This window comes from Rhipicephalus sanguineus, chromosome 1, assembly GCF_013339695.2.
Source record: "Rhipicephalus sanguineus isolate Rsan-2018 chromosome 1, BIME_Rsan_1.4, whole genome shotgun sequence".
Lineage (NCBI taxonomy): Eukaryota > Metazoa > Arthropoda > Arachnida > Ixodida > Ixodidae > Rhipicephalus > Rhipicephalus sanguineus.
In genome coordinates, this window is record NC_051176.1 from 222180887 (window position 1) to 222252975 (window position 72089).

The 72089-nt window shown below is 44.3% G+C and overlaps 2 protein-coding genes and 1 pseudogene across 3 annotated transcripts; 1 reads left to right on the forward strand and 2 right to left on the reverse strand.

Moving 5' to 3' along the window:
• Window positions 1-13931: 13931 nt before the first annotated feature.
• Window positions 13932-60574, reverse strand: LOC119372780 (tigger transposable element-derived protein 3). Of its 2 annotated transcripts, XM_037643156.2 has the most exons (8): window positions 60370-60574; window positions 59630-59665; window positions 58979-59050; window positions 42020-42103; window positions 41868-41936; window positions 39403-39471; window positions 26790-27166; window positions 13932-15265 (listed from the first exon to the last, which is right to left on the reverse strand). In XM_037643156.2, exons 2-8 carry the CDS (start codon window positions 59661-59663, stop codon window positions 13955-13957), a joined length of 2016 nt encoding a protein of 671 aa, XP_037499084.2. In that variant the 5' UTR covers window positions 59664-59665; window positions 60370-60574; the 3' UTR covers window positions 13932-13954. The 2 variants fall into 2 exon arrangements, with proteins under 2 accessions (XP_037499084.2, XP_049275673.1); XM_049419716.1 differs by lacking the exons at window positions 58979-59050; window positions 59630-59665; window positions 60370-60574 and adding an exon at window positions 42613-42859.
• Window positions 30941-32629, forward strand: LOC119372827 (tigger transposable element-derived protein 6-like; annotated as a pseudogene).
• Window positions 60575-68959: 8385 nt separating the features above from the next.
• Window positions 68960-71129, reverse strand: LOC119372843 (DNA replication factor Cdt1). The gene has a single exon (XM_037643161.2). The coding sequence runs from the start codon at window positions 70998-71000 to the stop codon at window positions 69369-69371; it is 1632 nt and encodes a 543-aa protein (XP_037499089.1). The 5' UTR covers window positions 71001-71129; the 3' UTR covers window positions 68960-69368.
• Window positions 71130-72089: the final 960 nt, after the last annotated feature.

The window sequence follows — 72089 nt, forward strand, 5'->3', positions numbered from 1 at the left end:
CTCCAATATAAAGCCTTTCTTAAGAAGAAGACCAAGTTCAGTCCATTATTACTTAAACAAACCACATTGAGCTGGTTGTGTATACTTATAAGATTATAAATGACTATGAATTTATTTACTAGGTGTCGTTCCTTGCCCTCCTACTTTTCCCAGCTTGCGTGGAGGCAAGCCCGTAGCCAGGGGAGGGGCCCTGCATCCTCCCTGCAGATTCCAGCATCCTTTTCGCGTTGTGACTAGGACTATATCTTTAAATCGTGCTTAAAAGTAACAAAAACCGGTATGTCGCGCAGCCTAGCGGAAGAGTCTTGAAGCTGGATTATGAAGTTGGTCACCTTTCTGGACGTAGTCGCGTTGTCTGATGCTGTCATGCGCGCCATAATTGGTCCTCAAATTTGTAGTATGTATATTATTATCTATCCCCACTCTGACGCGTAAGTGATCCACCGCGTAATTACCACGTACGCATGACTGCTTAAAAATAATAATAATAATGAACTATTTTCAATACGCCATATGTTTGTCGTTGGTTCTTCGCTATTCGTCAAAAATTTTCAATGTGCCATAAAATTGCCTTCTTGTTACGCGACATCACAAGTTTGCGAAAACTCGCGGCATTAAAATGAAGTGTGCACAATAAGAAGCACATTACTCTGCTGAATAATAACTTTTTTTTTCGCAATAGCCAGACAGTGTCTCTTTCTGAATGTAATTTAAGAAGGCTGCCCGCCAATCCCATTTGCAGCGGCTGTGTATAGCAGCGGGCGAGATGAATTCATATGTGTATATAATAGATACTTTCAGTTGTAGTATAACGATGTTGAGCTGTTTTTGCGTGTTTACAACTCTCTGTGAACTCATCGTTGCTGACAAAGAGGTTGAGAGAGAAATAAACATTATTAGGAACAGACACAATCCTTTGTAGGTGGCTAGCCTTCTTAGTCCAGAAAACCGTGGACGCTGATCATCTCCCTGGTGAGATAGATCAAGTAACGGGGCAAACTTGAAAGCTGGGCTTCTTGGTGTACTCGAGTCCACTGCCTTGTTACAAGCCGCCACGATCGCTGCAGGCTACCATATGATAAGCCAAGTGAAGCAGGCTAATCGGAGACTAAAGTGGGAATCTGTTTTAGCTTTCCTGGCTAGGGACAACTAAAATACTGGACACTTCTGCGTACTCATCAACTCACTGCAGCTTGAATATGAAGCAGTGGCGATGCTATTTGTTTTCAAGGAAAGAAACTGAATTTCCTGAAAAAGGAGAGCGTTTGATCGGGCTATAAAACATTTACTGGTTCCTGCCCATATTTACTTCGCGGATTACTTAAATTTCATGCCAGGCAGAACAAAATAAAATCATGGCAGATTGCTGTAATGTCATAGAGCCCCTGCTGAGCGCTGGCCTCCTCTGCAATGCTCGAGCGCAAGGCGCGCATGCGTGAAATAGGCAGCCCGCACCGAAGGTAGCCTAAGGTTCGTGGTCATGACACACGGAGGACAGTCGTCACAGCAGAATCGTAGGACAAATTTTATTACATAATTAGCTTATTGCTGTGTTTAAGTAAAACTTTGCCTGACTTGTTAGTTTCCCAGTCTGCAGCCGACAATAACCACTGTCGAAAGAGGGGGGGCTCCGCCCCCCTTGGCCCCTTGGTAGGTACGCCTATGACCTTGCGCACTACAGACAATTTTTTGTTTTGTAATTAATTAATTTGTCCGCGACTCGCCGGCTCTGTTGCAGTGGTAGGCCAATAAGTTAATGGTGGTTTCTCGGCCCGCGCTCGCTACAACTTGCACAGTCACGTGCCATAACTGGCCGACGTGGGCCAAGAAACCACCACCAACTTATCGACCTACCGCTGCTACGGAGCCGGCGAGTAGCGGCCGCAGCTGACTTCGTTCGCTCAAACAACGGCCGAGAGCAGCACGTTCACTGCGCGTGGATGCGCTAGTCACGTGGTTCTTTTTGTATTTCGCAGGCTTTCTATGCAGCTTGGAAAAAATGGTATACGTAAGACTTTCTTTATCGCAAATAATGCAATGGGGGTTTCTGAAGACACTCTCGAACTTTGCAAGACGCATTTCTTGCCTAAAGTCAATATTTAGCAATTTAGTTAAATCCTAATTAAAAAGTTAATTAATTACAAAACAAAAAAGTGTCTGTAGAGCGCAAGGTGGCTGTCAGCAATTTGCAAGTGATTTCACTCACCTGCCTCTAATATTGTATTTTTTAACCCTTGGCTAAAGATAGCTGGGACACCCGGTATAAGAAAACAGACTTAAAAAACGAATTATTAACTCATAAGTCAACTCTTAGTATAGAACAAAATATTTACGAAGGTAATTTTGAATAGGATAAGAGAAATAGGATAAGAGATTTTAATCCACCTAGAGAACAAGCCGGCTTCACGATGGCATACTCTACAAAGATCATAGCCATGCTGTCAATGGGCTAACTGAGAAGTCTACTGAGTAGAACAAACACCTTTATATCGATTTCATAGACTACGAAAAGGCATTCGACTCAGCGAAAATACCAGCTGTTCTGGAGGCATTACATCACCAAGGAGTACTTGAAACATAAGTGAATACCATAGCCAACATTTACAAAGATGCCACGGCTACCCTGCTTCTCCACAAGGAAAGCGAAAAAATTGCGATTAAGAAAAGGGTTAGGCAAGGAGGTCCAGTCTCTCTCATATTGTTCACTGCATGCTTAGAAACATTGAAATGACTTGATTGGAAAGAAATAGGAATAAAGATTAAAGGAGAATATTTCAACAACTCTTGGTTTGCAGATGACACCGTGCTCTTCAGCAACGATGGCAATGAATTGTGAAAAATAATTGAAGACCTAAATGAAGAAAGTATTAAAGAAAGGCTGAAAATGAATGTGCAGAGAACAAAGGTAATTCTCAATAGCCTGGCAAAAGTTGACATGGGTGGGTCACGTAATGTGTATGGTAGACAACCATTGGTCAGTGAGAATGCCAGAATGAATATTGAGGGATGGGGAGATGCAACTGAGGCTGGCAGAAAGTTAGGTGGGCCGATAAAATGAAGACGTTCGCAGGAATAAAATGGAATCAGCTTGTGCAAGACAAGGTAAATGACATCACTGAGGGAGGCCTTCATCCTGCAGTGGACATAGAGCCGGCTGATGATGATGATAATAATTTAGTTTTCCGAACAAGTACAACAAAATTCATTACTAGTGGTGCAGTACCTCATTTAGCACAGCACTGGAAGTACAGTGGCTACTTTTTTATTCGAAAACACATGCAGCATAGGATGTTGGCACTGTGCTTCCAACGCACACGTATTACAAGCACAAAGAGAAGCCCATGCACATATAACATGAATGCTTTGGCAATGATTAATGAACTGGCACTAGCCAATAAATGAAATCTTTGGTAAGCGAAGTCAAACAGTGTAAAATACAAAGCTAAGGAATAACAAAAAATGCCCCCGTGAAAAAGTGGCTGTAGCTAACAAAAAGGACGCAGAGAACTTTGTAAGCAACATTTCAGTGTCGGCAATTCTTCAGATCACTCACCAATTCCCATCCCATAATTGTCATCTTTCATATAATACAAGATGGTTAAAGCCCGTCTAGTTAACTAAAGCTCTGCAAACATTTCTCAAATACAAAAGTGGATGCAATGTACCTGTTTTACTTTACAGAGCTTACAAAAGGTACAAAAAGGTGCACACAAAAGTAATACTATGTGGAAGATACAAATTTGCCAAATAAGTTAACTAGCAACAATTAGACTTGTGTACTCAATATTTCATTATTTGAAAATGTTGCTCGGCCTGATACATTACCAATAAACAGTGAAGCAGCTTAATCCAAACAATGCTTGCAGTAAACAAGGCTCACTACCTTTATTGCTTCCCCGAAAAAGCTGTGACAGAAAGGAACTACAAAGAAGCTCAAGCGGAAGCAAAGAAACCACTGCAGTGTTGCGTCATTGGAAGGTCTATTTCCCTTACAGCAGCTAATCACAGCCTAAAGGGCTCCAGGAAAGAACGAAAATAATGCTTCTGTGAAGAATTGTCACAATATAATGTTCTCTGGATAATTGCTCCAATGCTCAAGGCACCGATTTTAGAACCTTGTATATTGTGTCAGAGAGTGCTGTTAAATTTTATAACAATGCACCTCACTTTACCAACAATAACATGTGCATGAACCTTTCTATATAACTGTGTGAACCCTTCAATCAATCAAGCTGAAAAAAAAGTTGATAAATATAACAAAGTTCTTCCAAATTTACAATACATTTGCGACCTGCCGGTGTTTTTTGTCCGACTTTGTAATTACAAAACGGACATGGAGGTGATGTATGCAACACTATTCCTGGTATCAAGAAGCTGAAACTGAGACTGTCCAGAATGGGAGGAAAATTATGGAGCGTGCATTTCTTTTGCTAGTTTACATGGCTGTAGCAGCTGTACATAAACACTCGCATGCCCTATCTTGCATGGAATCAGTGGTGGTTAGAAGGGTGAATGAGTGGAGATCGCACATGGCTGGTGGATTAGAGCTTTTAGAAAGGTGGCTGCTGTCACTTGTTGCATTTGGATGGAAAGCAGAGGTTTCCGATATAGTCTATGTATGTAGCAGGGAAAGCGGCACATCCGTGGTACAGCAAGGGCCACTTATCAAGTAAACTAGGCAACGCAACTTGCAGCTGGAAGGAGTATAGGGAAGGAAAACTAAACAGTTCTGCTCTCCTGCCCCCACCCCCACCCCTTACATACTTCTATTTTTATTACTTTTCGTGTGAGCTGCAACAACTATCAGTTATAACAATGAAATTTTTGAAGCTCTTGAATGCTACTCTTACAAGTGAGTTTGTATTTCAACGCAGATCTTATGCCACTGCCTACATTCTGCACCATTTTGCAGTACTACAGCTGCAAAACTTTCGTGCTAAGTGGAACCGAGATGCAACTGCAGCTTGGAACCAATGGACAGCAGAGAGCTGTCAAAAAAAAAAACAGCACCAATGGGCCAGCAGGGCCATGCTTGTAAAGCAGTGCCTAGATTGAGAAGTCTGGTCGCTTCAAGTATACATGGTGTCATGCTACTTCAAGAATTTTTAAATTCAGATTTGCATGCGATTTGAAACTGTCATCATTCACACAGGCAATAAAGCTAACCTGTCCAAGCATCATACATCCTCAAAGCAAAGCAAAAACTTAAAATTTTTGAAGTTGTATTTGTGCAAGCCTCCATGATTCCTTCATTAGAAACTATTCCAATTCGATTCAATTTATTCCTCATTTTTACACCGTGGTATATGGTTGATGTTTTAGAATCAACAGTGCATCAGAAAACAAACATTCCTAGAATCCTAAGATTCCAGCCACTTGAAAAGCAGCAGTTAGAACACACATTTTTTCGTCGACAAGGTGTGCCAAGGCACAGCAGCTGCCGTTAAAAAAAAGAGAGAGAGAGAAGGTTATTGCTGTTTAACTACAAGTTTCATTAAAACGCAGCCCTCTTGCTATGCTTCTCAGAAGAATGAAAATTCTACAGAAGCAAGACTGGAGAATGTGCAAAGCATGTCACTGACACAGAAAAATAAGTTCAGTGCATTCCATTCATGATATCGCATAAAAATATAACTACATGTACTTTGTGATCATCACACACTCTTTAAAAATACATAAATTTACTCCCTCTATGTAAAAAAAAAAAGAAAGTGTGGGCTCACCCAAAATATGAAGCATTGAAAGCAAGAGCCAAAACAGTATTATAAGGCTTGCAGAGTTCCACATAGTAGCAGCTGCAGTAAACATCCATAACCATGAAGCAAGAATTATTCAGAAGACTAAACAGCACTTGCTCGGTGTCCTAATAAAGTCATGGCACCTATGCGCCCTCTGTCGTGCAAGATGGCTTATGGCCATGGCAGAGGCATGCTCACCACTTCAAGGCTGTTCGGTGGCAAAAACATCTATCTCTTGTTTATTGACATAAAATACTTCTATTATATGAGATGATATCGCATTTTTGAGCATCACGTCCATAGAAGAGCATTTCAAAGATGGGAACACACAGGACATGTCATCTGTCATGCTGAGACTAAACCTGCATTTCCTCCTTTCCCGGCCGCGACTTTATCACGTTGCCCGCGTGTGCTGTTGCAACCTAACAGATTCCTCCACCCAAATACTTCTCTCTTTGTGTCTACAGCACTGTGCAAATTATTAGTACCCCAATGTCTGTTTCAAGTCTTACTTCGCAGTAGGAACCGTCTGGCCAGCCAACTGTACCCTAGGCATCCAGTTGCTACTTCTTTCAAATCCAATGTTTTATTAGTTTCCATCCTTGCTAAACTTAATTCATTGAATTACTTGACCAAGACAGTATCACACAATGTAGCAAGCACCAGAAAAGCTGCCTCACAAGCTGCTGCTCCAATTAGCAAATGTACTTTTGTCAGTGTCCTAATGGTACACTCCTTTAAGACATCACTTTAAAAAATGAAAGATGATCCTTTCAATAATGACTAATATGTCTGCTATACTGTAATCATCATACTATAATGTTGGATCAACGGCATAAAGATGATCATTACTGAAGAATGACTAAGACAACGGCCTACGGCAAAAACAGCTGATAGCAACACTGAATGCAAGTGCAATGTTCCTACTACAGTTGGATGTTTCCAGATATAACCTGTGTCTCAGGTCATCATCTCCAATTTTGACAATATATACGTATGTGGCATATTTTGAGCCTAGGAAACAGAATATTGAACATCGTTTTGGGATAGTAACTTCTCCTTATATAAAAAAATTTAAAAAAAAAAGTCCTTGTGCTTCCAAACATAAAGTGCTTCTTTTTAAAATAAAATTTTGTGATTGTTCACATACACGCATGTATAGTAAAGAGCTATATATTCCCCGAATGCAACACTTTTTCTGACTTTTAAAAATGTAAAGTGGAATATGCAAAGAATTTTATTGCACTATTGGATGTAATTTTCAAGAAATAAAATGCCAAGTCAGAAATTTATTTGTTGAAAGATTCTAAAATGAGAATAATGAAATGTCTATATATTATTTCTCTGCAAAATTTCATTGTTTGGCAAATGACTTTCTATTTTAAAACCTTGTTCAAACATAAGGGTATGGTGAAAATGTTTAATATTAAAAATCCTTTTCTAAAGAAAAAAAAAAGGCCACTTATACCTTGGGTTCTTGTATTTCCATATCCCGTTCTGGCACATTGTAGTGGAGGTCTGCAGATTAGCTTTTATCATTTTGAGTTCTTTGAAGTGCCAGTCCTAAAGGGAGCATACACAAGTGTGCCATTGCAGCTGTGTCACTCTTCCTTCACCATTACCACGTACTTATAGTCCTGCCACCTGACCTATACAATAAATGGCTGTTATAGCGCGTGTGTGCACTGTCCTGTCAGTTTCTTTTCCTTGCAGGTTAGCACACGATAAAAGAATGTCCCTGTCTGGGAAAACTTATAGAATATTTTGTTTTCCTGCATCATGTGTTCTTTCTCTGTGGTCCCGTAAGAAACGTAACTAAGGAATTCTACTGTACCAAGCATTTTTGCATTTAACGCAGCCACTACAATAATTAGATGTGAGTATTTGTAGAAATAGGTATATACAGTAGAGTTCTATTAACTTGCCTGGGGTTCATTAGATGTCAAGATAAGGTCCTGGCTAGTGCCCGTGGGACCAAAGTTTCATGATTTAGATTCTGAAATGAACCTTCACCGGATAATTTAACTTGTCTGGTCATCTTAAATGCACCTTACTATAATTGTGACCACAGTGGCGACTCCAAGAGCAGCAGCGTCAGTCTTAGCAGCATTTATGGTGCACTGACTGTGTTTAAAATAAGTAGTCTCCTATTGTGAACGCCTATCTTCAACCTGCCCCTAGAACACAATAATGCCAAAGCAGCAGCTCACAAAAGGTTATTACAGTTTTGAACAGATTAATATGACCACCCCTCCCCCCAACCCTTTTTTTTGTTCAGAGTCATCTAAAACCTGCTTGGATAGAAAATCGCATACAAAACCAAAACCATGTTCACCACCATCTGTCAGAGCCAGCTTGACCAGCACCACTGCTACTGCCATCACAAGATGGCAAACATGGTTGACAATAGAATGAGTTTTCACATAGCATGACAACGGCAGCACACCCACTTTTAGTCTGATTACAAATGCATATTCAAACAATCAGTCATTTTCTATGTTAAGCTAGAGGCACCAAGTTAAGCACGTGTAACTGGCACTCTGGAGAATTGAATGCATTGCAGGACGGACTATAGTGAAGAGATTATTCTATGCGTCCGCCATCCCACTTGTGATTGCTGAGGAGTTGTTTGTTATATGCAGAACATCAGATGTGCCATCATGGCCGCTCGATAAAACAAAAGTGTGGCCTGTTGAGTGCCCTGAAAGTGGCAGGAGCCACCTAGTTGAGGCTGTTGCCGCTGTGGCGCCACAAGGCGGGTCGCACCCAAGGGTGTTTAATGAAAACACTAAGTGTCCTTGTGTTACGGGTTTTGTTGAAGAGCGTCAAACTCTCTGAAAATATTATTGGTGATCAGGTCATCAACGCTCCTCTGTATGCATTATTTTCTTTGGAAACACACATCTCTTAGTTTATCATCTGGACATTTAACACCATTCAGTGCCATACTAAAATTCATGGTCACCGACGTTGACATCCCATCTTGCCGTTCAAAGACACCATGGAATGCAGTGACTCCTCAGCGTGCTCATATATGGTAGGATATAGCATCTCGCGCAAGCCACAACTGTCGTTCTTTGTCTCTTGTTTGTTCTAAAGGTGCGTGGCTGAATGTCTACTAGCGCCAATATGATTGAAACTGTCCAATACAGTGTTCCCACTTGTGCCCATGTGTTTCGATACAACAGGCCACACTTTTTTTTTTATATCGAGTGGTCGTGGTGTATTACCCTTTGGAGGATGACAGATGTGCTGCTTAAAGGTGATGATGGTAAACATTAAGTGATGAATTCTCATTTTTTGAAGACAAAGTTCGCTGGTTTTGTCTTTTCCTTCATTGCCACAATCAAAGATATGCTGTTTTTCCAGCTAAAAAATGTGGTGTATCTTCAATTCTTACATAGTTAAGGTGTGCAAATGTCATTTTTTGTTACAGTACCGCTTTTACGTTCCTGGGTGCTGTGTTTTCCTAGCTGTTACATAATTCTTGGCCAGTCCCACTGTTATGTCGCAAGGGTGCAATCATTCTTATATGAAATGGCACTCCAAGGTGGCCCAGCAGCCATGTTGACTATTCACACAGCCTGGCTTGGTTTCACTAAGGGATAAGCCACATGAAGAGGAGGGGATGACACCATGATGTGTTTCCTGTTACCATCAGCATAACTGTGGCTTTCAAGATCTCTATTTTATAAGATGTCTTTTGGTCCTAAAATTGGTTTTTTCACGTACACAGTTAGCAAAAGCAAGGCCTTCGAATTCCATTTCTGTAGCCCTGAAAGCTGTCGCTTTGATGCAGACTCATCATCATTGTTATTGTCAGTTCTCGCGCTGCCTTTGTTTCTTGCGAGTTGTCGCACTGGTCATGCAAGCGTGCTCCATGTGCACATCTTTCGTACCTCCAAATGCTTGGTGCCGCCAGTATTAAATACAGTGTTTATGTTTCTGTGGATAACACCGGTCTCACATCTCTGATTTTATATGTCGAGTGCCAATAAGGTTCAGGAGGAGGTAGAGCATGCACGGTTTGTTTTCTCAGACAGGCAGCATTCACACCAGCTACTGACAGAAGTCTGCAACTGGCAAATGAGGAGTTACTAATGGTGACCGCGATGTGCCTTTCCTCAAACCTAGGATTACTTGTTTACGTCTGTTTCTCGCATTTGTCACTGCTAGCACAACCATGGCAATGCAAAATAACCTTCAGCATATTGCCATGGGTATTTTGACGTCACGTTCCTGTGCCAATGGATTGGTTCAACAGCTTTATGACTCCACCAAAGCAGTCACATTTTTGACTAAAGCGACCATTTGTGACCGGCACTTTGTGACCGTCGCTTTTTGACCAACTTGCTCGCATGACACTTGTCGGTCACCAGCGTGGATGCGCCTTCAGAGATACTTTCACTTTAGGAAGATGTTCAGACATCTATGACGGGCAACAGTCTGGGACTGTGCCAAACATACTAAGATGGCGGGTCAGGAATGTTACAGCTCAGAGACACCAATGCTTGTGGCAATAATCTTGCTAAAGTGAAAGTATCGCCGAAAATGCTCACTTGAGCTTGAGTTGGCTCTGCGCCAGGTGTCGGATCCAACATCTTCACGGGCAGTAGTGGTACTAGATTTATTAAGATATGTGTGATCAAGAGGTGGTGGCAAGAGCCACAAGGGCACTATAGGTGCTAGCAAAAAGCCTTGTGGCGATCGGGTGTGACAAAATTCGCTAGGCAATGCTCTACAGTTTTTCAATGCGTAAACTTAAAGAAGATTGTGGGCAGTTAACTCCTGTCATTTTTCAACTTTTTATGTTTCTTGGCTCTTGCATTTGCTGGCTCTTACATATATATTTTTTTACAGTCCTGTGAAAAACGTATCAGCAGGGTTCTGCTGTAATTTTTTACTCTGAGCACAAAAAATCTTTGGTTCAGAGATATGTTGTCATTTGCCACAAACGTTGCCAAACAAGTCAGCAGTGTGTTTTGTTTTTTTCTGCCACTTGTTTATTTCAACCCTCGGGGTCAAATATTGAAAGTCAACTGTATTTCAAATACACTAGATTGCTTAACGCCTGGCTTATTACGTAGTTATTTACTCACTCAAAGTCCTTTTGCACAGCTTCAATTGCTTGTATGCCACTGGAACCAATAAACCTAAATAGTTAGCTGTAGTGCTTGGTCATCATAAAACCATTTAAGGGCAGAACTTTTCAACAATGGGCTCTATCAAAAGTTCAATAGTGTCACCTTTTCATAAATCAGTGATGCTACCGAGGACTTCTGATTTGGAGCAATTTTTGGAGCAGCAAAATTTCCGTTTTGGAGCACTTTGGAGCAGCAAAATTTTCATCTTGGAGCACTTTGGAGCAGATAATTTTGCATCTGGGAGCACTTTGGAGCAGCGAATTTTACATCCTGGAGTGCAATACAGAAGCATATTGCATTAACATTCAAGCACCTGAGTATTATTATGGGGCTCTTATGAAGGCTAGAAATATTTCGATTAATTGCAAATCTCATGGAAAAAATCATCTCAGGAGAATAGACGTGCGCACAGGGGGGGCAGGGGGGGGGGGGGCGCAAAATCTGCCCCGTACATTGACCCTTGCGATAGCAATTATATGGACACTCTTGGCGGATTTTTGCCATCGCCGTTGCCATAATTTTCCGTATAAAGTCCAAATTTAATAACATCACCACGGTTATTCTAGCCGCGGGTAAAAGCTCGCGAGCGCTGGCGACGAACGCGGCTGAAGCGGAGATTAAACTTGCCGGCCGTCTGTCTCCGCCGCACGGACAGCGCATGAGATAACATCTTCCCGCGCGCGGGCCTGCCGTCGATTGCTCATCAAACAGAGAGGAAACGCCCCGCCCGTCTTTCGTAAGGAGCATGAAGGGACGCCAGGGGAGCGGAAGGGGGGGAGGGGCATCTTTCGAAGGGCGCAGTCACTTGCGCGCGCGCTATCTCGAGGCATCAGGAGACGGCTCGAAACTTGCTGTGCTCTCAACGCTTACTTCGCGTTTAGAGAACTCGGAGCAAGAAAACGCTTCAATTCCTGGAGGGGCCATATGCCCTTAAACCAGCGTTTTGTTAAGTTACGCGAGATCGGATCCAAAAGAGTTAGCTGCTAGTCTTACTTCGTTTCACAATACAATTTTTTGGTATCGCATTCATTGCTTCGCTCTTAAGCGAAACTGAGTTTTTTTAACCGTTAGCTATTTACCCCCGAAAGCGAGGGGCGGACGTGTAACATGGCGTAGCCGCTTCACTGTGGGCCGTCAGCGACGGTCCCGCTACTGACAGCTGCGCATTTGCAGCTGCTCCGACCAGGAGATATGATTTTACTAATGAGATGACATTTTTAAATAAGCAAGCGAAAAATTCGAATTGGAACCCTAGCACGTGAGCTCGAAAGGGCAGGGCCTTTTAGGGGGTATTCACCGCAGTGATTACAAATTTGGACGTGCTGGCGGAAGGAATTACGAAAAAGCTGTTCTGGATGAAGATCCATGGATAAATTATATCTGAGGAAAAGTGTCAACGCGTTTCCACCGTTCACGTGCTCTTCCATAAACGCGAAGCAAGGAAAATTCGATATTGTCCCATATATCTACTGCGAGCGATCACAGATTTCATTCCGCGATGTCCGGAAACAGAAGTGACAGACATTTTAGCGGCACTCATGTAGTTATTACTGAACATTGCTTTCCTTACGTGCCGTGCGACGCTTGAAACGAGCTATCAGCAGCGTTTCTGGAACAGACGACGTCCGCCGATGAATCGCCGTCGCACTTTCTCGCTACCGATAGGCCTAGACGTCACGAGCCTCTGCGGAGAGCGCGTTTTGCTGTCGAGCAGACTTGCAGAACAGAAGCTGCGTCGGCACAGTGCATGGCATCGTGGCTTACTCGGAACGCACGCGCTAGCGCTATTTATTCAGCGGAATAATTCTTGGTCCATGATTGCGACTTTATTGGCAGCCCCAAGATCGAGCTGCACATGTTCTGACGCGCCGGCGGTGCGATTGCCGGTGATAGACGCCCCCAAACCCGAGACTTTGGCGCAGTTTGGCGCAAATTTCGTCGATATTATCAGGATGGCGCAGTAAATACAATTTGGCGCACTTTGGCGCAGTTGGCGCAGGAGTGGAATCACTGATAAATGTAGATTGTTCTTCAGGGGGCATTGTTGAGGTCACTTCAGATATTAACATAACCAGTTATAATGATCGCATTTTAGTTTAGTGATTATCTTTGTGTGTGCTAAACACCACGGAACATTAACAAACATACAGACTTGTCCTTTGACGATGTAGTTTTGAGCCTTAAAATTGGGCTTAGGCCAGTATTAGGACACAAGCAGTGCTTACTTCTGTTCTGAGGTACTATGAAAAGAGAAGTAAAATCAGATATTCATGATTGCAATAAAGTAACACTTTTGAAATGCAGCACACTCATGAGCTGTTCCCATGGTACTTAATGGCAGCACTACTAACAAGAACGTTTAGAATAAGGACACAAAAGTTTAGGGCCCAAATAGGCTTTGTGCGTGGCACAATTGAGGTACGAGGGGTGGTAAGCTTAGTGGTTATACTTTGCATTTTGCTCATGTAGTAGCCACTGCCGTTAAACAGCAAACATGTGACAAAACAGGAATAAAAATCAATAAACTAAATGCTGCGCATATATACAATGCAATGTTAACATCAATTTTAAGTAATAATAATGCAAATAAATTAAACCACCAGCGAGCTTGCAATCACTGACTCTGAATATGGATTCACTTTTGTCCACTTGACTAAGTATAGCAAAGCCTTCCTGTTTTTGGTTCTGTAAGCTTCCAGAAACGACAACCGATCTAAGAAATAGCACCTATTTCTCATTAAATGTTTGCAATTTACATGAAATGAGAGAAAGTAATAGGCATATGAATGTTGCAGGTTGCTTAAAAAACTAGTCTGACTTACTGTGAGAGCTGCTGCTTCAATGGGTGCCACCACAATAGCATACAGGATTTTTGTGGCAAGTTTAGGGTGGCCTACAACACCTTAAATATATAGTATGCTCTACAAAAACCGAAAATGCCGTTTCCAAGTTGCACATGCACAAATGACACAATGAAATTATCTTTGGAGCTCCTACTTTAGATCTGCATAAAAAATTATGCCATCACACCGGCTTTACATGGCTCATATAATACAAAACTAAATGTTGCTGCTACTGCTGTTGCTGCTGTTGCTGCTTTTTCTTGTTGGCCATCCTTTGTAACCAGAAGTCTTCCATTTCCCGGCTCGATCGGTACCACTCATCCCGCCCTTCCCGCATAGCCATTGTACGTAGGAAGTCGATTGCCTTCAGTGCTTCCTCATCTGTTACCTCATACTCATCCTCTTGTGTCTCTGTTACTCGATCAACTACACCTTCTAAAAAGTCATCCAGGTTGACAAAACGGCAAAACTCATCATATGTTAGCCCCGGTGGCACTGAGACATCCTGCATGCCGGTTACACCAGCCCCCCCTCGTGGCAGAGGTGTTCCACACAATGGAAGCCCCACCTGAGCAAACACTCCAGAGACAGTGTCTCCTTTGACTGAATCCCATGACTCTCGCACCAAGTACAGTGCATCAAGTACTGTTGTCTTTCTAATCAAGTCAGCAGCACGGGTATTTCGCTGAACCGTCAAAGATGCTGAGACCCGGCCATACAACCGGGAACGATAGTGGGCTTTAAGATTGCGTGCAACCCCCTTGAGTATTGGCTGTGGATGGAAATAGAGTCGAACATTTTCCAGATGTGCACTTGATGTGTGAGCTGGGGTGTTTTCAACAAGTAGGAGCACACTGCGCTGGTGGAGACCTAACTGCCAATCCCAGAATGACAACCACTCTGTGAAAATGGCAGCATTCATCCGTGCCTTTTGTGCAAACTTGCAAATGAGTGGCAGCCGTGAAGGGTCGTCTGGAAAGGACCGAGATGCTCCACTGTCTCCAACAAGTAGCAGTGGCCTCTTCTCTGTGCCAGTCAAATTAGCACAAATCAGAAGTGTGATGCGCTCAGTCGCCTTCTTGTCTTTAACCAACTCCTGCTGGCAGCGATCAGCTGGGTACGCTGAGTAATAGAGTGCAGCTTCAGCAGCCGCAAAGACATTGTCGGCTGAGTACTGCTTTAAAAGCGCCACAAGTTCTGCACTGGAAACCCAATGAGGAGGGGTGGAAGCACTTACTCCACTCAACTGAGACGAGTGGTGCTGGGAGCCGGAGGATTCCTTTCGCGGTGTTGACAATCCATGGCGCTGTTTCCAGCGACTGAGCCACCCATCAGACGGCTCAAAATGATGGCCTTTCTGGGCAGCCAGTAGGCGTGCTTTTTCCTTGATGTCATTGCCCGACAGGCGAGACCCTTGTGCAACCTGGTTCTGGAACCACGTGTATAGTTCTTCTCCTACCTGGCGTTCCTTGCCTTCACGTCGCCGTTTGCGATCATGATTGCTGTCCGTTTCAAACTGGAGTAGGATTTCTTCAGACTTCTGTCTCGGAGTGCAATGAAAAAAAAGAAAAGCAGAGATTACATACAAGGTTCAGTACAAAGGTACAAAGTATACAAAAAGCTTGGATTATGAAAGTAAAGGTTTACCATCCTCTGTTCTAGCCAAGCTTCCAAGCCCCTCCTCAATTTTCAAAAGCTTAGGGCTCTTAGTTTCAACGTCCAACTTTTGAGATCACGATTTTGTATGACTCGTACCCTTTTATAGCTCCCAAAATGTACTGTGTCCAAAGCAGTATGTGCCACAGTTAGCAGAAAGATGAAATTCATACACACTACCTAATAAATATAGGTCAAAATTATACATTTATTTCTTCCAAACAGCATCATTTGCACTGACCGATTGCTGCTAAAGAAATGTGGGTGTTTATAGAGGTATACGAATGGACTGAGCGTAAAAAAGTGAAGGGGCTCTGGTTCCAAGAAAAAATGTTGTTTCGTGTGACGCCTGTGATCAGTCAACAAAATTGTTCTTATCTCAAATGGTCACTTCAAAGGGTCCCTGCAACATTTTTTTTAACATATACAACAAAATTCGTATTTATCTCAAATGGTCACTTCAAAGGGGTTCTGCAATACTTTTTGAACATACTCAAGAGTTCACTGCAGATCAGTAGTCGAGGCTCTTGTGAACATGTGAGACAAATATAGCACTACACGGCGCATTGAATTTGCATTTTCCTTTTATGGACAGCCGAAAATGGCTCGCTCTCCTCGCAGCAAACTGAAATGGACAAGGCCAATGGCTGATTTCATGATCACGAACACGTTTGGTAAATTTTATATTGGTAGTTTCGAGTGCAATAAACAACAGATATAAATTTATGAATTAAACCCTCTTAGTACTTCCAGTCCCGATCAATGGTTGTCTGCTTATTTTGTTTCTTCCCATGTTCATATGAGGTGGCACGTGGCTTAGTAAAGCCCACGCTATTTCGAACTCTACGGACCTGAGTGGGTCACTTGCCTCGCACTGAACACACTACCACAGTACTTATCGATTCATATCGTCACTTCCAAATCCACCGGCACGTGGCCAGTGTGCGCTCTCTCTTTTACGTGCCTCGCAAGCTAGACTCCTTGGCAGACATCACTTGGTGCTTAGCTACTAATTGAAACTGCTTCAAAATGCGCTATCTGGGTTTCGCTACTACCTGTCAGTAAACCTGACACAGTACAACACCGGTGAGCACCAGGTACTCGCAGAGCTTGGCGAACATTAGAACAACTGTAGCACGCGGGTAGCGCCAGAAGTGCTTGTGTGCTGTAGTTACCGCAGGCACGACAGGGTGCCCCGGTGGTGGTCTTATGATTACTCGCCATCATACTGGTACTGTAGTTTTTCTTTTGAAATTGGGTTGAGGCAGTTTATCGGGAGATTTATGGCCACGATCGTACAATCAGGAAGACAGGTCAGAAATGAGGGGTCTCACGGGCAAATCGGGAAAGTTGGCAGGTATGCGCATTGTGGGCAGGCAATTCGCTTTATTTGCGAATGTTAACGACGTAAGAATGCCATTATGTCCAGCTAGAAGCATCAAAGGCAGCAGATATTTTCAGGCACGGACAAGTGACAAGTATGAATTAACTGAATTTATGCAATGGAGCCGTTTGAATTAAGTGGCTTTAAAATATATTAAAAACATAGCGGGCCAACCAAAAATTAAAAGTTTGTTTAAATTAACCAAAAGTTTGAATTATCGAGTCTACTGTATTCATTTCAAGCAAAGAAAACTTGTACTTTTTACATGGCTCGTAGAACGCAGTACGTCGAACAAGTCGTCAAACATGGGGGTGCCTTCAGTAAAGTACACTGCAAAACGAAGTTAAATGAGGACACTGTTATGTAGCAGGTTCAATTCATCCAAACCTTAATGCATCTTGCTCTTTCTCAGCCACTAGTTGACACAACTAGCAAAAACAAGTATACACAAATGTGTACAAAGTGCCTCAAACGGTTAACGTGCGCCAAATATAAGTACACGGGCCTCCAGCATTTTGACTACAATGAAAATTGACCACCGCAGCTGGGATAGAATCTGAAACTTTCGGGTCAGCAGCCGAGCACTGTAACTAATGTACCATTGCAGCCGTCCACCCGTAAACGTGTTGGCCGCTACTCCCAGTTCAGGCACACACGGTGCTCTCTAGAAATGCTGGGATAGCTCAGGCCACTCAGCCTGCCTCGGGCAGCTACGCCACCTACAGAAGTCAACATGGTGATGTGAGAGCCTCACTAGTGGGATTATGGAAAGACGGTTTGTTGAGACACCACATTGCGGCGAAGTTACCTACACTACACAGCAGAGGCAGTGATGCACAGCTGTTATGCTCATAGCTCAACGTTTTCTAACTGGATGAGAGAGCTGCAGTATGAGCTCGCACTCAAGGACTCTGGTCTGGCCAAGCTATGCAAGCCTGTGCCAGCTTGACCAATGGATAGTAATCAAACTGAGATTGCATATCTTTCAGCACTACAATTAGTTTAATATGAAACGATGTCTGCCAAGACATCTAGGTCGCAAGGTGCAGCAGGAAAAGTGCATAAAAGAGAGCTAGCATGCACTGGCAAGTGTGTAGTTTGGGAGACAATGAAATGAATTGGTGAGTGCTGTCAAGGGGAGGCTCAGTACAAGGAAGAACAATGAACTCGGGCATGAAGCATTTGAAAGAGCATGCATGTGGTACGCTGTACTGCCTCACATGAATGCAGAAGAAAACGGAACTTAAAATAATCAAATGAGACCAGAAAAGCAAAAATGAAATGCATTCTACGTCATTTTGACATCCAAGACATATATACTATTAACTTAATAATTAGCAATAATACTATTTTTGATGTTACCAGGATAAAGAAATAAGCTATTGACTAGGGGTAGGTGAATATTTGAAATTTCGAATACGAATAGAATACAGTAGACTCATAGTAAGCAGACATCTCTTAAACGTAATTGCTGCTTAAATGGAACAACTGCCTCTCATATGATTGATTTTGCACCTGAATGCTGCAACCCAGTTCATCTCTCGGTAAATGGAACTTCTGTTAAATGGAACATATTTTCTTGGTCCCTTCAGGTTCTGTTTAGCGGGAGTCTACTATATTTTTCTTATTCAAAGCATATTCAACTTGAAAAGTGCCTACTCAAATGTTTCCGAATATTCAAGCAAGTAACTGGTCACTTGAGTGCTCACAGCCTTATGTACACACTAAAACCTAGTTAATATATGCAGCCGACCACAAAAGTATGTGGACCACGCGAGTGTGTGCTAAACTACCTGTCCATGCCACCTACCGCCAACCACAGCGCCAGGCAAGAAATGGGTCTACTTGTAATTTACTGGCATACCAATTTTCTACTGCCACGCAATGCCTTGTTAGTTCATTGCTTTCATGCAAAGTGCTCATCCGCAGTAAGGCCATCACACTCCTACATTGATAGCACTATCACAGCAATCACGGCGTGCCTGATCAAGTGGTGCGTCGTGATATCAATTTGTGCGAAGGGTAGTGACTGATAACAGTTATATTCATACTGTTCTCGAGTCAGAAGCACATAGCCATGGCCGCCAAAAAGCGTGTTGCGTTAAAAAGAGGAAGGTGGAAATATTTGTCCCCTGTGAGAATATAGATCATCAATTAAGGAAAGGATGAGTCCCAAGTACAGCACTGCTGTCAATTGCTGCTGAGATAGTGGAAATGTCACGATGAGGCCGTTGGCCACATGCTCAGATGGTCCAGGAACATTTGCAGACAACTGCACCTGTTTTAAACTTGCTATGTTTAAACGTAGTCTCAAACGAGCCTAACGGATTCGCTGACTGCATAAGCCATCCTATGCATATGCATAATAGTTAGTGCATACCACAGTCACGTTTTGTTGTAAAAATGTTAACTGCACCGATCTGCTCGTGGGATAGCAAGTGCCGTAATGCGCCACAGAGGATCGTCCAGCTTTTCGGAAAGTGCAGATACTGCCCAACCAATGATTGCGACTTCGGCGCCAGCGCAACAATGCCTTTACAGACTAGCATTGAAACAGCACAAAGGCATGATGGCAGCTACTGATGAAAGCAGCGGTACAACTGGCGGCAACCCTATCACAATAAGAATATTCAGTTATCTGCTCAGCAGTGCGTGCACCACAGCACTATTGTAAGCGTACAGCCCACATTTACCGCATTTACTCGAATGTAACGCGAGTTTTTTTCCTGATTTTTGCTACCTGAAGTCGACCCTCGCGTTACAATCGTGGTCACGTTACTATCTGGTATGTCACGTTACTAGCTGGTATGGCCATTTTATTAAGTGAAACAAGGTGGTGTCGAAGCCTACACAGTAAAAGTGGCAGTGTCGAAGCAGCTGCTCAAGAGGTGCCGACATCAGCCGAAACAAGAAACATGCTTCGTTTGCAGTGAAATAAAGTTGAGTGCTGCGGTGGGGACGAACTGCACACGTGATGTGTGAAGCAACTCGAGAAGACTTTCTGAGGTCGAAGTGTTACTGCTAAACAGAACAGCCTTACTCGGTCTTTCTGCACTAAATAAAAAGGCAGTGCCCCAAATCGCAGCTGGTTGATAACTTTGGTATGTCTATTTTTTTTCTTTATGACCTTTATGAAGAGCCAGTTACAATGTCCTGTTTAAAAGCTGATCAATAGTGAAGTTTTTAGATAGAACTCGACTTTTAACTGTGATTCCTGCAACTTCACTCATCTAAAATTTTTTTCAGCTTTTACTACTTTGAATTAACGCAGTGTGTATGAGCATTCAATTGAACAATGAGTTTTGATGGGTAATCATTAGGCTTGTGAGAATATTCGAGCACTTCGAATATTCGAACGAATATTATGGTATTCGAATTCGCTTTGATTTGAATTTAAATTACTGGAAACTTCGAAATGAACGAATAGGTGTACACTAGTCAGCATGTAATCACCCTGTAAAAATGGTTTCACTGCAGTGGGGGGGTGCTGTACCGTGAATACACCTTTCCAGGGGAAATTTGCACTGCCACGAAGCCCCACTTCAAGGTTGAATGAACATATTACCCTCACATCGATTCATCATTTTTTAAGTTTAAAAGCTCATTATACTGGCTTATATGCTCTAAGTACAGTAAATTTTAAAACGTAACATATTTTAGAGGTCATGACTCGCATCCCACCGAAAGTCAAATCCTGCTACTATTCGAAGTTGCTTCCACTTCCTTTGAACCAAAAAGAATGAAATTTGCACAAGCCTTATTTCAATTTTAAAGTATATACTATTGTGCAGGTTAGTTGGGTCATGACAAATATGCTCATTTTTTCTTTATAATATGTGATATATACTATCCGAATTCAATTCGAAATTATTCAACCAAATTACTATTCGCTTTGAATTTGCTTCGAACCTAAAATTTACTATTCGCATAAGCCTAGTAATCATAATATGGCTTTACAGAGGCCTAAAAACAGTCACAGCATAGAGCAGGAAATATATACAGTAAAACCTCGGTAATTTGTACTCGGTTAATTGGGAATCCCGGATAAATTTGTATTATTTGCGCGGTCCCAAATTTTTACATGTAAATTTAACCGGATAATTGGTGCGGCCAGTCTGCGACTTCCCGGTTAATTGGCACACTTGGCCGCGACTTCCAAGATATGCAAAGGGTGTTGCGAATCTCGGAGGCTGTAACTAAAACATGCATTTTTTTTTTTTCATGTACGGATCGGCCATGTTTTTTTTTACCGGAAATACGTCGTAGATGCCATGTTTTAGCAATTGCCAGGCGGCGATGCGTGCGGTTGCGATCATGATCATCATCATCTCAACAGCGATGTTAGCCACTCTAGCGAAGTGAATGTTTTGTGGAGTCTTTGTGCCATTTGGATGTCGGCTGGCGAGCATTGTGCGATTCGGTGCGACTGCTCCATTTGTCTCCTGTCTCCACTTGAGTGTCTTCCCTGTGAATTAGTTGATTGAGGTGTGCTTGGAAGGAAGATGCCGAAGTACAAGAGCTTGTCCCTGCACGAAAAGGTGTGCTTAATTGAAGAGGCCAGCAAGTCGACGGCGTCGAAAACGGCTCTCGCCGAAAAGCACCACGTGCCTCTGTCAACGCTGTGCAACATCATCAAGAATAAGGAGAAAATTCTCGATGCTTACAGCAAGACGCACTCGTCAAAGCGTACACGAGTACGCCCGCCTACGTACGCCGACGTTGAAGCAGCTCTGATCGACTGGCTGCAGAAAGCCAACGCAGCACACCTTCCTGTGAATGGGACCATATTGCGTGAGAAGGCCAACCAGCTGGCGCTGCAACTTGGACATTCTGAGTTTAAATGCAGCAATGGATGGTTTTGCCGATTGAAGGAGCGCAACAACCTGACATTCGTGACTGTTTGTGGCGAGAGTGGCAGCGCGGATCAGTCTGTTGTCGACGGCTGGAAGCAGCACACCTTGGCTCCACTACTCGCCAAGTACGAAGCAGCAGATGTTTACAACCTTGATGAAGCTGCTCTGTTCTACAAAATGTTGCCTACAAAGACGTTCGCTTTGAAGGAGGCAGACATTAAGGGGCGGAAACAGAACAAAGATAGAATCACTGTTTTGTTTGGTGCAAGCATGTGCGGTGAGCACAAGCTGCCACTGCTTGTTATTGGGAAGACAGAAAAGCCTCGTTGTTTCAAAAATGCACGACTGCCATCCAAGGATGACCTGATCTATAAAAACAACAAGAAAGCTTGGATGACGGCTGCACTCTTTGAAGAATACGTGCGGCACCTTGACCGCAAGTTTGCGGCCGCAGGGCGCAGCGTTTTGTTCGTCGTCGATAATTGCCCAGCTCACGGCGACATTCAGAACCTGCAGGCAATCAGGCTGGTCTTTCTACCCCCGAACACGACGTCGCTATCGCAGCCGATGGACCAGGGCGTCATACACCATACCAGGAAAATATATCGCTACAATCTGAATGCTCCTTTGCTATGACAACGGAAAGGAGTATAACATTGACCTCCTCGGTGGTATTTGCCTCATTGTTCACGCATGGAGGCAGGTGGAGGCCACCGTTATTCGACGGTGTTTTGAGCACGCCGGTTTTGTGAAAGAAGAGGCAACCTCCGCTGAGTTTGCTGTCACCGCTGTCACTTGCCCGTTTGATGAAGAAGGGGAGACTCTCTGCGCTCGATATGAGGCTTTGCACGCGGACGAGGAGTGCACTCCAATCGGATTCTCCGAGTACGCAAATGTCGAGTGCACAGTGCAGACGTGTTACGCCGACATCGACAGCGAGATAGCTGCGAGATCGACCGATTCGGCCTCTAATGTTGACAGCAATGACGAGCCCTCCCGAGCACCCCCTTTGGCGGATGTCATCGATGCCTTGAGTGTTGTGCGCAGCTTCGTCGAGTGCAACGGCGGTGAGGCTGAGATGCTGCGCCTCATTGACAAGGCTGGAAAATATGACTTTCAGTGCTGGGAACTACCGAACGCGTCAGTCACGCATGGAGGAATTTTTCTCCAAGTAGGCTGACTTGCCACAATAAAGGTGTGACTTCCGTACATCACGTTTTCTGGCTGATTTCTTTGATTTCGCGTTGTTTCGGATAATTGGGAATCCCGCTTAATTGGGATATTTTTCTCGGTCCCGAGGCCTTCGAATTAACGAGGTTTTACTGTATGCATTAGTATTTTGACAGTAATAACTGACGCATGCAATGAATATGAAAGATAAACTTTGAAGGAATGATTTGCAAAAGTGCGTTAGCATGAGTAGCACTACAGCCTCATCAGAACTCTTTTCTGAATAAACATATACAAAAAAATGGGCCTAGGTTTTACTGTGTCATTACAGGTGTCCTCAAAAAGAGGTCCTAAGGGTGTTTTGATGTTCCACAAGCAGTCAGAACAAACACAACCGACCAATGGTGGCCACGTGTGCTGCTACCATGTGTAGTTTACAACACACGCTCAAAAATAAATTTGGAAATTCTGCAGCCTGAGAGCCACTAATTGTTTGCCTGGCTGAGTACTCTTATTGCCTATGGAAGATTATACTGGCTGTTTAAACAGCTATTTGTAAAGGTACCACATGGGGCATGTTCGCACTTTACTTATGGCTCATGCCACATCACTGTCCACATGGTGCAATTCCTATGCATGGTGGTTTGCCACAGCAGTATGCAAGTTTTCAACCGAAATGTGTGATGAGCACTTGGATTCGCGTGAGAGGTACTGTTTTGTGCTGACTGCAGACCACATGAACATTTAGGCTTCGCCTTGCAAGCGGTATATGTAGGCTGTTTTACAATGCAATTGAGGTGTAACATTTTGCTTTTTTTAATTGCGAAAACTAAAACGAACTTTTGCAGTAAATCCAACACATCGTTCGCATGATTACACTTTATGGCGCATGTTGCCTACAACAGCAGCTGTATGATCAGCATGTGCTTTATGATGTGGAGTGGTGCGGGTGAAGAAAGATTGCATGTCTACCTATGTATTATCACGAGTTTTACATCAGAAGTGATACCCTTCGAGATTAAAGATAACACACCAATGCAGAAGCAGTGATACTTTGGTTGGGAGGATCTGGAAACAATGTCACTTCTCCCACCCATGCACTCCACATTTTCTGTATGCTAAAAGCCTGTTGGTGGAAAGAGGAAAGAGGGGAGCTAGAGGTTCTGCAATTTTGAAAAAGCTGTTGGAGTTCCTTAAGTCCGGAGAGTTTGAGAGCCCCTGCTCTACTGCAAGAAAGTAGCACTTTCCTTGACAAAGGTTTCGCTTATATTTAGGTAGTTGAACGAGCAAAGAAATGACAGCACTCAGATGAAAACCAAGACAACAGTCAGTGGAAGTAATTTTAGGCATGGCATGAAACTGAGACACTCACACTCAAATGAGCATAGGAACAGCCCCCCCCCCCCTTGAAAGTTCACTGAAAGTTGTTTCATTTCATTGTTTCAACACTGCAAAACTGACTCTGAAAAGTGGGGCAGGTGTGTCTCATACTTGCAACACTCATGAGACTGATCCAGCACCCATCACAGCGTACGGAAACGTGTAGTGGTGATTGCAACAGAAGCACAAAGCATGTTTTATTTAGGAAAGCTCATCCATAGGTTCAACTATACAATAAAACCTTGTTACAAGAAACACTCAAGGGACCTGGGAAACATGTCTCTTGTAACCAAGGTCTCTTGTAACCAAAAATTCTAAAAACACCGAGGGGTCAGGCTAGATCACTTTATTATAAGCAGACTCTCAGTAAATGAAAATTTCCGCTTAAACGGAACAACTGCCTCTGACAGGATTGGTTTTGAACTTGCATTCTGTGCCCCTGTTCATCTCTCAGTAAACGGAACTCCCGTTAAATGGAACATACTTTTCTGCTGCCTTCAGGTTCCGTTAATGAGAGTCTACTGTGTACAGTGCAGACCACTTATAACGTAACCGCATATAGTGCAGGACCGGTTATAATGCGGTCTTTTTCGACTCCCGTTTACCCTCCCATAGAACCGCATATATACGCATACCGCTTATTGTGCAGTCCCCCAAGATGAAATACCGTTTATAATGCGGTTGCGGGAAAATATTTTCGACAAACGCGGTAGCGAGTGCGGTTCTCAAAGGAGGTAAGCCGCTGGGGAGGGAGCGACGAGGTCGTTACAAAGGGCGAGGGCACGCACAGTGAACGAACGAGGGGCGGAGGGAGGAAAAAGACCGCGGCAGCGCTGTGCGGGCTCGCCGAGTGGGGAAGGATGGTGGTTGCCTAGGCGACGGAGTTGCCTTTGCACCGGCGGCGGCAAGGCTCCGCCTGGCTCCGCGGCCGCTTGCCGGCAGTGCGTTCCGCGTGCAACGTACGATCGCGTCCTCATCAAGCGCGCTTTAAAGCAAGTTTCCTGTCGGGAAAAGCGTCGTCGTTATCACACTTGCTACAGATATATATCGCGTTTGCTACCTCGTCCGCAAATTGAAAAGTTTTGCGGCTTCATGACGCGGGCTTTCGCCTTTTCTGCCAGTGCGCGGATTTAAACCTTGGCGGGCTTTTGTCAACGTTGATCTCCCGGCCGCGAACACTAACTTCGTATCACGCGCGCTGTTCTTGGGTTAGTGCTTGAGTGCGATCCTTTCGACCTCCGATCTTCTTGTCTTGGACAAGCTTCCCGCGACTACATGCTGAACCGCAGGCTAGGCCTAATCAGCGTTGGTTGCTTTTCGGTAGCGGTCGCGGGCGATAAAAGTTGCGGTTTGGTGCGGAATCAACGAAACTTTTTGCGATGGCTGCACTTGAAGGGAAGGGAATCATATCGTTAATGAAAACGAGGGCATGGTTGGCACATGCAGCTCTCGAATGGTGGTTCCGGATTCGATTGCAATGTCTTGGACATCGCGTGTGCGCCCGTGAAATCGAATAATCGGTACCGCTCAGCACGTGAAATTTCGGTCGCGATTCGACATGGTTTCGGTGTAATGCGCATACCTCGAGGTAGTCGGCGAATTTCCGCGATGGCACTTTGTTTTGTTTGCTTTCTTCCCCCGTGTTCATTTCGTTGGCAATGCGGGTCTTTGGCGGTTAATTTTTGAACATTCAGAGATTTAAGTGGTTGTAAGCGCCCCAAATCGCATATGTCGATTATCGGACACGCGAGGCTACATGCTCAACACGTTTTGCGCAAGTGCAGACTTTGAAAAAGGTTGTTTTGGTTATAGTGCGGTACCGCTTATAGTGCGGATATTCGCGACTCCGGCGACTTACGTTATAAGCGGTCTATAAGCATCAAACTGTTTAAACAGTTTTTGCTCAAGATGGCTTAAAAGTCAGTCATAGTAGTTAATTTTTGCAACTGCAAATAGTATATTAGCTTCTTGCCCAACTTCTGGAGGTGAAATACCTCCCTTTGCAAGTCTTCGCGTGGCTCACAATACCTTTTAGTGCTCTTAGGCTTTACTGGCATACAAAGCGACCAGTGCCGTGGATGCTGCAATAAAAATCCAACTCGAGGGTATTGTGTCACAATGTTGCTGCAGGAAAGCGAAAGTAACTATAAAAGCACAATGACAGAAAGTTCAGTACAATTTGTGGTCGCAATCATGCGAGGAATGACATCCGGCTGCGGAACATAACAGAATCGAGCCAAAGGAATCAAAATTGCAGCGCATAGTGGTTAATAATACATCAGCTGCGTTGCGTGAGCATGTCTGAGTTGTCTCTTCTAAATAATGAATAACTTGCTCTGGGGACCTGAAAATGTTGCCCTTAGAAACCAAGTGTCTTCTGTAACCCCATCTCTTGTATGCGATGTTGTTAACATGGCTAACGTAGAAAAACCAATCAAACCATTTTTAAATCTCTTTCATAACCAAGTCTCTTGTAACGAGGTTTTACTGTAGCATAAACCTACTTTTTCACGTTCATCAAAATGACTGGAATAGGGAAAGTTTTTGGCAAGCCTGAAAGATGCCTTAAGTATTCCTAGTAAAATGAAAGCGGAATTTGAATACCAAAATGTACACCACACCTGGCTTATCTTGCAAACTGTAGACCGTGCAACACCGTAGAGCTTTGCTACTGCGCCATGCTTTGCTCCAGGCTCCTTGAGAGAGTAGACTATCTTAACCTTGTCTGCCAGGGACAGGTCCATTCTTTTTTTCATGTTGGGCCGTTTGCTTTCACGGGGAGTTGCCAAGACAAGCTCCTTGCCAGTCTTATTAGTTGAAGGCTGTGGAGGTCCACTGCGCTCTTCCTCGTCTTTAGATGCACCAGCAGAGTTCTCGGGAGAGCTGCTGTTAGTTCCAACAGTGCCAGCAGAGTTGCCCATGTTCTCACCAGACGGAGATGGGTTGCCAAGGTTGCTGCCACTGCCGCCCCCACTGGTGCTGCCACTGTGGACAGATGCTGGAGACGGAATATTCTCACTTACACTAATGTCAGAAGGCAGGATCAGGCGCACAGAACACATCATACCTATGGCCTAAGAGACTGTGTCTCTCCTCAGAAGCACAAGCTGACATTTACTGAGGGTCACCTTGAGACAATAATGCCTACACTAACGCTCGAACTTTTATAATACTCACAAAAATATGTACAGAACTTTCTAAACTTTCCGATCCCCCAATATAACTTTCAAATAAAAAAAAAAATGTTACGCCCACAGTGGTTAACACATGCCTGCACCTCAGACAAATCTCGAAAGGCGAACAATGCAGCATCCATTGTTTATAAGTGCAAGGTGCCATAATTTACCATGCAGGTAGTGGTACCGTCTGTAAAGTCACAAGAGGATTTAGCAAGCACAGTTAAGCTTCGATATAATGAAGTCGGTAAAATCGGCAATCTACTTTCTTATATCGAAATATTGTTAAATTGAAATGTGACCTTTCATGCAGAGCGTAGCCGCCAAAGGCCTCTTTTTTCATGGGAAGTGCCAGAAGACTGTTTGATCAGCATGACAGTGCAAACAAAAAATTTCAATAATGTGAAACAAATCAATTTTTTTTAACCTGAGATCTTGCGACTGCGACTTGTTGCTATGCCAGCAAAGGCCTCTTCACAGTGGCCGAACATAATGCAAGAACCCAAAAGAAATGCAAGTCCAACGCACTGTGGTAATATGGGATAAGCGAAGCTATTGTGTCTGTACTGCCACCATTGCTTGTTATCAAAACTGTGGGTATTGCCAGGAGTGATGCTGCTGATGCTATCAGGTTAACCAAACCGAACCACTCCCTTTGCACTCGCTTCGATGAACGCGAAATGTCGAAAACCATTGCACACCACAAAACCAAGACAGCTGCGGTCTAAAATCACATAAAAGCAAGGCGACAACCTGAATTACGGCCTCTATGTTTATAGTGGTGACATGTTGTTTTTCGACATCGCGCGTGCATAGGTCCAAAGAATATAGCAAGACCCAGTCCAGCATCGTGAATTTTGGCTGCTGCTGTGCATTTGTTCAACAAGTCTTTGAGGTCGGCTTTATCATTGAAGATCCACATAACTTTATAGGGCTTGTAGTGGTTCAGCTAGTAGGTGCAAGGAGCTCAGAAAAAAAAATTGGTCGGCTCCATAAATCTTGTTACAGCAAGGCCCTTACCGAAAAAAAAACAAACTTTCATTTATGGTAAAGGCACCTCCAATCGCTTTCACTGGGAATTTATCCTATATTTGTCACAGAGTCCAGAATATCTTCTTTTTGACTTTCGGTTCGTGGAGAGTGAGCTGTGTGATATCCCAAAACTAACGGCTCCATCCTTTTTATCGCCAATTGAGATTGCTTGCAGATACCAGCCACACTGGCAACATCCATTTCCTGAACGATCACTCAGAAGAGCTTGTCACATTTAGCGGTGCTGCCTGTATGGCTACTCATGCTTGTTATTTGACACGCGGTGGTAATGGAAATGCCATATCAGGTACTGACACATGAAACAAGCGGCACAGAATACAGAACTATGTGACTACGCCATGCAGAGACGACAGAATAGAGCATGTGCCTAGGTTTGCTCATGCTACGAATCAGTCAGATGCCATGAATCAGCTGCACGCTCTCCCTCTCCACTGCTCCGAAGGCGAGGAGAGCAGAGAGTTATGTCCTTTTCCCAGAAGCTGCCGCCGGAAAACATGCTGCTCCGCTTCAGCAGTCATTCTCTAACGAACAGCATGCGATTTGAAAAATGTGTTCACAAAAACTGCGTGCAACTCAACCCTATGAGCCCTGGCTTCATCAGAAGTTTCAGTTCATCACTGCGGTCTTTCTCTGCAGCCACAGTGAAACCTTGTAATATTGAAATCACGGATGCAAACCACCAAGAAAAGACATACGTCACGAAAATGCGGTGGCACTGTCGCCGGGCGTTTAGTTTCGCACGGTAGGCAAAAGCCGCTGTGCCTGCCATAGTTGCTGCCATGTTATTGCTGGTACATGCGCTGTTTGCTGTCGTGCAACGAAGAAAAAACGGTGAACCGACGACATTCGTTGCGCTTATTTACGCAGGAAGGCCCAAAAGAGGCGGAATAAACTTCTGTCCGCTTTCTGTTTACGAAGACCGTCGCAATAAATTGGCCGCAGCTGTTAAACATAAGAACTCGTCTGCAACACCGGCTTATAGGCTATGTCACAAAAACTGAACGGTTTTCGCGGCTCGTTTTATAACAAAAAACGATTAGCTTAGTCAAAAGTGTGTGATTGTAATGTCCCGCACAATATTTTTTGGCGTAAGCCTTGTGTAGAGCCATTGGAAGCATGTTTACCTCAAAGCACAAATACGTCAGCAGTGTGGATAGCTTTGTAGTATGCAGAGAATTCATCACGACTGAAAAATGTGGAAGTCGGAGGGGTCAAAATGACTTTAGAGTGTTCACCTGAACTAAAGGTGTGGCTCGGTTAATTAACGCAACAGCAAATGAAAGCACGATTTCGCTTGTATTTTTCTATGTTGTATGCGGCTGCGATGACACGCAACACAAGTGCATTGGGCACGGCTGTTCCTGGCTGCGATACGCATTAAGACATTTCCATGTCTGTCAGGCTCCGCTGGCAAACTGCAAGCGTCAAATGTTCCGAGTCTATTTACGGGCTGTAGGGCTTCGCGGTCTCGACTTCAGAGTACGGGCAGAGCCGCGACCCGCGGTTACATATCTACATATGGAGAACCTGACATATGTAGCAGCCTTGTCCATGGCATGTAGTAATTGTTTAATACGTTATCGCAGCTGTATTGCCGATTAAAGTGTCACCGAGATCGCTGTTCACGTCTGAATGAGTAACTAACCCGGCAAATTTGTTTATTTGCGAGGATTTATCATAACGATTAAGGACCTGTTCGTAATCTTACTCCGTACAATTTCATACTGCAGCAAAGAGCGCCTTAGGGCGCTAGGAGGTACATTCTTGCATTAGTTAACAAATTAAAATGTACGCGCGTGACCTAGACTACAGCAACGTCGATGGCATCTCGCGAATCAGTCACATTTGTGGCGTCAAGATACCTGAGGTTATCAGAGGTAGAGTTGCACGTCAACATAGTTTTTATATGTTAATTTCAGAGTCTTTATAGGGGCCACAAAAACCTCCTCTGTCGTGGCAGCCCCTGGTACAGTGCAGTCCACTTATAACAATACCACATATAACGATATATCGGTTATAACGATGGGTCGAGTTAAGTGTGTCATTTTATGCATTAAGTCTATGAGGAAAAAAACCATATATAACGATATGTTATTGGCCGCATATCGGATATAACGATCAAAATTTGCCAGCTGGGGGGCATTTTCTGTGTATAATAATCGTTACATTTGCGTTTCCAAGTTCCGCTGAAACGAACGATGCCGAGACGGGGCGAACCGTTTACCTACGCAAGTTCGTATTTGCCACTATTTCCGCGCTGCGTGCGCCGCCCTCCCGCGCAGCCCACGCGCCGAGCGCCATCGCGAGCTTGCGCAGCGCACCACAAGATGGCGCTAGCCACTGCACGTTGGCGTGCCTCGCCGCTTGCGCATGGCCCACAATCGCACCAAAAGGAGAGGGAGAAGAAAAGAAAAAAAAAAGGGCGAAAAGCAACTTGGCACGACGATGCCGCCCGTCCCGCCCTTCACTCAGTCTCTATGCGAGCGGCGGCCGAAGAAGCTGAAGCAAGTAGCCCCTCACGAAATCAGCGGACATCCTTGAAGATGCCGCCGGTCAAGCGCAAAGCTGTGTCACTTGACACAAAGCTGCAAATATTGCAGGATTCTCGGCGCGGCTTCAAGGTGAGCGCCCTCGTGAAGAAGTACGAGCTTGCCCAGTCGACAATATCCACCATTTTGAAAACTGGGAGCGCAGCGATTGCCAAGGCCGGAACGAGTGGCAACGCTGACCAGCGAAAAAGGGTTAGGGAGCCTCTGTACGGCGACGTCGAAGAGGCGCTATACAACTGGTTTTTAACCACTCGTGCCTGTAACGTGCCCATCAGTGGGCCAATACTTGCTGCAAAGGCTAAAAATCTCGCCTTTCTTCTTGGACGGCCGGATTTTGAGCCTGGAGGAGGCTGGATACAGCGTTTTAAAGATCGACACGGCATTGTTTACAAAAACATGGTAGGAGAAGCGGCGTCGCTGGATTCCCAGGCAAAACAGGAGTGGCTACCAGAAAAGCTGCCCAGCGTCCTGGAGCGCTATGCGGACAAGGACGTGTACAACTGCGACGAGACCGCTCTTTTTTTTTCAAATGATGCCGTCAAAAACGCACGCACTAAAAGGCGACCCATGCCCCGGCGGAAAGCATTCTAAGCTGAGGGTGACAGTGTTGCTGTGCGCAAACATGGACGGGAGCCACCGCCTCAAGCCCTTCGTGATCGGGCAATCAAAGAAACCCGACATGCTTTAAAAACCAGCATATCTCGGTCCGCTATCGCAGCAACAGGAAGGCGTGGTTGACCCGTCAACTGTTTGAGGAATGGCTGCTCGAGGTGGACGGGATAATAGAAGGTCAAGGCAGAAAAGTGGTGTTGCTACTCGACAACTGTAGCGCACACGCCGTCAGCCCCAAGCTAACATCTATCGAACTGATGTTTCTGCCTCCCAATATGACGGCAGGCCTGCAGCCATTGGATGCCAGTATCATTGCTAACTTTAAAGCCTTGTATCGGCGGCGCAGTGCTGGAGTGGCTGATATTGGTCACTATTGACCGCTCAGCTCCTGGCACGTCGGCCGACGCAGAGTTGAAGATCAGCCTTCTGAAGGCCGTGCGCTTCGTGTATGGAGCTTGGTACGAGGTGAAACAGTCCACGATCAGCAACTGTTTCAAGAAGGCGGGCTTCGTGCGCGAGGACGAAAATTCCCCGCCTGCTGATAGCGCGACCGACACAGCTGAAGCCGCCGACCTCGCCGAGCTCTGGGCGTACGACACAGGTGCTGTGTTGATGGACGAGTTTTTGACGGCAGATTGTGCTGCATCGTCCTGCGAAGAAGTCACAGACGAGGCGATCGCCGGGGATGTGTTGTCACGGCAGACGACAGCGTTGAGTGACGACAGCAGCGACAGTGACAACGAGGCTGGCAGTGGAACTTTGGCCCCGACCTCCATGTCCACGGAAAGTGCACTGTCGTCGATCGACTCGTTGATCGACTTCATGCACTCTAAAGGACTGCCAGAAGTGTTCGCGCAGCAGCTGGAATCCATGCACGCCGCAATCGTGAAGCTGCGAATGCCGCGAAAGCAGGCGAAAATATCAGATTATTTAGGTGCGCCTAAAGCTTGACACTCTCGTTGGAGCTTAAAATAAAGCATTGTTTTTGACATCCTGCTTTCTAGAACATCTATTCTTTAGTGCAAGTGGTAAATTCGGGATCGGAGCTATAAAGGTAGGTTCAGCGTTTTTTTTTTTCTTTACGGCAGTCCAGATATAGCGATCACCGGTTATAACGATCATCTTTTTCGTTTTTCTCGATATCGTTATGAGTGGACTGCACTGTAAACACGTGGGAGGCTCCCCGACGCGCGGTGCTCGGAGGCAGCTTTGCAGCTGCTGTGCAGGTTATCCCGTGATCATAGAGGGCGGTGGCGAGCTTTGGGCTGGTCGGAGCCTACGCGCTGTTCAGTCCGGCTCTGGAATGCGTCGTTGCAAGCACCAATGCGTTTACTGCTGTTGGCCACGTTCAGTCGCTGCTTGGAGGAAGCCACCGATCGCGGCATTTCTCGGAAGTATGCGCGACCTTGGAGCGCAGCAGACGGGGTTCGACAGGAAACGAAGAGTTTCGTTCGCTTTCTCCTGGCGTAGTGCTGTTTGCCTGGGATTCGTCCTGAAAACCGTTACGAGATGTTGGCACCAGAGCGAGGGGGAATGGACCGTCTCTACCTCGAGGTCAGCGACACTGCTCTCCCCTTCCACCCTCCGGACTCTCATCCTCGCCGCCGGGTCGTTGAGCCATCCGATTCGCGGAAGCTGAAGACACGGTGTGCCTGAGGGTTGCCCGAAGGGTGGCTAGGGAAGCTGAAAACTGTTACACAACTCTCTCTTCTTCTCGATCCTCTTGAGTGTGGAATGAAATAAACCTCCGTCTGTGGAGAACGGGTGCGGCTCCTCTCTGCTAACGGGATGGGTCCGGTGACGAGAACACGCTACCACTCGTGACCCGTGACTGGCCGGACCTAGATCCCAACAGTGCCGCGACGTCGCTACAAGCGCCTCAGTATGTCAACGCCGCCTACCGCTGTCTATAGCTAGGTCTATAGCTAATTGAGACGCCAGCGAGCATGGCCCAAGCGCGCGTCCCCGGGAACCTCCTCGTTGCTGCTTTTTTTTTTTTTATTGGCGCCAGTATGCCCTACGGCATAAGTTAAATAAAAGGAAAGAGTTCAGTTTCGCTGATAAAGGCCAGGAGTGGTCGATGCAACGGCCCGTGCGTACAGCGCGTTAAGTCGGGTGGTCGACCGGGCGGTAGTCAAGGCTTCGTAGGTGGCGGGTGCGAGCCTTGTGAAGGCCCGGACAGGTCCCAAGTAGGTGATCGATCGTTGCCTCTGTGGCTGGAGCAACGCAGAAGGGGCATGAACAGCGTTCATTTTTAATCGCCTATTCGCAAAGCGTCCAAGCGAAAATGATTCGCAACGTTGCGAATCGCGGCGATTCCAAGTTCCAGAATGTCGTCTTCACCATTAGTCGACAGTTCTGACGGCAATGCTGGTGACAAGGCATGACTGAACGTGTGCGCCTAGCAGACGAAATGTTAGCTGAGCAGCTGAGCCCCACATCACTCCTTTCTGTAGACAAGTGGTCAGCTGGGGCGCGGTCTGGAGGTGGCGCTGCCGGTGCTAAAAAATGGTGGGCTTGCTGGCCGTTTTGAATAGTGCTAGATACCAGAGATCTAAATCAATAAAACAGATAGTTATTCGTCACTCAGTGGCATTTTGGGTGGCGAATCGCTACTAGGGGGTCGATAAGTCATGGATGCAAAAATCTTGACGTGTAAATTTGATGTCAGTGCTCCTTTAAGGGGAGATGCGGGTCTTTTTTTTATTTCTTTTATTAGCTGGGTGAACTGAACGAAATTTAACAAATTTATCCCATTTTTTCTGCAGATTCCAAATCTCTAATTAGATTTTTGGTAGCTGCATTAGTACAAAAGATGTGCAATCTCTAAAAGCATATTTCTTACGGGAATTTTTGGCAACTTTGCTTTGTCAAACACAGAAACAAAGTATGTGGCAAGGCTGCCAGAGAGCTGGTTTAGCCGGTGATGCTAATCCGATTGTCTTCAACAAACTTTGAATGCAAAATAAATAGATGTAAATGTGAGTGAAATTTTTTTGCTTCGTACTATTTCTGATAATCGAGCATTATAATTTGGTGAACAACATTACAAGAAAATAAATAGCATCACCGGCTAGACCAGCTTCCTGGCAATCTTGCCACATACTTTGTTTTTGTGTTTGACAAAGCAAAGTTGCCAAAAATCCCCGTAAGAAATATGCTTAAATATGTGTTAGAAATTGCATATCTTTTGTTCTAATGCAGCTATTAAAAATCTACTTAGACATTTTGAATCTGCAGAAAAAGCTGCAGAAGTGTATTAAATTTCATGCCATTCACCCAACTTTTAAAAAACCATTTTTTAAGACCCACGTCTCCCCTTAAGGACTCATTTTTCTGTGTTAGACACGACATTCACGAGAACTAACAGACAATCAAGTCAAGGAGAGTATAGGGGATGTTATTTGTAGTAAATGTGATACAAATTAGAAGAAATTAAAGTGGTCGAAAAGATAACTTGCTGCCGGCAGGGACCGAACCTGCTACTACCTTCGAATAACGTGTCTGATGCTCTATCAATTGAGCTACGGTGGCGGTCATCCTCCCGTCCACTTTATCAGATATATATGTGCATTAAAACCTGGGAATGTTAATCAGCACCATTCACAGCTACGTCGGCGAGTGTGAAACACTTTTTTTTTGCATGCTGGTGTCACGTAGCACGTGATCTTTTTACGAGTTGACAGCTGACCAATAAACCCTCGCACACTACTTGAAGGCATGAAGTCTACCAGAACGAGACCCTTGCAATGAATAAACAAAAGAAGAATTTTAAGGGCTCGTTTTTCTGTGCTAGACACAACTAGCGTCTTTCAATGTTTTTCTGGTCATGAAACTCCGCCCACAGTTTCAAAAAGGGACAGAAGCTGCCGCTAGGGTCGCAACAGTCAACGCGGAGGCATCCGTGTGCACTGCGCTGTGCTCGGCTGAATGCTGTGCCTGTTCGAGGCAATGGTTTATCTTGCACCAAACAGCGATAATGCAACTACCACTCATGCTTCACCCAACATACAATGTGGTTGTCGCATACGTGCATGAAAAACTTACTTTCGCATACTTTTTTTTAAAGCTATAAAGGCTGCGATGGATCCAGCCGTGCCAACACAGCAATATTAGCTGTAGATGTTTCAGCGCGATTCCTTAGCTCAGGCAGTGGAACACAAGAGTATTTATTCAGGCAGAGGATATTTACTTTGACTTGTGAGACTGCGAAAGCCTTATAAACCCATGAACTCGCTAAGTGAAGTCCCACAGCGAGAGTTGAGCCAGCGCCGATTGCGCTACACTCAAACCTCATTATAACAGTCACATCTGCCACGAAAATAACTTCGTTATATCCGAAAATTCGTTATAAACGTTTATTTCTAACACTGTAGCTATGACAAGACTATTCTTCTTTTACTTCGTTATAACCGATAATTTGTTATATCCGTGTTCGTTATATCGAGGTTTGAGTGTATTTACAATCGGACCGTCTACGCCACGAGAGTTTGACACGGACGGATGCATTACAAATAAGCTACATTCCCGTGTTTACAGTTTATAAAAGCAAACTTCACTCTGCTGTAGCCTACCTCATAGAGCTTGGGCGACACTTGCAATCCGGAATGACGAAGCTTTCGCAAGGTAACGTACGTGTGCCGCGTGAATACAGGCTGATTTCTAGGGTCTAACCGAGCCTTCACTCCAAGCAAGCACCCCCTTCCCTTTTTCGGGAGATCTGAGATAAGCGCCAATGACCAAGCAGAGTGCTCCTCACAAGCAGAGTGCTGTTGCACTTTCGATTTATTCAGAACGTGAAAAACGTAACATGGGGCAAACTACCCAAAAAACGTATCAAGCTGAAGAAACACTTATGCCAATCGCATGCATTCTTCATAATGATTGCTTATTTCAATGCATATATTTGAGAACATCACACTGTCAAGTCACTAATTTACAGCAAACAAAGCACGAATGATACCACTGAACGAGAAAGAGAGAAAAACGTATATATTGGAAAAATACCTCAGAAAACTGAAAGCTATGAAAGACATTTTCCTAGCGTAGGAAAACTCTACAAGGGCACTACATGAAGGGAGCAGGCTATTGCACAAACCAAAGTGAACTCTGAAGCCACGGTTGTATCGGATGTTTCCATGCATGAGAATGGCAAAATGTCTTCTCTCGAAGAGTCAGTTGAAGGACAGTTTTAGCTGCTGGCTTAATCCTTGCTGACCGAGATAGCTGCTTCGGCTTGCTCATATGTACGCCGGCAATCCTTCGAACAGTCAAAGAATGGTGCCGGCCTGCAACTTTGCCTTTTCGCGTCGCAAAGACATTTTCCCTATTCACTGTGACGTCGTCCGATCGAATAGCGTTGGTGGCGTCAAAATGTTTCTCGCACATTCTAACGTGTTCAGAATCAGAGGTATATCCCCCACCTTCCTGTCGCGGTATTGCACATTTTTATTTATCCCTCTCATTACCACCCCTCAGCAAACTAAACAACGATACCTCGACACCTTTTCGCTCGTACCTCTGTAGCCGGAGTGACAACCCGATACACAGCAACTCTTGGGCACTGTCACTCATATACACCATTCGTGTCCCCACGCACAATTCTCACAGCCGTCAGTCACACAAATGAACAAAAATGAGGAAAACTGAAAGCCAATGCCACTGGATTCCTCGTACGCCAAGCTCTCCCTATGCAGCGCAGCTCTCGTCAATGCCCCCGTGCGCTCCTAGTGCCACCGCACAGCAGCTGCAGCAACATAGCAAGCTCTCCCCATAGAGTTGCGGAGGAGTTTCGTGACCAGAAAATCACTGAAAAACTCTGACACAACATTAAAGGGACCGACAACTGCCCAGAACATGAAATGAGATGACTCCACTGATGGAAAGATTGTCCGTCGCATTGACTCAAACCAACCCTGTTTTTTTCGTGAGAGATGAATTTATATTTTTATTTTTTAATTGAAAGTTGCGAAAAATGACCTGTGGCACCTCTGGCGGCAAAAACATTAATGATCCGATGAAACTGGCCACGTGATCGTTGACTGCTGTATGCGGTCGACGATTTGTTTGTTAGTATTGAAATATTGTTCGTTTCTTTATATTACAAAGTATTACTCCATAAAAATGTACATATAGGCCTGTGTTAGTAGTATGCATTAAAATGGTGCTGCCTTCACGTGACGTAATGATCCCATGCTCGTCAGAGCGTCTTGAGCAACTTTTCAGCGTGCTCATGCAACCGTGCACGCAGTTTCCAGGTCGCTAAGATTTTGGAGCGACGTAGTTTTGCTACCTACACTTCGTCTCAGAAATGACGCGCGCTGCAACTCGGTGCGGCCCCGCATATGCGTAGTGACGTTTTCGATGACTTGGCTTGGCTCGTGCATCGAGAGAGTAACGACGCCGAGACAAGCCACTCATGACACAGGTGCAGGCAACCTTGGACGCATGCGCACACAACGCGGTACAGATACAGGGAAGGTGTATAATGCCACATCATCTCATTGTAACAGCTTGTTATTTTCAAATATAGTTGAAAAGCCCTAAATAAAGGTAGTCAAGCATAGTTACAGGAACTCCTGTGAAAGCAGAACAACGATAGCTTTAATAAATCGCGCTAAGGGCTGGCGGCATCGCTATCAATTCTCAGCGTTGCTGGAGGAAAGCTCCGTCCGTGTTTAGAGCTTTTCAGATCGAAACATAGTGCTTGTAAAATAACTACGTGCTTTTGGGATTAACTACTGCAGCAACAAACACTGCGAAGGGTGAGCTTTCTGGCGCACTGTAAAAAAATGGGTCGAGAAAAATCAGTTGTTGGTCCCTTTAATGAGAACTAACAGAGAACCAAGTCAAGGAAAGTATAGGGGATCTTATCTGTAGTAATTGTGATACAAATGCGAAGAAACTAGAGTGGACATGAAATTGTGAAATGTGAAGCACTTCGTTATATGGAGAATTTATTTTACTGAAGTTCGTTATATTGATGTTTAACTATAAATTAGTTCTCCAAACATCTTTCTCTTTCTTTTCTCAGTAAGACCCCTTGACGACATTCTAAATTGTCCAAAAAACATCAAGGGCAAACAGTATCAGTCACAGCAACTGCATAATTTCTTACTAGAGCTCTTGAACAGCGTTGTGCTATTATATGATTGTGAAGCCTAGGTGTGTTTTTCCTTTGTGTTTATTAAGCAGATATTTAAGCTCTCATGCAACTACCCAATTAAAAGCAGATCTCCTTGAGAAACTTGGGATAAAAGTAGTCTTTAAGTTCAGTAAAAGGTACTAGTAACATTACAAATTATTCATAGCCGCAAAGAACTTAAAAGAACAAAACAAATCAGTTCTGCCAAATTTTGCAAGGTGGAGCAAGTTTCATGAAAGCAGAAAATAAGCTGTCATCCTCTTGAGAGTAGCCACAAGCTATGAAGAAAATTCATACCAGTTTCTAAGAAAAAAGCCATGCCACTGAAGAAAAATTCATCCTTATTCACGAAGCATTTTTTGGGGAAAGAAGGGAGGGACAATGGAAGTAACGACACACCACTCTTTCTCATGTACTGTGAAACTGATGCAGTAAAACGTGGGATGAAATAGTGTTTGAAGCTTGAATATCTGTATGGTAGTTGGTACCATTCAGTTTTAATTAACCGATCCAGTGTAAAAGTTTTCATCACCCAGTCCGGATCAAACTCATGGTAGGAACAGACTCGTGACACCGTTATCAGCAGTACAATGACAAAACCACTGAGCCACCACAGCAGACACATTTCAAACTGAAACTGGCTTAAAGTACCTGAATAGAGAGCCTATTGAAAAAGAAAAAGAACTAATATTTTACTCACCCTTTTCCCGCTCTATGGCTGTGTGCATACTGCCACTGCCACTGTTAGGTAAGCTGTTTGCACTTATCCCTGTAGGAAGAAAAATAAAGAGAGATTCACTCCACTCTGCAAATCTCACCTGTGAACATGACCCATATACACAGCAACCAAAGAAAGGGCATGTGGTCTTCTGTAGGAAATTTTGACCCTTTTCAACCCACGCAGCTGCTAACGTACTTTGCAGACACTGAACACTTATTTGCAATACCCAAAACTAGTGAGGGGCTATTTGAGGCTTTGAAAGCTTCCGGCATTCCGATTTTGTTTCATCAATGATACTTTGTGATTTGAACAAGTAACATTCTTTATCCTGTCACTGATATACACTTGTAGGACACCATTTAAGACAAGGGTCTCAAACTCACCTCAGCTAGCGGGCCGCAGTCACTAAATTTACGTTCCGCAAAGGACCAGTACAGTGAAGAAGGTGGCATGGGGGAAGGGGGGGGGGGTAAAAAAATGCCAGCTATCGTTGCCATGTAAAAGAAGGCCTTTCCCATATCTACTATATGGGTCATTCCTGAAGGGGGCTTGGCATCAGGATTTGAAAAACTTACCAATACCGATTTCCAGAATGACTAAAATCTGGGTGCCAGTTCTGAAGTATATAGTGTTTTTGTTCCGCAGTTATGTTTCAACACATGGTGACCACATGGGATGCCCCAAGAAAAATTAAGACCAGTCACGTCTGTGTAGCTTATCTGAACAAAGCTTTATTCATCACAATAGCTGAGGAAAATAATTCAACTACCATTTAGCAATGTCACAAACAGTCACAACGTGATAAAAAAATGTGGGACGAAGATAGTCATGTGCGGGCCGGACCGCTAGCAAAAGGTTGGCAGGCCGCATGAGGCCCACAGGCAGCGAGCTTGAGATCCCTGATGTAAGAGCGACGCTGCTTTTACACCATGAGCATCCCCAATGTCATTGTTGAAAAAGCATTTAACCGCAGTCTGGTACCCAATCACCATGCCCACACTGCCAATCACAAAGCCTAGTGCTAAGCGCAATTACTTGAAATTCTCTTAAAAACAGCAATCAAGTGCAGCAAATAGTAAAAGCAGACTGTAGGAACAAGTGGTGGACACTTTGGCTCATAAAATGGGACTGAACTGGACTCTGACAGTTGTCACAAAAGCTGCCTCACTAGATGTAATGCCATAAACAAATGCAGCCAGTAAATTCATCAGTACCCACATTGTGTTGTATTGCTTAGTAGCTTCCCAACTTTCAAAGTGCCAAAACTAAGATGTTCCTGTTGGCAGTGCCAACAGGTACAATTGCATTTGGTACAATTGCATTTGGTACAATTGTCACTGTATTTCCCCCACTAAATGCAAATTTGAAGTAGCAATGGCTAACCTTATATGGCAACTTATTTTTTGAAACATCAGTGTTTCACATAACCTGAACTAAACAAGTTTTAAAGAAGTGGTACACCGTAAATGACTGAGAACAATGTGTACAGTAATGATGAGCTACATTTGTTGTAATCATGCATAATTAGCTCACTTCAATTATGACAATTTTTAAATATTTCCTCTACACTGTGCAATCACATTCACTTAAATTGCTCCAGCTATGTGCCTGCAATGTGGAACAATTACCAATATCGAGGTCACAATACTGACTTTAACCATTCCAACTAAATTAGTGCAAAATGCATAACACTTACAAAAAATATCGGAAACACTAATAATTTGCTCCGAGTTTTACACATATGCAGTGTGCACACGCATCTTTGAGACATTTTTGAGAACTCTGTATTCCTTTTTTTTTAATGAACTATTAGCTCAATATACAAATGTATAAGAATTTACAAAATAATTTCATTTGCAGCCAATACATTTTATCAATAAATGGCACTTGACATTACTACAGAAAAAAGAATACCATGCAGAGGCAAGCATAGGTGAGCATACTCACTTACGAGCACAATGACTCAAATATGCTCCAGGCTCATTGCATGTATACGAGACGAAGTGTTAGTAAAAAGCAAAGGGGTGAGTGGACATAAATTTCAGTGAAAGTGAGTGACAATTAGAATGAGTTAAGTGAAAGCTATTCACTATTGGGGAATGTGAGAGGGCTCGAGCACGTACAAGTGGGAGTTGATACAGTAATGAGAGGGTACTGATAAGCACAAGTGAATATGACCAAGAATGCGATTGAGTGTTGGTGAGCACAAGTAAGAATGTGAGTAAGTGCCAACAAGCGCGAGTGCATATGAGTATGAATGAGCCCCCATTTATTCTGCCGACCTATGCTCGCAAGAGAGGTGATGCTTATAAATACTAGTATAAGGAGACTGAACACTGTGATAACTGACATTGGACTATGAAACCTTTACAAACAAGATAAGTTACAAGATTAAGAAGCAAGAGGAAAATCCAAAGAGATTAAACCACAGAAGTAACACCTACCTCGGTCAGAGTCAATCGCAGGATGCAGTGTTCTCATGTCACTACTCCCCATGGGGCTGCAACCAATACCTAGGAATGTGCACACCAACACAAAAGTTTCATTAGCGCACATGAAATGAACTCCAATGCTTCAAAAATGCAAACCGATTTACCAAGTGCTGTAGTCGGGTTCGCATGCTGGTTTGTCTGGTGGATCCCTCTCACGTCTCCAGGCGACATGCTACTGCAACTCATCCCTATCAAAAAATTGACAAGGAACACAATCACCAACTCTCCCAGCTTGCTGTTTTAATAAATTAAACACTTTCATCAGAAACATTATAAACTCCGCCTTCCTAAACTAGGCCCTATGCTTGCTCACAACATCAGAAAAAGCAAGCAAAATATCATAATTAACCTCTTCTCAGCACTATCTATACCCCTTACAAATCCAGCAGTACAGCAGCCAGAAACTGTACCAATTCTTGTGCCATTGTACAACTAAAACAGTGTAGTCGGTAAGCATATATAAACGGCGAAAGAATATTGCACATCCTTTTGTTGGTCTTAGCACAGAGGCTAAGCAGCACACAGCATTTGAATATCCTACAGGCAAAGCATTTCTCCAAATGTGTCGACACGTTTGTACATCCTGTACAAAGGCGTTTAAGGAGAGAGCTTCAGGCGACCTATTGCCGACTTGGGGTAAAAAAACTGGGCTTGAGAGATAGAAGTAATGAAGTTAAACCATTAGGCTTGATCTTACCTGTATCAACAACTATACAGAGGCTGGTCGGATGCGTCACTCTAACCGGATACTTCGCACGAGATAAAATGAAGCCATGTAGCAGCACAGTTGGGTCACGCCATCCAAAGATCGAAGTTCTAGAGCACATATGTGCCAGCCTTTCCCAGAGGAGCAGCAGATAGAGTTTGGATAACTGCTTATCAGTTTTTATGAACAAATGGGATGCCTGTTCCACTTAACAAAAGGAAGACAGCTCAGCAACTTTTGATAACAATGGTCTTGCTAAAGATGCAAAAGACACGGTGGCACCCACTACGCAGACTATGAGTGGAGGCGTTGGCATACATACGATATGCTAATCAGATAGTGGACGTTGCAACAAAACCTTCAAGAGCATGCATAATCTATGAAGAGGGCGTCTTGTTGCACGAGTATGGCAGGAGGAAAATGCACACAAAAGAACCCAATGCCAGCGAACCGGAATCACAAAAAATATTGGAACTGACTGCAATTCGCTAGGTCAAGCATAAAAGCAAACGAGTGTAAAATTTCATGACACATACAGTACTGAAGCAAGGGACAGAGGCGTAGCTTCCATGCTGTTTTCCATGTATACACTGAAATGCATCTCAAATGTGCAGGCATAATAGGACTGCAAAAAGTACTGGAGTTAGATTCATTATGAAATTTACAAGAAAAAAATAGTAGAACACTCAGCCTACTTCCTGTGCAGAACTACTAAGTTTAGGACAACTGCATAAAGCAAATGGCCAGCAAAAGAGAGAGCAGTGTTCATATGAAAAAAAAAAAAACATATTTATGGTGCTTATCACAAATACAAAGAAATATTACAAAAGGCAATAAGAGTTGTCACATTATCAAAGAATGGACATGTGGGCTGCTCCAGTGACGATGCTTCGGCCCAAGGCCCCGACCTTGTGGAACACAACAAAAGCAAAATGTTTATTTGGAAACTATCTACTCGAACGAATGTAGAATATAAAATAAGCTTAGCCAATAAGCATCAGTGGAGTTATTGGACTTGAGCATGGCAAAAGGTGACTCATCCAAGATTTTGTACATTACATATTGCCCATACTGATTTAGTCAAAGCTGTCATGTTGGAAAACCACCAGCATGGCAGCGGTTCAGTCCAATCCACTTGTTTCCAGAAGCAGAGGTATTTACACGGCAGGTCTTCTGTGCTGCGTACTTTCATTTACGATGGCAATACCACTTTGCACTCCCGCCCCCCATAAGAGTAAACATAGTCAAAACACACTGCGCAGGTTCCCTCCCCAAAGGAACTCCCTTGTCGTGGCTCTTTTGGCAGATGCCGATCACTGCCACCTCATCCATACGCATATTCGTTGGCCCAGTGAATATTGAAGGACTTCTGTTCATCCTATTTTGTAAACTGTGCTGCATGTTATTAGTACTAGGAGCAATTATCTACTGTTACCTTTCTTGTCAGTTGGCTGTCAATAATAACAACTGCTGGGGTTTTATGTGCCAAAACCACGATATGATTATGAGGCACATCGTAGTGGGTTGGGTGTCTCTGAATTAATTCTGACCACCTGCGGTTCTTTAACATGCATATAAATCTATGTACATTGGTGTTCACACATTTCACCCCATCAAAACCCAATGTCATTTCCTCTGAGCAAAGGCTACTGATCTCAAAGGTTATGCTTTTGGGTATTGCGATCATCAAACTGTATAGTGGGAGCTCGAAACACATCATGTCCACCATCCTTAAAGGGGTACTGACACGAAAATTTTCAGTTGTCGATTTTTGCGTCAAATGAAAGACCAAGCCCTCAAAAGCCTAGAAAATGCACTGGTTAGTGTGAGTGCACCCTGAAAATGTAATTACAATGTTTTTAAAAGCTAGCTTCCATTCCCACTGTACCCTGAAGCCGAAACACCATAGGAGCTTCTTGTCCCGTGTTCGCGCAAGATATCGCAACGTTTCCACGGCCACTCCGCTCTGTGATCCACAAGAGGCTATTTTGAATGTTTTGCTACCTGACATCATCACAATGACGGAAGCGACATTTTGATTTTTGGACCAGATTTTGGAGCAGAAAAAATGGTCTTTGTAGCGGCCATAAGTGTCTTCGGAGCAGAAAAAATGCTAGTTTGGAGCACCTATTGGTGTTTTCGGAGCGGATCGCAAAATATTCCAAACGACTCCTGGAGTTTAAAGCATCATTTAGGCATCTCATAAATATAAATGTTTATTATTAAACATATCGCACATACAATAATCATTTCAAATTGCAAGAAACAAATAATTAAGCAGATGGATGGTCACTAAACACAAAGTAAGATAAGCAACATATATTTAGAATACCAGTACTTGTGGCAGAAATGATATAAAAGCGATAAAGCTGAGCACCAAATTACAAAAGTAGCCACAATCACATGTAACTATTGCTAAAACAGCAGTTTACAATCCGTGCGAGTTCAATATGTTATTTTCATATTTCACCAAAATTGCCAGCATTAAAAATTTCAAAAATAAAATAAGCTAAATAAGCTATACACTTAAAATACCAGTTCTTGTGGCATAAATGAGGTCATGGCTGATAAAGTGGTAAATGTAATCGGTCACACATCAATGACGTCACAGTAGCAGTTAGTAATCAGTACGACATCGAACTAATCTCACATATATTTCACCAAAATAGTCTGCTTGTCAGGTACAAATGTACAGCTAAATCAGATATACAGCACACTCTCAGTAAATGGATATCTATTGAACGGCATTGGCACTTAAATGGAACAACTGCCTCTAATATTATTGCTTTCGTGCCTGAATGCTATAACCTAGTTCATCTCTCAGTAAACAGAACTCCTGTTAAACGGAACATATTTTCCTGGTCCCTTCAGGTAGCGTTTAAAGGAGTCCTGACACAAAAACTTTCGCCCCGCATTTTTTTGCTGCAATGTATTGCTGGGGGCCTGTTAGTCATAACACGGCACATCGTTTGCTGCAGCGCGCAGCAGATAATTAATTACAAGCTCCTCATTACCAACACAGCCTCAGTTTCGGTTTGACAGAGCTCCAAAAACGACAAGCCGCCGGGTGCAACTATCACCACCTAGCGAGTGAAACGCTCGGTCACGTGAGCACACAGAACAGTGACGCATTTCCGCGCGGTCTGTCGTCGTCGGGCTCATCGTCGTCTGATGGCGATGATTTTCTTGCGGCGGGGATGGAAGGAATTTTCGACGTGGAGAATCACTTCAGGTTTGACCCGCTGGCGAGGAGCGATTCGTCGGGAAGCACGTCAAAACAAAAATGGCGGCTACGACGTCATCATAACTTGTACCGGCTGCAACGGTTATGTAGGGGAAGTAGGGGGGTCACCTCGGGTCACCTCCGAGGGTGTCGAATTTACCAGGTGCGGCCTATAATGCTGAATCGCGCTCGCGAACTTCAAAATTCATATAAAATACCTTCCAAGCTTTATTTGCTGTCGATATTTTGCAGATGGTACACGCACGTACACGGGAATCGATCCAGCAGGCTATCTCGGCCGCGAAATTTTGTGTCAGTACCCCTAAAGAGAGTCTACTGTATATCGACAATGCCAGTACATCTAGCATTGTCAATATGCTAGTATACAGCTTGTTTTTGTTTTTGTTTAGGCTCACTGGATGGTCACATGGCTAAAGTTCACTGTTTTCAGTTTTCCAGCACCATTTTGGAGCAGCATGGAGCAGCACTTCCATCATATTGGCTTGTCAAGTAACCACAATTGATACTGTAGCCCGACGTCATGATAGTGTCGTGTCAGAAGGTGCGCCTTGCGAAAATTTATTTTAATGTCAAAATAAAATATTTTATCTGCATTTAATGAGCTTCACACTTTCTCAGAGCCGTCTCTGTATTCAGGAGATTTGTACGGAAGAGTAAACCCGGCTTCGAAAATTGGTATCAGTACCTGTTTAAGACACCATCCCATGGGTGACATAGGTTTCTTCACCCGTGCACTCCCATTTATCTAGTTTCAGTAATGTGTAGAGCTTCATTGGCTTTGCTAGATTGCAAAACTCACTCTAAAAGCAAGTAAGAGAAAATTCCCCGTCTCTGTGACGTCAATGGCTTGCTTACTGCCATGCTTTTGTGTTTTAGGCAAAAAACTGTAGCGCCTCATGTTGGGCAGTAAAAGGTGGCAATGGAGTATGCGACATCATTCTCCTCACTTGAGGCGCGGGCAATTTGAATTGCGCGGTGATGCAGACCCTTCAAACATAATTTTCTCTTTAACTATGCATTCTTCTTAGCATAAAATCAGCACTGGGAGGTTCTTGGATGGTATTTGACAGTGCATGTCGACTTAATATTTGCCTTTGATGTACAAAAAGAAAATATCCCTGTGATAGCTCGACACCCTGCAATACCTTCAGTCACTTTCAACATCAATAGCCCACAGCCCACTGAGGCATGACTCGCAGCATAATCTTTGCAAAAATTCAAAATAAAGCTATTGTTTCCTCCCTTTCTCATTGCAGTATTCTCACGATTTTCTACATTCCACAGCCCCAGCAAGACACCACACCTTATTGCCACCATTCCAGTGTGACAGGCGCGAGCTTTTAGAACTGGGAATGCCAATGCAACATGCAGCTGTTCAAGGGGCCCTGCAACACTTTTCCAAATAATCATCGAATGGCTTCATGAAAGGAGTTTATTGCTTCATGAATCGACTGCCGCAAAAATTTTTTAGAATCCGTCAAGTACGAGCAGTGTTACAGGGATTTGTCGCAGGTTTTAAGCGCTTTCTCTCTCCTTTCCTACCAGTGAGAGCGCAGAAAGCTACGCAGGGGGGTGATGGCAAGGGGGCAAGAAGCTGCATCTGTTCGCCAGTGCATGTCATGACCTTGAGCACTTTCTTTTTTTCTTCGAACGCCCAGCTTACTTTGTGCAATCGTGATCGAGCGTGCGGGCACACCGCGGCATCCCGTGGTGGCCATGGTAACTATGCAGCTCACGATGCTCACATCAGCAAATGGCCATGGACTTTGGGTTTATAACACAGTCATTTTAGGTTAATGGCATCATTTGTCGAGAGAAGAGTGAGCGATTCCTAGCTGACTTTGAGAATTCATTGTAAATTACAGGACACATGCGGCACTATAATGTTTGGCTGACATGTTCTCAGGAGCCTCGACTACCGATTGGCAGCATTTTCTGACCATGCTGAAAACGTGTTGCAGGGCCTCTTTAAACATCCCCATCACATAGTAAAGCTCTTCAGTGGTGAAATTGGAGCAATATGCTCAGGACTGCCTAGCAGCTACACTGTCACACCGACACTTAGCTTAATAAGTGAAATTTCAACAAAAACCTGCTTCCCTCAAGATGATGATGATGACCATCTTGATAAGGCATGACCCACTCTGGGGGATCATCCAAGAATTGCGCATCTGAACATTTAGATACTAATTTGAACCCATTATGAAGGGCGTTTATTTGAAAGATATCAGAAGCTGGCTCGGCAAAACAGTCTAGCTCCAAGAGCAGCAGTCACTATCTCGTGCCCGCCGAGCTGCTGGTCTTCGTCGTGTCCTGCACCCGTTGCATCAGTCTACATTCCCCACTACATTGGCCCTGGCGGCAGACAGGAGCCAATCTGGCAACTCAAGGTGAGGCAAGGACAAGGGGATCATAACATGGCTTCAACCGACTGACATGGACTGTCTCATGAGCTCGACAGCGTCTGCTGGTAGGAGGTGTCACGGACTCGACGAAACAGTTGACTGGTGATGTGCATTCAACAAGTGGATAAGGACTGCTATATTTCGCTGCAAATTTTTAGGAGGGTTTGGGAGTCTGGGACGGAGTTTAAAGCCACACAAATGAGCCAACAGGAAAGGCGTGAGCAGGCCTGTCCAAGTGAAAATGAATGTGCTAGATACTGGCACTCTTCAGTGCACAGAGCAAGTTCTGTGGCTGAGTGGTATTCGAAAGCATAGGGGAAATATGGGGAAATAGTGTCAAGAGTGCAAGAGGGCTCATGTATGTATAGGAGAAAGGGAAAAACCCAGTAGTCACTTCTGCAGCCATATCGTAAGCATATGTCGCAAAAAGAAGCACCAAGTCCCAACCAGCATGGTCGGAGGGGAGGCTACGTACATAGAGATCGTATCACTGAGAGTGTGGTTAAAACAGTCCATCAAACCATTAGTCTTTGAGTGATAGCTTTTAGTGGTGTGATGAATAGTACTACACTCACTGAGAAGCTCCTTAAAGGGACACTAAAGAGCAAAACGATTTTTCTCGCATTGGTAAAGTAGTCTTCCACGATACCAAAAACACCACGCTTGCTGCGAGAAGACGCTTAATAAGCGAGAAAATGTGCAAAAAGAAAATACAGGTGGCGAGGCCACCTTGGAATTCCCGCACCATTTGCCGTGACGTCACGTATTTTTGACGGCGCCTGCTTGGGCCTACGTAGTTCCTAACCGGTTAAGTCGAAGTACATTGTCCTCTGAGGGGGCCAGAGACTTGACATAACGAGTCTGTGGAAATTTCGTCGGGCCAGTGGCGCCAAAATACATTAAATGCTCTTTGAAATGTTTTACATCACGAATTACAAAGTTCGGCGCGAAATTTAAAAATGAAACTTTGAACTTGGTTTTCTCCTCTAATAATAAGCCTATGGTGGTGAAATAAACTACACAAGAGTTCTCCGAGCACACTTTATCAATCTAAACCAATTCACTGTTTCTCTTTAGTGTCCCTTTAAGCGATATTCATATGGGGGACAAATCCTCGGGGGATAAAGGCGGAGCCTAGTGATGTCAGCTCACGAGGAGAATTCTCCACAAATGCCCCCCAATCACATGGACGAGGCGAACGGAGCGGGAGACCAGTGTTACCAGACTACTCTGGTGGCTTGTACCGTGCGTTTCACCAGTTGCCAGCTGCTGACGACGAGCTGCAAACGATCAGCTGCAGACTGGACACCCACTGCCGCTCTCTGCAGGAGCAAGTGCAACAATGTGACCAAACAAGAGCCCGAAATTCCGCTATATCCCCCACCGCCAGGGGATCGTTTGCCTTGTCGGGGAAAAGGTCCCCGTGTCCCCCAAGGAGGCGCGGGGGGTGTCGCGCCCACTCACGAATCCGTGACATCGCGGTCACGTGATCCGCCATCCCCCCGTGTCCCCCGCGGATTTCTCCCTCGTGTGAATACCCCTTTAACATCTTGAGAGAGAAACACATGGCTTGGCCACTAAGCAGTTCACGTGGCACCCCGCAGCGAAGAACAAGGCTGCAAAACATGAATTGAGCAACATCACGAGCTGTAGAAGATGGCAGAATGGTGGTTTCAGCATATTGAGGGAAATGGTCCACAATCACAATACTCCACGAACTGCCAGCTTGTGTGCAAGGAAGAGGCCCATTGAGGTCTATACCAATTTGGTCAAATGGACAAGCAGGAGACTGCAACGGTTAAGGCGCGTTTACACTAGAGCGACACGACATCGATTTCAGTCTGCCGACTGTCGCCGGGAGCGTCTTTTGTCGTGTCGTTGTCCTATTTACACAGCAACTACGCCAACAGTCACTGCAACGCCGCCAAAAGTTGGCCGATCAGACAATCGGCTGACTGTTGGCGTCGTTGCAGTGTAAACAGGACGACGACACGACAAAAGACGCTCCCGGCGACAGTCGGCAGACCGAAATCGGTGTCGTGTCGCTCTAGTGTAAACGCGCCTTTATATTGGGCCAGGCATGTGAAAAGTTTTCTGCCAGTGATACTCAGTGCAAGAACGAATGTACTTGCAGAAATATTTGTACAGTAGACTCCTGTTAAACGAAAGCTGAAGGGACCAGGAAAATCTGTTTCATTTAACAGGAGTTTCGTTTACTGAGAGATGAAAAGGGGTGCAGAATTCAAGCACAAAACCAATCATGTTAGAGGCAGTTGTTCCATTTAAGCAGCAATTTCATTTAAGAGAGTTTCGTTTATTGAGAGTCTACTGTATATTCCCCACCAGTAAAACTGCTGCCAAAGTCTGTCATAGGTTTCCGAAACACCAGCATGTGCATTCTGCGGGTCTGCATGGCAGCGCATACACAAGTCAGGGCACAAATAACAAGGTACGACAACAAGCCATTCTCTACCGTTTGGCTCGTAGTTGCGTCAGTACAACATGGCGTACCGGAGGGCATGACAGACTTGCCGATGAAGTGCGTGAGATAGCCGTGGTGAGGAAGTCGCCAAGACATAGAGAGAACGTCAATCAGCCAGGCTATGCAAGAATCTTTGTACTGTTCTTAAGGCATATCATTGATATTACTCTTGCCAAATGAAATTTCAGTGAGTGAAAAAGGTGCAGCGTCAAAAAGCATGGGTGAGCGGGAAAGCATATCTGCATTGGTGTGCATGCGTCCTGAGTGGTAAATGGTGCAAATATCAAATTTCTGCAAGCATAGTGCCAAACCCTCAGAGCAGCCTGAAGGATCCTTCAATGAAGCCAGCCAATGGAGTGAATTATGGTCGGCAATAACATCAAACGGATGGCCATAAACATAAGACAAATTTTCGCAATGCCCAAACTATGGCCGACCATTCCTTTCCGGTAACTGAGTATTTGCACTTGGCTTTCATGAGGGCACAGCTCGCATAAGCGACTACGTACTCTGGAAAACAAGGCTTGCACTGAGCAATTACAACACCAAGTCCGACCCCACTGGCATCCATATGCACCTCGGTGGGAGCTGTAGGGTCGAAGTGGAATAGTAAGGGCGGTGAAGTCAGGAGACGGCGCAGTGTTGAGAAAGCATCATCACACTCCGGCATCCAACCAGAGAGGTGTCCATTGCCAGTGAGCAGCTTGATCAGTGGTGCAATTACAGAAGTGAAGTTCTTCACAAAGCGACGAAAGTACGAACACAGGCTGACGAAGCCGCGAAGGGCACTCAGGGTGGTAGGAGAGAAAACAACATTATCCAAGGAGCACAAGAATGCCTTCCACTTTAACCCATGCAAGACATTGTCCCTCATTCTCTGGAATGTTGCTCTTGCCCCGCCACGGTGGTCTAGTGGTTATAGCACTCGACTGCTGACCCGAAGGTTGCGGGATCGAATCCCAGCCGCGGCGGCTGCACTTTCGATGGAGGCGAAGATGTTTGAGACCCGTGTACTTAGATTTAGGTGCACGTTAAGGAACCTCAGGTGGTCGAAATTTCTGGAGCCCTCCACTACGGTGTCCCTCATAATCATGTCGTGGTTTTGGGACGTTAAACCCCAGATATTATTATTAAAGTTTATTATTATTGGAATGTTGCTCGTGCATAACAGAGCCCAAAGGGCATAACATTGAATGCACATAACAAATCGGGAGTTACAAAAACAATTTTAGTGTGATTAGATGGTGGCAGGGGGCCTGCCAATAACCAAACTGCAAGTTTAGTGATGAAAAGAATTTGGCACTTTGCAGACAGTCCAAGGCATCATCGATACATGGCAAAGGGTACACATCTTTGTATGTAACTTCGTTTAAAAGGATACTGAACAAAATTTTTGCCGCCGAGATTGTCAGCCAAATTGAAAAATTGGGCGCTGAAATCGATAGACAAAACTTTCATTTCACACAGAAACTAGCTGAAAATAATGAATTTAACGCGTCTTTCAAAACAGCCACATCTAGCAGCTGCACCGTGAACTAGAGGAGGTGACGTTTGGCGATGTTTCATGTACCCGAAACGGGCATGCCAACAATGCCAGTCGTCGCCCACATCTCCGAACCCACTCAACTCTCACTACGTTTCCTTGAAGCGCTACGAAAAATGCCAGCAGTGAACAATGCTCCTGAGAGCCCCTAGAGAGGGGATGGGGAGCACGTCTCAGTGCCTTTGTGGAAGGGGGAGCGAAATGTCAAGGAGTGGTGGAGAAAGCACCCTTCATCCGCTGCGGCAATATGTGACATCATGGCTCGCGAGTCGCGCTGGCATACGGTCACCGCACACTGCCAATATTAAAAAAAATAAAGCCAACTGTTCAAAAATATGCGAAATAAACTCTTGTTTATCAGAACTGTCGTGTCTTCCGAGTAGAATTTCAATGTTTTCGTCATTCTTTCTAATTTTCGTTCAGTATCCCTTTAAAGGGTGGTCATCAATGCAGAAGCAAATTGAACAGTTCTTTTCCTTGACCAGAACAAGCGATGCAGAACGGCTGGATGATGCCAGATTGAAACATTTCATTTAATGGTTGGCTGATCCCACGCCGCTCAGCAGTAAACACACGGTAAGGGCATTGTTTCAGAAGTGCTTGTGAGCCAGTGTCAATGTAATGAAGAACAGTATGCGTTCGGCCTGATGATGTCTCTTGACAATCAAAGAGCCTAAGCTGGTGCAGAAGTGCAGACAGTTTCTTGCAATGTGCCTCTCCTAATTGTCTGCCAATTGAGGGGCCAAACTTATTTAAAGGGGCCCTGCAACACTTTTCCAAGTAGCCGTGAAATGGCTTCACTAAAGGAGCTTATTGCCTCACGAGTCGACCGCCGCAAAAATTTTTAGAATACGTCCAGTCCAAGGGAAGTTACAAAGATTTGTCGCATGCTGCAATTGCTTTCTCTTCTCTCGTCCGGACCAAAGCGCTGCAAGCTAAGCAAGGAGGAATGGCACGGGGGAAGAAGGTATGTCACACGTGCCTCGTGACCTTGAGCATTTTTTTTCTTCGAACATGCGGCGTACTTTCAGTACAATCGCGTGCACGGCCAAGTGGCGGCCTCCCGCGGCGGCCGCAGTAACTACCGAGCGCGCCATGTTCAAATCAGCCAATGGCATGAAACCTGGGTCAATGACGCAGTGATCTTGAGTAAATAGCATCATCTGTGCAGAGAAGAGGAAGCAATTTTTAGCTGACTTTGAGAATTTATTGCAAATTCCAGGCCGCGTACTGCGCTATAATATTTGGCTCGCATGCTCTCAGGAGCCTCGAATACCGATCGGAAGTGTTTTCTGACCATTCTGAAAAATTGCTGCAGGGCCCCTTTAAAGCTAGGCCATTAAGCGTACAAGAATAGGTGTCAGTGCAGCAAAGTGGCAAGTTGATTGCGTCATTAAGGCCAAAGTTGAAGGAGACGTCTAATGCCTGAGCTATAACAATACACCCTACACAGAGTAGGGTTGAACGTACCGGCAGCTTATTTGTGATGAACAACATGGTAGTGCCACTGTGGATGGTGAGAATAGCAAATGGCAACATGCGATTCCTGCGACCCAGGACAGCATAGCAGGTTGCAAACAGAACTGCAGATTCAGACACAGGCACACCAGCACAGTACATGGGGACAAGGATCACACTATTGGGCAGTTTGTCGGTATCGTCAGTGACAAGCAGCTCGTCGTATGAGCTTCAGGTGACATGGAACATAATGCTGAGAATACCACTTCAGCACAGGCAGTCGATAACAGCATGATGACAAGAGAGAGAATTGCAGTCGAGGATGACATCACAAGAACAGACACGTAGCACAAGAAACTCGATTCTATACAAGACGTCTTGGATTACGACGCGGGCTGTGCATGCAGATGACGGCTGAATATGGTGTGCACTGGTAGTATGGAGAGACAATCCCGTTGTCGTCATGGTAACCTTCTTAAGCAAACAGCAAAGCTTCACATCTCTAACTGAAACAGCAGCACCAATGTCCACATGTGCAAGAGTAGAAAAACCGTCCACAAAAGCTTCAATGAAGTTTGCTGGAGAAATACGAGGACTTGCCCCTTTAGACGACGATACAGTTCATGCCTTGGAAACTGCGGAACCTAGTTTTCCACATCCGAAAGGCGAGGTCGACAGCACATAGGTGACAGTGACATCCGGGAGGAGACTGGCAGACTGTCCAGTGACAACAGCCCCTTCCTATTTTTGGTATGCTTCACCGCATAACACCTTAGAATTGCAGCGGAGCTGACTTATGCTTCCCCTTCTCCATGAGATGGCTGTAAAGCTTTTCTTGCAGTTTTTTACGACATATGGACGTGAGCATACTTTTTCTAGGCTTGCATATTTGAAGAGCAAACATACAACAGGTTGAATATGGGATATTTAAAGAGAAAACAGGTTGAATGTGGCTGCAGACTGCACGACTTATTGACAAGCTGTTGAGATCGAATTGGTGTGGCCCTTTAATTTGACCATTCTTTGCCAGGGAAAAATAAAAGGCACCTATTTCATGCAGCATCTTGTGGTAATTTATGACCCCACCCTCCCCCCTTCTGTCATGGCTAGGGGTCCCTCATCACTTCCACTAGTCCACAAGGAATCCCCGAAACATCCATGACTAAAAACCACTGGCCTATGCAATCACCAACAGAAGAAAAGGGAACTATTCTATAACTGTCCATTTCGGACACCATTGATTGGCCGAAGACTGACAAGCAGCGTGACCCTGTTTCCAGTTCTTTTTCTGCAACGTCATTTTGATCTGCACAAGGGGAGAAATTCGGCCTTGTTGGTAAGACATTAGGAAAAAATTTAGTGCGAAAACGAGAAGGGAGGACACAACACGTGCGCTATTTTCAACAAAATGGTTTATTTCAACCGAAGCACGAATATATATAGTGGTGATGCTCAAGCACTACAGTCATTTTGATGTGACGGAGCTTCCACAACTCTCAACACAAATGAGAGCAATGAAATGCACTTGAATGCAGTGAACACAGCCTCCTGTAATCTGCACTTTGTCACGCGAACCTCGGAAGCCGTGCATTAACTCCAATTCTGTGATCGCATTAGCCCTCAAATGGGGTTTAACACGGCCTCACGTTTAACGCACCTGTATGATTACATCATGACTTGCCACTTTTTGCAGCAACTGAACGCTCTCTGATGATGTCAGGCCGAAGTTGGCTTGTCCACTGGACGGATAGTTCCAGAACAGCTCCCGTGTGGGAGGCCCAACCGACAAGCCCAAGTCCAGAGGACCAGCTACAGCTGGTGAACAGGGCTAGACTTAGCCCAAGACCATGACTACGAGGAATGAGGCGGCCTCCCACCTCCGGGCATAAACAGCCTGGTCTACATAATAAAGTTTCCCACTGAATTTCACACTGAAGTTGGTTCATACGCACTATGTAGGATTAGCCAAGCGAAATATTGATTTCCTCTACATCTGCAGTGTAAACATATCACATAATCTTGTCAATGAGAATCATGCATGAGTAAACCTATGTACAAGATAGTAGTGTGTGTGTTACGTCATCCTTCTAACAACCTTATCATAGGTGATGCCAAGCACAGTTTAGATGCTGCCTCCTGCCAACTGTGCCACCATTGGTGCATTCTTAAATATGCCTGTGTGTCATGTTTACTGCCCATCATCATTTTCCTGCATGGATACGATGTTTGTATGAGCCATCTCTAATGCCTGAGGCTTCTTGTCATCATTGTAATTTATCCCTCCTATGAGCCTGTGTTTTCACGAGCGTGTCAACAAGAAATCTTTACGCGATGCAAACAATGCAAACCTCATCCAGTAAAGTATTGCTTTATACTGGCCTCTGAAATGCCTGTACAGACACCACCAATATCAGTCTGTATATTGCGCAACACCTGCCAGAAATTGTTTAAAAGTGTTGCTGAGCTATAGCTCAGTGGTTAGCACGCTCGGCTCCTAAAGGCACACTCCATATGTGGCATGGGTTAATACTCCAGCAAAGTTATCACGAAAACTTATTTTTCTTCACACTCTGGCAACGGCAAAGCCGCACAGGTGTGACACAGTGCACTCGTAATGATAAAAATCGTCATTGTCTGTCACCAATGGTGGCTGTGGTAACTATCATATTAATAGGATGTTGGGGCAGACTCAAGGCCAGGGTGTTGGAACAAAATGTTTTTCGTTTTGGTTTTAGTTTTGTTCCACCACAAAAAGTTCCGGTCCGTTTCTGTTCCAAAACGAAAAAAAAAAATGTTCCGTAACGGTTCCTAACGGTTTTTTTTAATGCAAACATTTGAAATTAAGGTAATCATAAAAACATTGGATTTGTGATGTAGTTACTTGCCCTCCTCCTAAGAAGGTGGGACAGGGGTAAAACACGTTCTTCAGAGGAGCAGAAGTAACTGTACCACGAATTCCTACGAACTAGCACAAACCAGTACACCCTTCAAAGTCGTAGTATTTATTTTCTCAAAAGTAAATTGCGATTCTTTTAGAGGGCTCAATGCTTTGTGTCAAGGGAGTGAGCATGATCTCAGAAGCGCTATTCTGATAGAAAAATCACCAGGCCTGCACGGAAGACGCAGCACAGTCACAGCGAAAGCTGGAAGAGCGGACTTTGTAGAGCCCGTTGTAGAGTCTCTTGGGGCAACTAATACAAGTACACGTGCAAGTTACCCACTACACCATAAATAATCATAATTTTTCTGATGTAGCGAAGCACCCACTATGCCATTTTCCGCCATTCATCGAAGGATCGTGGCACCCGCTACACATCTGTAAGGCATTATGTGCGCTTTGTGCTGTGGCTGATGACGATGAAGAATTATGGCTGAGACCTTTGTAACGGGTTGGAAGCATTCAACGACTGACTCATTGCGCAATTCGCATTGTATGACGCCAGGTTGTTATTTTACTCTTCTGCCACGCTATATTATATATGTTAACACGATTCCTTGCCCGACATGATGCCTGTATAGAGAATTCTTGCGAAGCAGTTACAAGCACCAGCGTGGCACTGTGGTGGAAGACTCGACTGCCACGCAGAGGGTGTGGGTTGAAATCCCATCCAATATTGGAAATTTGTTTCTCATTTCATTTTTTTCTTATTTCAAGCAATAGCGGTCACGGACACTGGCGGCGGCGGACAACTATGGCACCAAAATCAGCTGTTGTGATCTCATAACAGCTGTAGCTGCAACAAACTTCAGCGCCGACAATGCCCTGTCCATGCTTGCCTGCGTGACAGGTGCGCAAAAGTCCACTTGCGTTAATATGAACATCTCTGGTTGCCTCTGTTTTGATTTTTCGCACACTTTCAACATATCTGTGCTTTGGAATTCCTGCGTTACGTACGCGCTAATACTGTACCCTGAGATAGTCTCACATTGCATGACTTTGGTTGTTCCGGATTGCCAAGTTTTCTCGTGAACCGAAAAACAATTGAAAAAATTTCTTTTTCACGCCGAGACGAAATAACAGGTAAAGTTTCGGTTACGTTTTCATTACGGTCAAAAATAGTTTTTTTTTTTTCATTTTTGGTTGTCATTCCCAACACATTGCACAAGGCAAATCCAATTTCAAGTTTCAAACTCCTGTAATAGTAAAAAATAGGCAGCAGATAAAAGGAGTCAGGATAAAGGGGTCAACTGAACTATCAGGTAGCGTAAGCCTTCCATGCAACAAATCCAGGTGTATGCATAGCAGAAGACTTGTCCACTTTATGGAACAAGTGTGTGTGAACGCAGCCTTACAGCCTGCTTTTTTTGAACAAAGGAATTGCACCTTCATTGGCCAGAGGGGTTTAGTCTTGTGCACTCTTGCTAAAAGGACTGCTTTACTTTCAAGTATTTGAAATAATGAGCACAAGGTACTGCGAAATGCATTTAACAAAGAGTAACTTTAGTAGAGTACTAAAGATACACAGAAATCCGGCCTTGCAATATTTCCATCGTTGATTAATTTTAACAAAAAGTATTGCATTTTTTTCGTTCAGCAACATAAAATACTTGATGGAGACCAAGAACTTCAATAGTTCTGCTAAATTTATTGAAGAACAAAGCAACAGCAAGGACAAATTTCTTTCCCAACATTTTCAGCATTATCATTTTTTAAAGTACCACAGATTTTACCAAATTCTTACCACTTTTCTTTGTGCCTTAATATGAGTATTTTTCATAGTATGCAGTTTGTTACAATGATCATCTTAAATTTACTATAAGGGTGATGCATACGATCAGTAATCCTACAGGACATCTTTCCAGGTTCCATGCATGTAACAGATTATCTGAAGCCTTTTGCTGCTTGCATCTTGCAATGCAAGTTGCACAGACATTCCTCTATTTACCGCTGAAACACGGGGCCATCTGACATTAATGGGTGCATTGCTCATGAAACCTTGGGCCACAGATAACAAGAGGGCAGGCCAAAATCTGGTGCCTCTATCATTCAGTGCATGAAATGCAGTGGCAGAGGACTGCACATTGAAATGCGGGCACATTTCTGGTACTCGAAAGAATAGTAGAGGAAGCTCAGATTCAACACAATATTGTGGATATTCATATAATGCAAATTAATTTAAAGTATTCATACAACTAGTAAATCACATAGTATGGCTGCTTGAAGGTACGCAATTTTCAGCAATGACAGGACATCGAATAGTGTATATTAGCTAAGCATTTATTACCCATGTGGCTGGCAGCACTTGATGGGTGCAGACCTCTCACGTCACTCCCATCCATGCTGCTACAGCTCATTCCTGGACAGAAAATCAATAACAACTGAAGTAGCAAGGGGGACCTTACACATCAAATTAAAAAAAAAGCTAGATTTTATTTGAAAATCAAGATGTGTAAAGAGTGACTGATAGCATTCGCACAAGCACATGTCGAGAGATTCACAGCACGAGATGGCATTACAAATTACACGTATGTCAGCGAATCACCACACATAGATGTCTATGGCAATGTACCACTTCGTCATCCGCGCAAAAAAGAAACTAGAAGGCCTGCAGACACTAGTGTCACTGAAGCTACTTAATTGGCGAACACACTGCCACGCATCTGAAAGTGCTAATGTTACTGCCACTAATTCACTTTACTGCTGCTTGTAAACACTCACTGCTGTAATCTCACTTCAGAAAAAAAAAAAAAAGTCCCTTAAACTTCGGAAATACACTGCTAGCACCAAGCTAGGGGAAGTGCTAGTAACTGGGACGAATTAGGACACAAGATATCGGTTAACTTAGCATGCAAATGTCCATAATTCTGAAAAATGCAGCGAGCTTTATGCGTGCATTCGGGAGGCAGAATGCGTGTTCGCTCCGTTATGTACTCACCTTGATGCATTCCCAAGACCAAGTTGGCGTCCATCTCTGCAGGTGTTGGAACAATAACGGGTATTTTACTAAGAGCTTTTTTGTATAAACGAAAATGCAGTGTCCTAGCGTCGCGCTGACAGACGAACATCGAAGCACATCCAAAAATTGCGCGCAAATTTCGCAAATGCTCCCCCCCCCCCCCCCACCCCACCTCCAGTACAAACTGTTTACGCACTACTCATATGCAGCGGTAGTTCGCGCGTTTGTATGCACTCTTGGTTCTGGTTCAAAGTTTTCCCGCACTGCCGCCGAACAATAAAAAACTCGCGCGGTTAGCATGGTACTTTCGCTGCTTTTTAATCAAGGGAAACACATTACAGAGGGTGACACGCCAAATTTAATTGTGCATAGCCAACGTGGAATGAAAAACAGGCGGACATGTCAAAACTAAAGGTTTGAAAGAGGCGTTTAAAAACAGTTCATAATGTCACTGAAGTCCTTTTATAAGAAAACATCGTTATTGCGGACGCCATGTTTTCATCTTTGTGCGAAATATTCGAATAGGTTTCCAACCTGGCGAAACGCGTCCTTTACGTAACGCTACTTTGTGCAAACAAAACGCACCGCATTATTTCTTTTTTTCTTTATGCTTGTGTGCGCGCGAACACATCATTTGCAATAGACGCTCGGCGCGGTCGGGAAAAAACAGCCGCAGATTAAACATGGGCGAGGGGGTTCGTTTACTGTGAAAAGCTTACCTTGGCGCAGTTTTTGTAGTGGGGATGCTCGACGTAGGTTGCACGAGCAAGTGTTATCTAGCTATCAGCACACCATCATGTAGTCATGGGATACCCATTTTATGGGCAAACACGCGCAAAAGACGAACATCCAGCGCTCTCGTTAAAACGTCAAAACACTCCATTTGTTTATGCCAGTGTTGCCAGTAACTGAATGCAATTTCCCGCTATAGGTGGCCATCTTGCTTTTGCGCATTCAAATAGCATATCAAATCAGCTGTATAGAAAGCGCCTTTATTCGTACGTTAAGCGGCTCAGACTTGCATATATCTACATTTTTATCAAGAAACGAACTGCGGCCGCAATCTGTGGCCGCTTGCTAAATGTGTCGAAGCTCGAACCCTCAACCTCCGTAATACGCAATAAATTGAACCTTCCAAAGCATGCAGGTTGACCTCTAAGGTATACAAAAACTCGAACCCCAAACCTTCCTAGTGAGTAGGGCATCGGAGCCATGACCCCCATTGCAAAAAGGGACTCGAACCCTGAACCTTCCAAGGATGAAGTGGACCGAACCCTTGACCTATGGCTTGATCCTTCGACCTTCTGAACAAGAACGGTATAGAACCCTTGAATTCAGAAGCGTACAGGAACTCGAACCCCAAATCTTCCAAGTGTGTAGGGCATCGATCCTTCAACATCTGAAGTATGTAGTGACTAAACCATGGCCGTGCCCAGGAATTTTTTTCGGGGGGTGTTTGTGTTTAGAATGGCCAAGTTTGGCAACTCGTGGTCGCTGTGAAGGCATGCAAATTTTGACTATCACCCGAAAAAGTTAAAGAATGAAAAAATTTTAGGGGGTGTCAGAACCCCCTTAACCCCCCTTTAGTTACGGCGCTGACTTAAACCCCCCCAACCTTTCAAGTGCATAGGATATCAAACGCTTACCCTCTGACCTACAAATGCTTGCGCATCCATTAACAATTGCCTCAAAATTTCTGCTATTTTTATGGGAGCAATTTAAATTACTTGCACAAGCTTGTTAGAAGGCTAATTCATGCATATATATCCTTTTGAACATATCACCATTCAGAAAATGTTCTAGTTGCCCAAGATGGAATGGGAGTAATTTGTAGCATTGCTTGGCCAAGTGACAAAATCACTTACTGACTTGATTCAGAGAGACCAATGTTTTCTTTCATTTATCAGTCTACTGCATGACAAATTGTACGTACAGTGACAAAGCGTGAAATCTCTTCATCGGGAACTTAAAGGTCACTTTCAGTTGTGCAGAGCTCCCAGCTGATACCTTTTACTACTAGCATCAGAGTCCTTTGATACTTTTTTAAGAAAATTATCAAAGGGCTCTGTTAGCATTTTGCACATTATATGAAAGTTATATGCACTTTTGCGCAGGCTATAACTGCAATGACTCATATTTCCTCAGATGTGTAGCAACATTGTAAACTCACAAGGCCAGTACAAATGCCATAAATGTAGATGTTCACATGTAGAAAAGTGCTTTGTGGCCTATACCATGCAATTATTGCTAAATAAAAAACAGTACTAGGAGTGTTCCGAAATTGACCCTATAGCTTCCCATATTAGCATGTTGCACACCTAGTTTTTTTTTTTCCCGGAAAATAATGCACTTACCTTGCAAGTTATTTAGGGTCTCATTTTGATTTTCTAGCATTAAGAAAAACATGCACACTTACCAAAGGCACAACACAAAGCTGCTATCTTCCCTTTTTCAAAATAGATGGCACTCAAGGATAAAAGTGTGATTCCTCCTAAGCTCCAACATGTAAGAAAGATATTTTGTACTAACAAGTTTAAAGGAGTACTGAAAAAAAAAAATTGTACATCTTGCTTTTCTGTTGCAATAAGTAGCTGACGACCCACTTATCATGGCTAGAAACTTAGTGGGCTCAAGCGTGTGATGGTTAATTTTTTGGAGGCGGTTTTATAGTGCCCATTCGCAGTTTTGGTTTCAAAGAGCGTCGAAAGAGGCAGCACCCAGAATGGTTTTTGTGTAAACATAGCTGGCTACATGAGCACACAAAGCCGCGTTCACATGGGCACCATGCGGACAACTCTTTTGAGCGAAGGCTCCCTGGGTGCTGCTATAATTCCCTCTGGGATGTTGCAAACATGTGTGAACCCTCAAAAATGCACTGCTGAGGCAAGGACAACAGCCTTTGTACTCCCGTGCAAGTCTGTCCCCTCTTTCCGTTGAAAAGGCCTGCTAGGAGAGAGCGCTCGCAAGGATCGTGGCAGCCAACACAAACTCGTGATGCAGGAGGCGGTTGGTTGTTTACACAAAAACCAAAGGCACATTTCGCGTGCAGTGGCACGACACATACTTTAAATTTGATTTTAAATATGTTCTAGGCTATATTATCCATTGATATTTCGTACATTATGTGTGTGTGTGTGTCATCACAAATCTATCCCACAAGTTATCTCACCTTTCACCTTCAAAATTTTGTCAGCACTCCTTTAATAATATTTAAAATTCCCTATTTCACCATCACATTACATGAGACCAGCTGGTGATCATATGGCACTACAAACTAGTACCAATGTTCTGAGGATGCATCACTCTTATGAAACCCAGCGCAGCAACTGCGTGCGCCTGTCCATGGCGATGCCTGGAAGGCACGCACTATACCACTGCGAATGCGTGCCGCTGTTCAGGTTTTATTTGACGCCGATAGTACTGTGTACAGGACATAGGTCGGCTAAACAGGAGGAGCTCACCCAGACCCACTCAATATATTCTGCTCCGAGGGCTCACTCGGACCCAGACTCACCAACATTTTCCTCAACCAGATTCACTCGGACTCAGACTTTAACTAAAGTTTTTCTCAAATGGACTCAAGCTCACCAACATATTACTCAGCTGGACACATTGCTTGACTTGAGTCTGAGCGAGTCGACTCATGAGTCCATGAGCATAAAACTAGCTTTTCCCGATGTTGGTATCAATGCTCTTTAATGCAAATATCTCACATAATCGGTGCCCTATGATATGCCTTTTGATCTTATACCTTCCAATACGAGTTATCAGTAATCCAGTAAGGACATTTTTATGAAACACCAGACTCACACTAGATATTTTATCAAGAAGTTTCCGTTAAAGAGTTTGCGGGGATCATGGCACCATTTTCAAGCACACGAGCGCCACCAACGGACGCGCAAGCGCTCATGGGAAAAGTGTGTACGCCGCAGCAGCCGCCGCGACGAGCGCGCGGGCCTCGCGCTGTCGCTTTGCGCTTGCGCCGTGCCAGGACATCTTAGACGCAGTGAATTTGGCAAGGTGCAACATGTGACTGCGCACTTCAGTCACTAACTTCAGTGTTTAGCTGCGACGGCCTCTCGAAGATTTCCATCTGTCCCACTGTTGGACCAGCTGAGCGGCTCAGAAGCGGCACCTTTTACTTATTTTTTTTTTTGCGCCGGTGCGCTTTACGGCATAAATGAAAAAAAAAAAAACACAACTCGGTTGCCTCTGAAGTGCAGGAGCGGTGTATGATTCGCAGATGCATTTAATTGGAATCAACGTATATCGACATCGTGTAGTCAGCATTTGGGGAAATGAGATACATTCACTGCGTCACTCGCACCGTATATGTAAAGAACGATAAGTGCCTACTAACCTTCGTTGGTACTATAAGTACAAGTTGGAATAGTACTTATAACAAAGGAAGAAAAAAGCAGTACGCAGAAGAAAACGCACAAACCATCTAGCACTCACCCACAACTGAAAGTTTATTAAAAAACAAAGCATATATACAAAAATGGGGGTGCATTGCGCATGTAATAAGGAGGCACAAATAGTCAAACAACCAAGGCGCGTGTTCACGGTCGATTAATAAAGTTGAATTCCTTGTGTTTTAATGACTGAGAAGGTTGACTGACACATCGTGTCGCGTTATTTGTGACATGATATGCCTCCAAAATTTCTCGCGTTGTCTGATTAGGTTGATGGTACAAAATTACTGTGCTTTCGAAGATGGGATTACATTTGCATTACTGACATAGCGATGTAACATGACATGGCTCCATTAAATGAATTTCGACGCTCGCTGAGGCGCATGTTAATACATCGACCAGTCTGGCCAATGTACATGTGGACATAAGAAAGAGAAATTTGTGGTGAACTCCTACACAATTGACAAAATAATTGGCATGCCTCTGACCGCATTTTGATTTGCCCCCTGCAGAACCCTGCGAAATTAATGCGAATAAGCTTATTTGGGGCGGCAAACACAACCTTCACCCCCACATCGCTTCCCTAAATTCTTCAGGCCATGCGACTTCTTATAAATATGTGGAATAACTGCAATATTTCTAGTTTCTTCATAATTCACGCATGGAGGACGTCCGTATTAATCTTTCTTTGCCATGAGAACCGATTTTCGCAAACCGATGCAACGATACGCAGGATATCCCGCCTCTTTAAGGCGATCACTTTGCAGCTGGAAACTATTGCTCATCCTATGTGCGCAAGCTTTTTTCCAATGCCGTGCGTAACCATGACATCACGATTCCTCGTTTAACAATATTCTAATGTGACGACGCGAAATTAAACACCGATTTCGCTGAACGCGGACTATACTGCCCGCAGACATGATCCGCAGTGAAACTTTAAGGGATGTATCAAGACACTGCCAATTATCAGAGTAAGGCATCTCGCAAGTGAATTCTAGTCCCATCCCTTTTCCTTTTTCTTTAAACACGTTTAGAATGTGCTCACTTCTTTGTGCATCGCGTGACTTGTCAATTAAAATCAAATAATCATCTTATACCTGAACACCGTAACACCTCTACAGTTTGGTTAAAACCGGTCACAAGCCGCTATGGCATTAAATTCCATAGCGGCTTGTGAACAAGTAATCATTGAATAAATACGAATTCGGTGTTCCAGCTCACATTGCTCACAATAGCACGTTTTGACTGCATGTAACGGCACGTGATAACTCGCATGCCGCATAACTGCTACATCCTGTATACATCCGCTCGGTAACACCTACACTGACTGCATCATTCCTTTCGCATTTCATGCGTAGAGATACATGCAGGTGCGTTCAGACGTGTAGTATTTAGGATTTAATAATAGTCAGCCATCAGCAACGCGTTTTTTGTTTGGTGCTCCCACGGCGCCAACGAGCAGCGAGCGACGGAACAGCCGGCGGGCTCGCCGTACACACTTTTCCCATAGTGCTTCGCGCGCCCGCAGGGGGTTCTGGGATTGCTTGAAAATGGTCTATTCACGTCGCTGACCAATAAATATTGAGGTGGCACATGAACATGAGCGCATCGAGATATACGTGAATAGACTTGAGTATGAACGTAAGCTGATATAAGGCTGACGGTAATGCTGAAGTTGAGTAGATAGGACAACAGGTCAGCAATAAAAGGCGGAGCTCACTCGGACTCACTCAAGAAATATATTTTGCGCTTAGGGCTCACTCGAACTCAGACTCACCAATATTTTCCTCAACCGGACTCACTGGACTCAGACTCACTAAAAATTTCCTGAACCGGACTCACTTGGATTCAAGCTCACCAAAATATTACTCACCCGGACTCACATTCACGGGTCGATCTAAGTCTGAGTGAGTCGACTCACGAGTGAGTTTGCCGACCTATGGTGCATGATATACATCACTGCAGCAATGTACATGGTCCCCAGAAGCAGCAGAGTTCAAACATAACTATGGTGTAGGGATTTACTCATCCCAACCTTCTGGGCCTCCTGCTTTCACATGTCACTTACACCTACATCCAAAAATATAATGGTGACATTAGCTGCCCATGCTGAATTCCATGAACGCTATGCAACATCACACAGTACTTTACAACCCATTCCGTGCGACACAGATGCCCATGTTTCAAGTTGATGCAGTATAAAATCATACATCGCCATTGTGACTAAATACCAGTTAAGAATTTAAAAAAAAATGGTACTGCAACACATTTAGCCCATGGTAAGGAAAGGTTTGCGATCTGTGCACAATGCTGCCATGAACTTGCGAAGTTGAATATAATTCCATTGCATACAGTCGGTAGCCAACAATTTTGCATAAAAGATGGCTCTCTTAGCTTGGTTCTTAGTGATGTCTGAATTTTATGAAGGACCCTGTCTCACTGAAAAGCCACATACAATGGAGTGTTGTACCTGTTGAAGAGCAGAACTGTCAACCTAACATAGGCACTTCAGCAGAAGCACCACAGGAGTCACCTTTAGTTTCTTTAAACGTTTTTTCCTTTACTCATGTAGCTTTTCAGACCCCACTACTATGTCCCCATGTACCATACTGCAGATCTGTGCATTAACCCATATATGCCAGCCATTGCAGCCACTGGACAATTGTCTGAAATCACAAATTAATTACAAGAAAGATTTCACACATGCATGCATGTCCCTCAGTCTCCTCACAAGCAGCAGGTAACGAGCCTTGCCTATCCTCGCACAACTCTTTTCTTGTTCTCTGGCAACTGTCCTACACCAACTGTGAAAGGTTCACAAGTGCAATGCAAGAACAAAAAGTAGTGCAACAGGCAAGACATTGCTCTCAAGGCTGCCTAAAGAAGGAACAGAGGAGTGTTCCTTCTTTTGGCCAGCTTGGCTGTCTTTTCCTTTGTGTTGTTTCACTGTACAAGTTCAATGTCAAACCAATTTGCCCACACCTCAACACTACTTTTAGAAAGTAATATTAGGTGTTTAGCAGCATACAGTACCAAGAAGTCAATCGTGAAATCGCTTTGTTTCTGCTACATAAAGTCTAACGAATTGGTATTACTGTAGCCCCAGTTTGTGTTTAGTGCAAACAGTAGTGATCCATGCTTCCCATTTCATTATGTATATTATGACTCTAAAAGCAGTCATAACTTTATTAATGTGAAGTTTCATTAGTCAGCATATATTTCAATATATCCTTTCAATTTACAAAGGTCATATACTGCAGAAAGCCAGTTAAGATCGGAAAATAAAAAAGCTCATTGCATCAAAGAGATGCACAAATTGTTTTTCTAGGTGTGAACCATCAGCTCTAAAAAATGTATTATAGCACAGTGATAAATCTTAAATGCTGGCATCATGCTAATCTGCCGCTAATAAATGGAACCCGCCTGTCCCTTTCACCAGCATCACAGCATCATTTAAGCTAGAGGGAAAAGGTTCACTTTCTGGCCACAGCGGTCACGTTTCGATAGGGACGAAATGTAAGGACACCCATGCACTTAGATATAGATGCACATTAAAGAACCTCAGGTGGTGAAAATTAATTCGGAGGCCCCCCAATACAGTGCACCTAATAATAACAGTTCTGGCATGAAAACCTCAGAAATTAACATCATAACTTACAAAAATGTCACCCTCCCGTTTGCTTTTCGGAAATTTAAAAGTAGCACTAGTTTTCCCCAAGAAGATGAGTTTGCACAAGCACAAATGTAGTTCCGAGTGTGATGCCACTAACCTATGGCAGTTTTTCTTTTCTGTCATAAGGAAATGTTGCAAGGCAAATGAAGATTTATGAAATGTATGAACCATACATTGCAAACGACAGTATGTATGTCAGGCGATGGTACAGGAAGTTCATAGCTGGGCCGGTATATTGTAGCCATGCCTTTTGTAGCGACCGCGAGTGGTGATTGATAAGACTAGCATAGAATAAAGATTAACGCATTGCCACAAAATACCAGCCCTGGCCTATGCAATGTGAAGGATCAACTCCATACTGGCCAGCCAAGACTTGTTACAGCACAACTGACAAAAATGGGATGCCAAGCAAGTGAAAGAAACAACTGACACTTCAAAATTTTTGTCCCAGACATGTCACTCCCTGCTCCAACAAGAACATCGCAATCCCTAGCAGGGCAATGTTTTGTCATCAATGCTGTTGTTCAGGCAGTGGCAAAATCCTGGTCACTGGCAGCAAATTAGCATGACACCAAGACACAACACTTAGTGATTTCGCTATTACAAAATCTTAAGGATGTTCCACAGCTGAAAAAACAGCCCGTGCATCAATATGACAAAATAAACATTTCTTTATGTTCGACATTCATTTAATAATTGATAAGAGCTTACTTTCGGGATTCCCCGAGAAATGAACAAAACTAATGTGGCTTGTTGCCATACTACTACCACAAACAGTGTGGACCTCCCAAGACAAAATTTCCTTTTTGGCCGCAAAAACTTGTATCACCTTCACACGACAAACTTCACTAAAAAGTCTGGACATAGTTGTTTTTTTGCGCATTATGGCATCACGAGGCAGTGACAGAGCAGTTGGAATTTATAGCTGAAAGAGCTACATACTTGTTTAGCATTGATAGAACCTGCAATTTCCAATAAGGCTTGAAAACAGGCCATGCATGCAAGACGAATAGCTCATGAGAAAACTTTCACTACCTAAAATTCTGCAAGTGGGCTTCTCCACAGAGTATAATGTTTACACAATGCCACCTCAGCTTTCAGGAAAGGTGGCAAGATGCCATTATGTCAAAACTGTCATGTTTTGTATTTCAGCATAAGGGCAGTAAATATTCACAATTCTGCATTGCTGAACACATCATGTGGATTTAACCAAATGTGACCTCTAATCATCAAATTGTATACTTTATTTCACTTGAAGAAACCATGGGCATGAACAGATATAAAGTATAAGCATGAGCAGTTACAATAAAGTTGTGCAAGTATACATGATACACAAGGTGTGGCTTTCCAACGAAAAAACATCACACCTAGGTGGTATAAAAAGCCATATGAAATGTGTAAAGTATTGTATAAAACGTTTAAAATGTGCAAAACCATGATACAAAAAGCATGAAAAAGTGAAAGGCACTACAAGTAGCTCAATGAAATGCACAATACGTACATACGATGCATGACATTGATAACATGTTGCCTATTTCACAGTATAACATAAAAAGATGCCATCTGCTCGTACTGCACATGAATACAATGTGTTGATTAAAAACAGCAGCGTGTAATATCCACGTTAGCTTCACTGCTGCAGCTTGTTAGTTACACGTGCAACGAGACCATTAATATCAGTCTCCTTCACAATCTTTACAAATGTGCCGCGCCGGATAGTTAGCACCTTAAACCAATCAGGGAGCACTTTTGAAGCAAGAATGATGAGGGACTCCACTTCAGCCACTCCCTGAATAGATGAAAAGCTTTCTCTGATCTTCTGCACAAGGTCATCCTTCGGTATAGCTGCCTTCTGCTCAGCAAGGAAGTGGGACCGTGTGATTCTGATGAACTCTGGAAGCTTAGCGAGTTCTGCTCGCTCTTTTTCATCCTCTGGTCGAAGTGTCATTTCTTTCACAAGTTTGAATGACTCTCGTTCACGAATTCGGGCAAGAAGATCCTCAGATATGCCTTTCAAGCATGTGCTGGCCACGTTGTTACTCTGTGACGGCGGCGCATTAATAGTTGTCCGCTGGTCTGCATTCAAGCTCAACAATGCTTTTTCAATGCGCTCACCGAGCCTTCCCTTGACTTTGTCCAGCACATCCTGTGCTGAGGTGCAGGATTTCTTCAGCGGCGACTCTGGCAGAGGTGTTGGACATATGGAGGGTACGCTATCCAAGGGAAACTTCGGATGCCAGCGGGTTAAAGCATCCCCGGCAATACTGACGGGTGGGTCCAAACTCTGAAGGAACTTCTCATGGTGCATTTTCACAGATGACAGTAGAAGGGAGTGAAACTGCTTTCTGCGGTGCAGAAGATGGGCTGCAGTGAGCAACTTTGAGCTTTCCGGGGGCAAACGTGGTGTCACTACCAGATGGTAGCCACTGTCGGTGAGTCCTCGCTGCTGCAATTTCTCTTGACTTAAAATGTATGCATCTGGGAAGATTGCTGTGATCTGACCGAGTTTGGCCTTGCAGAAGCTTTTCTTTGACATCTCCTCAACAGAGCGCTTCAGTTTGTCAAACGTGCAAACTTCCTTTCTGTTGAACAACATACTAACGATTGTGTCACAGCACCGAAATATTTCGACCAGTTCTTTGTAGCTGTACGGAAGGGTCAGGCCCGTTGGCTGTGGCTCTGTAAGGTGGTGAAAGCGCTCATATGCCGGACTTTTCGCGGCTTGTTCTTGGGTTTTCTTCGCTGCCTGCACATTGTTAAGAGCAGTCTGCGCGCTGTCGATAGCCTTCAGCCTATCCTGCAGCTCTTGCAGTTTGCCGGACGCCATAAGCCTTTTCATGACGGCGCTCTTCAGATTCTCTGTTTTGTCAGGCGCCTGCTTCAGCGGTGTGCCTGGCTTCTTCTCCGTCTCTTCAAGCAGTGAAGACGGCAGGGTAGCGCTGGTTTTCGTGATGTCGGCTCCGCCAACATCTTCATGGAGAAGAAGGCGCTTGCGAACAGAAGTAGGGGGTCGCCGAAGTGGCAAACAGTCACCTTGCTTCGACGACACCGGCGTTTTCTCAGCAGCATCGATGCGTCTTCTCTTGTGAGGCAAGCTGGCATACGGCTCTGAATTGGCAGCGATCAAGCCCCGAGGCACCGTCTTTGGTGTTCGCAAAGAGTCGACGCTGCCTCCGAACGTAGTCCGTTTGTTCTTCAACGCAGGACCTTGTTTCTTCACGCCGTAATAGCGCGTGAGAGCAGTCTGCTTCATCAGTGACATTTTGCGCTTGTAGTGCACGTTCCCGCCGAAGTAGGGAGTCACAACATAACCCTTTGCCTGTTTTTTCGCGCGAACTTCGACATTAACGCGCGAAAACTGCGGAGGCGGCGCAAAAGGTAGTACAAAACAAAAGCGCAAAATAAATCTCTTCACATTGTTGCCAGCACAACCGTGCTCCCATATGGCGCTCCTTCTATCGAAGGCCGATGGTGGTTGCAGGACAAGATACAATTTTGTTTTCTTCTTCCATGGCTACAAGTTTTCTTGCACAACATTTTTTTTTGTTGTTAATACACTGACGTGCAATTTGAGCTTTCTCTTATTGCTTACTTTTTCCAATCACAGTGTTGTGCACCTTCTATGTGACTGATTGTTTGTGTTGTTCGTTAGACGTTCATGCGCTCCTGTCAGTTGATGCAAGTTTTTATAATTTTGTACGGCACACGCTCTGATTTCCAGTGTCTGCTTTCTATGTTCACTGACCCAGGGTCGGCACCGACCGGGTTTACGCTAGGTTGCGGGCTGTGATACCCAGTGGTGCGGTCGAACGAAGAACTGCATGGAGGAGCACAGACGAACTCGGCACTGACTACGGTGACGGGGCCCGTCAGCGCAGTACCGTCGTAAAAGTGACGGGGCCCGTCACCGTAGTGCAAATTGTAATAGTGACGGGGCCCGTCATAATAGCGACGTCCTTATAGTGACGGGCCCCGTCGTCGTAAAGCGGGAACTACGGTGACGGGGCCCCTTTACCGCAGATTTTTGGTCGTTTTAGCCCACGTCGTGTGGTGTTCGTGGCGTAGTTGATCAGCCTGCAGGTCGTCAGTTCGATTCCTCTCGTTTTTTTTTTGTCAGGTTATGCGTCAACGTCAACGTTACTGCTCTGACGGAGTCGTAACTTTTTCGTTCATGCCTGCGGCGGTTGTGCGTTGTTCCTATGCGACCTCGGTTCTAATCGCGCTAAATAAAAAAAAAATTCCGTTTTTTTTTTACTTTTTTCAATATTGTTTCACAATACCGTCCCGAGCTTCCGGCTAGTCAACAATAGTTACTCATTCGTGGTAGCACGGCTCAGTGTGGGAGAGCGGA

Coding starts and splice junctions, on each gene's coding strand:
- LOC119372843 (XM_037643161.2), bottom strand. CDS start 71,000: ATGTCACTGATGAAGCAGACTGCTCTCACGCGCTATTACGGCGTGAAG.
- LOC119372780 (XM_049419716.1), bottom strand. CDS start 42,742: ATGTGCTCTAGAACTTCGATCTTTGGATGGCGTGACCCAACTGTGCTG. Junction 41,937..42,019: donor GAACCCGACTACAGCACTTG/GTAAATCGGTTT, acceptor GCACATTCCTAG/GTATTGGTTGCAGCCCCATG. Junction 39,472..41,867: donor TGCGATTGACTCTGACCGAG/GTAGGTGTTACT, acceptor TTCTTCCTACAG/GGATAAGTGCAAACAGCTTA.